The sequence below is a fragment of the Cupressus sempervirens genome, chromosome 7, assembly GCF_028749045.1.
Source record: "Cupressus sempervirens isolate cs-2001-9-10 chromosome 7, ASM2874904v1, whole genome shotgun sequence".
Lineage (NCBI taxonomy): Eukaryota > Viridiplantae > Streptophyta > Pinopsida > Cupressales > Cupressaceae > Cupressus > Cupressus sempervirens.
Window position 1 is genome coordinate 666,447,169 of NC_143124.1, and position 72,089 is coordinate 666,519,257.

Below are 72,089 nucleotides of genomic sequence, written 5' to 3' on the forward strand. Positions count from 1 at the left end.
TTCTTAGGACCCCTAGGTACATATGTCATCGTTTAATGGGTCAAAGGGAGTCATAGGTCACCCTATGACCCCCTTTGATCCATATGAACGATTCGAATATATCCCTAGGGGACCCCTAGGAACATATGTCATCATTTAATGGGTCAAAGGGTGTCATAGGTCACCCTATGATGCCCTTTGACCCATATGCACGATTTGAATATGTCCCTAGGGGTCCTAGGACCCCCTAGGGACATATGTCGTCGTTTAATTGGTCAAAACGAGTCATAAGTCACCCTATGACCCCCTTTGACCAATATGAATGATTTGAATATGTCCTTAGGGGTCCTATGACCCCTAGGGACATATGTCATCGTTTAATGGGTCAAAGGGAGTCATAGGTCACCCTATGACCCCCTTTGACCCATAGGAACAATTCAAATATGTCCCTAGGGTTCCTAGGACCCCTAGGGACATATGTCATCATTTAATGGGTCATAGGGGGTCATAGGTCACCCTATGACCCCCTTTGACCCATATGAACGATTTGATATGTCCTTAGGGGTCAAAGAACTCCTAGGGACATATGTCATTTTTTAATGGGTCAAAGGAGGTCATAAGTCACCCTATGACCCCCTTTGACCCATATGGCCCATTCAAATATGTCCTTATGGGTCCTCGGACCCCTAGGGACATATGTCATCATTTAATGAGTCAAAGGCAGTCATAGGTCACACTATGACCCCCTTTGACCCATATGAACGATTCGAATATGTCCCTAGGGGTCTTGTGGTTGTTTAATGGGTCAAAAGGAGTCATAGGTCACCCTATGACCCCCTTTGACCCATATGAACGATACAAATATGTCTTTAAGGTTCCTAGGACCCCTAGGGACATATGTCATCATTTAATGGGTCAAACGGAGTCATAGGACACCTTATGACCCCCTTTGACCCATATGAACGAATCAAATATGTCCATTAGGGTCCTAGGACCCCTAGGAACATATGTCATCGTTTAATGGGTCAAAGGGTGTCATAGGTCACCCTATGACCCCCTTTGACCCATATGCATGATTCGAATATGTCCCTAGGGGTCCTAGGACCCCTAAAGACATATGTCATTGTTTAATGGGTCAAAGGGGGTCATAAGTCACCCTATGACCCCCTTTGACCAATATGAATGATTCAAATATGTCCTTAGGGGTCCTATGACCCCTAGGGACATATGTCATCGTTTAATGGGTCAAAGGGAGTCATAAGTCACCCTATGACCCCCTTTGAGCCATAGGAACGATTCAAATATGTCCCTAAGGGTCCTAGGACCTGTAGGGACATATGTCATTATTTAATAGGTCACAGGGGGTCATAGGTCACCCTATGACTCCCTTTGACCCATATGAACAATTCGAATATGTCCTTAGGGTTCTTAGAACCCCTAGGGACATATGTCGTCATTTAATGGGTCAAAGGGGGTCATAAGTCACCCTATGACCCACTTTGACCTATATGGCCCATTCGAATATGTCCCTAGGGGTCCTAGGACCCCTAGGGACATATGTCATCGTTTAATGGGTCAAAGACGGTCATAGGTCACCCTATGACCCCCTTTGACCCATATGAATGATTCGAATATGCCTCTAGGGGTCCTAGGAGCCCTAGGGACATATGTCATCGTTTAATGGGTCAAAAGAGGTCATAGGTCACCCTATGACCCCCTTTGACCCATATGAATGATTTGAATATGTCCTTAGGGGTCCTAGGACCCCTAGGGACATATGTCATCATTTAATTGGGTCAAAGGGTGTCATAGGTCACCCTATGACCCCCTTTGACCCATATGAACGATTCAAATATGTCCCTAGAGGTCATACGACCCCCAGAGACATATGTCATTATTTAATGGGTAAAAGGGGGTCATAGGGTATGAACAATTCGAATATGTTCTTAGAGGTTCCAGGACCCCTAGAGACAGATGTCATCGTTTAATGGGTCAAAGGGGCTTATAGGTCACCTATGATCCCCTTGTCCCATATGAACGATTCAAATATGTCCCTAGGGTTCTAGGACCTCTAGAGACATATGTTATCGTTTAATGGGTCAAAGGGGGTCATAGGTCACCTATGATCCCCTTGTCCCATACGAACGATTCAAATATGTCCCTAGGGGTCTTAGGACCCCTAGATACATATTCAAATCGTTCATATGGGTCAAAGGGGGTCATAGGATCACCCTATGACCCCCTTTGACCCATATGACCCATTCGAATATGTTTCAAGGGGTCTGAGAAACCCTAGCAACATATGTCATTGTTTAATGGGTCAAAGAGGGTCATAGGTCACCCTATGACCCCCTTTGACCCATATTACCCATTCGAATATGTCCCTAGGGGTTATAGGATCCCTAGTAACATATATCATCATTGAAAGGGTCAAAGAGAGTGATAGGTCACCCTATGACCCCCTTTGACCCATATGAACGATTCAAATATGTCCTTTTAAGTCTTAGGACCCCTACGGACATATGTCATCGTTTAATGGGTCAAAGGGGGTCATAGGTCACCTTATGACCCCCTATGACCTATATGAACGATTCGAATATGTCTTTATGGGTCCTAGGAACCCTAGGGACATATGCCATCGTTTAATGGGTCAAAGGGGGTCACGGGTCACCCTATGACCCCCTTTGACCCATATGCATGATTTGAATATGTCCATATGGGTCCTAGGACCCTAAGGGACATATGTCATCGTTTAATGGGTCAAAGGGGGTCATAAGTCACCCTATGACCCCCTTTAACCAATATGAATTATTCGAATATGTCTTTAGGAGTACTAGGACCCCTAGGGACATATGTCATCGTTTAATGAGTAAAAGGGAGACACAGATCACCTTATGACCCCCTTTGACCCATATGAACAATTCAGGACCCCTAGGGACACATGTAGTTGTTTAATGGATCAAAGGGTGTCATAGGTCACCCTATGACCCCCTTTAACCCATATGAACGATTTGAATATGTCCTTAGGCATCCTAGAACCCCTGGGGACATATGTCATCGTTTAATTGGTCAAAGGGGGTCATAAGTCAGCCTATGATCCCCTTTGACCCATATGGCCCATTTGAATATGTCCCCAGGGGTCCTAGGACCCCTAAGGACATATGTCATCGTTTAATGGGTCAAAGGGTGTCATACGGCACCTTATGACCCCATTTGATCCATATGAACGATTCGAATATGTCCCTAGGAGTCCTAAGACCGTTAAGGACATACATCGTCGTTTAATGGGTGACCCATATGGCCCATTCAAATATGTCCCTAGGACCCCTAGGGACATATGTCATCGTTTAATGGGTCAAAGGGGGTCATAAGGAACCCTATGACCCCCTTTGACCCATATGAACAATTTAAATATGTTCTTAGGGGTCCCAGGACCCCTAGGAACATATGTCATTGTTTAATGGGTCAAAGGGGTCATAGGTCACCCTATGATGCCCTTTGACCCATATGAACGATTCAAATATGTCCCTAGGGGTCTTAGGACCCCTAGGGACATATGTCGTCGTTTAATGGGTCAAAGGGTGTCATAGGTCACCCTATGACCCCCTTTGACCCATATGAACGATTCGAATATGTCCCTAGGGGTCATAGGACCCCCAGAGAACTATGTCATCGTTGAATGGGTCAAAGGGGGTCATAGGTCACCCTATGACCCCTTTTTACTTAGATGAACAATTTGAATATGTCACTAGGGGTTCTAGGACCCCTAGAGACATATGTCGTCGTTTAATGGGTCAAAGAGGGTCATAGGGTGACCTATGACCCCCTTTGACCCATATTACCCATTCGAATATGTCCCTAAGGGTCCTAGGACTCTTAGGGACATATGTCATCATTTAATGGGTCAAAGGGGATCGTAGGTCACCCTATGACCCCCTTTGACCCATATCAACTGTTCGAATATGTTCCTAGGGGTCCTAGGAGCCGTCGGGACATATATCATCGTTTAATGGGTCAAAGGGGGTCATAGGTCACCCTATGACCCTCTTTGACCCATATGACCCATTCGAATATGTTCCTAGGGGTCTAAGGACCCCTAGCGACATATGTCATGATTTAATGGGTCAAAGAGGGTCATAGGTCACCCTATGACCCCCATTGACCCATATTACCCATTCGAATATGTCCCTACGGGTTCTAGGACCCCTAGCGACATATGTCATCATTTAATGGGTCAAAGAGAGTCATGGGTCACCCTATGACCCCCTTTGAGCCATATTACCCATTTGAATATGTTCCTAGGGGTCCTCAGACCCCTAGAGACATATGTCATCATTTAATGGGTCAAAGGGACCTATGACCCCCTTTGACCCATATTACCCATTCAAATATGTCCCTAGGGGTCCTAGGACCCTTAGGGACATATGTTGTTGTTTAGTGGGTCAAAGGGGGTCATAGGGCCCTTTGACCCATATGAACGATTCGAATATGTCTTTAGGGGTCCTAGGACCCCTAGGGACATATGTCGTCGTATAATGGGTCAAAGGGGGTCTTAGGTCACCCTATGACCCCCTTTGACCCATATGAACAATTCAAATATGTCCTTATGGGTCCTAGGACCCTTAGGGACATATGTTGTCGTTTAATGGGTCAAAGGGGGTCATATGGCACCTTATGACCCCCTTTGACCCATATGAACGATTCAAATATGTCCTCAGTGGTCCTAGGACCCCTAGGGACATATATCATCATTTAATGGGTCAAAGAGAGTCATAAGTCACCCTATGACCCTCTTTGACCCATATGAACGATTCAAATATGTCCTTAGGGGTCCTATGACCCCTAGGGACATATGTCATCGTTTAATGGGTCAAAGGGCGTGACAGGTCACCCTATGACCCCCTTTGACCCATATGAACGATTTGAATATGTTCGTTGGGGTCTTAGAACCCCTAGGGACATATGTCATCGTTTAATGAGTCAAAGAGGGTCATAAGTTACCTTATGACCCCCTTTGACCCATATGTCCCTAGGGGTCCTAAGACCCCTAGGGACATATGTTTTCATTTAATGTGTCAAAGGGGGTCATAGGTCACCCTATGACCCCCTTTGACCCATATAAATAATTCAAATATGTCCCTAAGGGTCCTAGGACCCCTAGGAACATATGTTGTCGTTTAATGGGTCAAAGGGGGTCATAGGTCACTCTATGACCCCCTTTGACCCATATGAACGATTTGAATATGTCCCTATGGGTCCTAGGACACCTAAGGAGATATGTTGTCGTTTAATGGGTCAAAGGGTGTCATGAGGCACCCTATGACCCCCTTTGACCCATATGAATGATTCAAATATGTTGCCTAGGGGTCCTAGGACCCCTAGGGACATATGTCATCGTTTAATGGGTCAAAAGGGGTCATAGGTCACCCTATGGCCCCCTTTGACCCATATGGCCCATTCAAATATGTCCCTAGGACCCCTAGGGACATATGTCATTGTTTAATGGGTCAAGGGGACCCATATGAACAATTCGAATATGTCCTTAGGGGTCCTAGGATCCCTAGGGACATATATCGTCATTTGATGTGTCAAAGGGTGTCATAGGTCACCCTATTACCCCCTTTGACCCATATGAACGATTTGAATATGTCCCTAGGGGTCTTAGGACCCCTAGGGACATATGTCGTCGTTTAATAGGTCAAAGGGTGTCATAGGTCACCCTATGACCCCCTTTGACCCATATGAATGATTCAAATATGTCTCTAGTGGTTATAGGACCCCCAGAGACATATGTCATCATTTAATTGGTCAAAAGGGTCATAGGTCACCCTATGACCCCCTTTGACTCATATGAACAATTTGAATATGTCCCTAGGGATTCTATGACCCCTAGAGACATATGTCGTCGTTTCATGGTTCAAAGGGGGTCATAGGTCACCTATGACCCCCTTATCTCATATGAACGATTCAAATATGTCCCTAGGGGTCCCATGACCCCTAAAGAAATATTCGAATCGTTCATATGGGTCAAAAGGACCCATATGACTCATTCGAATATGTTTCGAGGACCCCTAGCGACATATGTCATCGTTTAATGGGTCAAAGAGGTTCATAGGTCATCCTATGACCCCCTTTGACCCATATTACCCATTCGAATATGTCCCTAGGGGTTCTAGGACCCCTAGAGACATATGTCATCATTTAATGGGTCAAAGAGAGTCATAGGTCACCCTATGACCCCCTTTGACCCATATTACCCATTCGAATATGTCCCTAGGCGTCCTAGGACCCCTAGGGACATATGTCGTCATTTAATGGGTCAAAGTGACCTATGACCCCCTTTGACCCTTATTACCTATTCGAATATATCCCTAGGGGTCCTAGGACCCCTAGAGACATGTCGTCATTTAATGGGTCAAAGGGAGTCATAGGTCACCCTCTGACCCCTTGTAACCCATATGAACGATTTGAATATGTCCGTAGGGGTCCTGCTACCCCTAGGGACATATGTCGTCATTTAATGGGTCAAAGGGGGTCATAGGTCACCCTATGACCCCCTTTGACCCATATGAACTATTCGAATACCCTATGAGCCCCTTTGACCCATATGAACGATTCAAATATGTCTAGAACCCCTAGGGACATACGTTGTCGTCTAATGGGTCAAAGGGGATCATAGGTCACCCTATGACCCCCTTTGACCCATATGGCCCATTCGAGTATGTCCCTAGGGGTCGTAGGACCCCTAGGGACATATGTCGTCGTTTAATGGGTCGACCTATGACCCCCTTTGATCCATATGAACGATTCAAATATGCCCTTAGGGGTCCCATGACCCCTAGGGACATATGTCGTCATTTAATGCGTCAAAGGGGGTCATAGGTCACCCTATGACCCCGTTTGACCCATATGAACGATTCCAATATGTCCCTAGGGATCCTAGGACCCCTAGGGATCCTAGGACCCCTAGGGACATATGTCATCATTTAATAGGTCAAAGGGTGTCATAGGTCACCCTATGACCCGCTTTGACCCATATGAACGATTCAAATATGTCCCTAGGGGTTATAGGTCCCCTAGAGACATATGTTGTCATTTAATGGGTCAAAGGAGGTCATTGGTCACCCTATGACCCCCTTTGACCCATATGAACAATTCGAAATGTCCCTAGGGGTTCTAGGACCCCTAAAGACATATGTGGTCGTTTAATTAGTGAAAGGGGGTTATAGGTCACCTATGACCCCCTTGATCCATATGAACAATTTGAATCGTTCGTATAGGTCAAAGGGGGTCATAGGTCACCCTATGACCCCCTTTGACCCATATGACCCATTTGAATATGTTCCTAGGGGTCCGAGGACCCCTAGCGGCATATGTTGTCGTTTAATGGGTCAAAGAGGGTCATAGGGTGACCTATGACCCCCTTTGACCCATATTACCTATTCGAATATGTCCCTAGGGGTTCTAGGACCCATAGAGACATATGTCATCGTTTAATGGTTCAAAGAGAGTCATAGGTCACCCTATGACCCCCTTTGACCTATATTACCCATTCGAATATGTCCCTAGGAGTCTTAGGAGCCCTAGGGACATATGTCGTCATTTAATGGGTCAAAGGGACCTATGACCCCCTTTGACCCATATTACCCATTTGAATATGTCCTTAGGGGTGCTAGGACCCCTAGAGACATATGTCATCGTTTAATGGGTCAAAGGGGGTCATAAGTCCCATATGAACAATGTCCCTATGGGTCCTAGGACCCCGAGGGACATATTTAAATTGTTCATATGGGTCAAAATGGGTCATACCTATGACCCCCTTTGACTCATATTAACCAATGTAATATGTCCCTAGGGGACCCCTAAGGACATATGTCGTCGTTTAATGCGTCAAAGGGGGGTCAATGGTTGACCTATGACCCCCTTTGACTCATATTTATTAATAATATACATATCTATTAATAACATACATATATATATATATATATATATATATATATATATATATATATATTACGTTATTATATTTAATAAAAATATTATGTTATTATATATATTAATAACATATATATATGTATTACGTTATTATATTTAATGAAAATATTATATATATATATATATATATATATATATATATATATTAATAACATACATATTAATATAATAATATATATAATACATATTATATATTTATATTTAATATATTATGTTATTATACATATATTAATATAATAATACGTATTTTATATATATATATAAATTACGTTATTATATTTAGTAAAAATAATAATAATATAAATTATATTTATAGATGGTAATAAGATTAACATAATATATTATTATATATTGCTAGATTATATCTTATATCTTTACATTACGTTATATATATATATATATACGTCTTTACATATAATATAAGTGAAATAATTTATAAATCATAAGCTATGACGTTTAAACCCAATTTTCCCTCCAAAATGGGTTGGGATTTGAAATTTCTCACCCGCAACATATCGGATATCGGATTTCAAATCAGATATCCGATTAAGCTTGGTATTTACCAAGCCTACTCGGTCAACCCAAAAGACCTATTTGAAGAGGGTTTTAGTGATACTTAGACTTCGGTTAGCCGTTTGACAATGTTATTTTGATCGAAATTGAATAAAACGAAAATATAATTTCTGTCAAATTCTGAGTTCGATAAATATTTATCAATTAATCATCAATGAAGATTATTGTAAAGTGCTGATTGACATACTAATTAAAAAATAGCTATAACTTTCAAACAGTATAACATTTTTTAAATCTAAAAGTTGTGTCACATTCTATACTTCGGCTAGTATAAGAAAAAAAAATAAAAATAAAAATTTGGTAAAATTTTCTATTAGTTAGGGTGGTCAGACACAGGACTTTTTTTTTCCGAAAAAGTTTTGGTAGAAAATTCATATTTAATTATTTATTTGGAATAAAAATACTAAAAAATATGTGTCACATCCGAGCATGGGTCTACTTTTCATATCTATAATTATATTAAAAAAATATTATGATTTGATTTTGATTAAGGTGGTCAAACATACACCTATTTTTTATTTTCGCCCTGAAATTTTCTTAGTACTGCATTAAAATTCAAACTTTTGACCAATTAATTATTTTTTTCTCATTATAAGGCCTAGTAGTTTAGAAACTAAATTCAATTTCTTACAGATTATTTTCTTAAAACTTTTTGATATAAAGTTCATAACCACTTCAAAATTATGTGTCAAGTTGACATAAACCTGATTTGCTAATTTTTCAGTGCCACTTAAGGCCATAGTTTGGTACACCATGATCCTGCACATACCCTGTGAGCACTACCTTTTTTGTTGTTCCTAGTTTTGATCAATTTCAAGTTAAGCTTGGTTTACCATGGTTAAATTCCATGCATGCTATTGCTTCACCTATTCATAAATGTTTTAAATTTGTTCATGATGAACAAGTGAAGACATATAATCATAGTTTATATCATATTTCTAGGTCTAGGGACTGTGCTACCATTGATTTCTTTTGCCCTTCATTACCTAATTCATGTCCTTCTTGGCCTGATCATCTCTTCCTCTCATATCAAGCCTATAAGCATCATAACATTCTCGAGTTGAGTTTACCTCCTATGGATCTTAATCATGGTCTTTTTCCTACACCTTTCGTACCTCCTTTATCTATGGCTTCTACATCTATTAATCAAGTTCCTCCTATTGCTTGTTAGTCTACTGATAATCCTATTAAACCTCCTATCGAACCTATGAAGGATCCCATAATTGTTCCTCCTAGTTCTGAACACATTTCAAGTAAGAAAAAATGTAATCAATCTGCTAATGAACATCGTAAGAAACATCGTGCTCAAGCTAAAGCCCATAATTCTGCTCTTCAAAAATCTTTACCTTCTTTGGATACAACTATGCATGATGTGTTAGAAGGAGTTGTTACTAATAATGATGTTAAGATGCATGATTTTGAGGATTCCATTCATATCTTATATCCTATTTTGATTAATCTAGATAAAGAATATACTCTTGATGATATTGATGATGTTAATGATGAATATGAAACTATTGAAATTGACATTGATTTATCTAATATGCTTTCCTCACAATTAACTCTTCACCTAGTATCAAACATTGTGATTCTCAAGAGGATCCTTGTTTGGAACTAGCTATCATTCCTTCTATGTTGGATATAGTCCCTCTTGCGAGTTACCCACCTTCTCTAAATAATATCCAATGAGATGGAGAGAGTAGGTGGTGTGCTTGGTTGGCTAGTCCTACATGGTAGCCTTTTTGTGTGTTTTCCTATTGTATTATGTTTCTCCCATAATGTGTTTGCTAAATGTTGTTAGATTCTTTTATACGGTCCTTGTTGCTTTGTTGGTATAAGGTGATAAAGGAATCGAACCTATTGTATTATTCCTCTATATGTATCTTTATTCTTCCATATGTTGTTTAATGTTATGTTGTACTTGTGATATTATTTGTACATATTTCCTTGTGTAATTTGCTTGCATCTGCGACTTGGTAGCACTGATTCTCTTTGGTCTCTAGGGCATGGTCCGAAAATATTCTTCTTTGTATCTCTTACATGATCTTTCCTCCTTTGTGATTATAGTTCTACTTTCTTTCAGGAATGACGTCAATTCATTTGCAGCAATATCATATATATGTAATCTTATGATCATACTAACTCCACAGTAGTTAGACCCCTTCTGTATTCTTTGTATGTTAATGTGGTATTTCTCTTTATTTGTCTTCGTCTGGGGGCATCTCATAGTGGAAATGAATTGTAGTGCCTGCCCCTAGTTTACATTTTCGAGCTATATTTATGATATGATTGCCAAACTCTTTTAGGCCAATTTATGTTTGATGAGTAGTATTATTATCTTAGAGATTATCAGATGATGTTTACACTCAGTTTATTATATGATGAGATTACTTGGTACTCTATATTTCATGCATGTATGATGATTATTCAATGGTTTCAGTTATCGATGATGATTAGTTAGATGGCTTAATATTCCATGTGCTTCTTACGGATACTTACCCCATACTGCATGTGTATGGTGTGCGTGCTGTTTTATTTATGTATGGTGTTTCTGATATGGTTAAGGAAGGGAGTCGTAGTCACCTGCTAGTCGGGATCTACACGATGCACCACTTGCTGCCATTGTCTGTTTAGCTTAGAATATTGTGTTTGTACATGCGTGAATTTTATGCAGGTTGCAGGTACCGGGTATCGACTTCCCTGAATTGTCAGGATGAGCGTACCCTATTGCACTGTCTCAATGGTAAGAGAGGGGAGATAAACTCTTAAGTCCAAATCCTAAACCCTTTAGCCAATTGTCCTAATTGATAATTAGGACAAGTATCTGAGTTAAGTACCCTCCGAATGCATCAAATGATGTAATTTTGTGATTATAACCCTTTTGTTTGTTTTGGTATGTATTTTTCTATAATGGATTTTCGTATATTGCTTTATGAGTCCTTGGTGTATTTTTCTATTAATTAAGTCTAATTAAAAAGATTAATTAATGATTTAATTTAATAAAGAATTATTATGATATCTTTATATTTAATTAATTAATTAATTTAATAAAAGAATTAAAGTTGGAGATTAAAGTTCAAAGATATATTTAGAACAGGATAATATTAATTTAATTTAATAATAATATATTTGGAGTTCATTTTTAAATAAATGCTAAATATTATTGTTATTTAAATTAATTAAATATGTTATCAATTAAGTTCTAAAATAAATTAAAAAGTTGAAAGATATTAATTTATTAAGAATTCTAGATCGCATGATCTAAACATGAGTTAAATATAAGAATTAAATTAAAAGATTAAATTATAAAAATTAATAATGTTATTTTAATTTCTTAAAAGTGCACATAAAATTTAAAGTAATAAATTAATTAAGAATAGAAGTCAAGTGAAATTTTAAATAAAGTTATTTAATCATTCAACTTAATGTGCATGAAAGTTGAATGCAAAAGAATTAGAAAAGATAATAAAAGTTAATTTGGAGTTAACTGAGTTGTGCAAAGAGTCTTCTCGGGTAAACGCACAATTAGTGCCCCGAATTGAGAAGAATTTGCTTATCACAACTTTGGGGGTTCATTTTTTGGGGATAGAGGAATTTGGACGGAAATTTTTGGGGGACAATTTTTGGAAGCAAATTTCAGAAGGCTGATATGAAGAAAGTCTTCGAGGGGAAGGTTATTGAGAGGAGCAAATTCGCATACAGTTCCTGGAGATTTCATAATAGCATCAGGATCAGGTAGGGTCTTGTGTTTTGACTATCCATTAAATATGCAATTATCCCTTCCTGTCTTCTTCGTGTCTGGGGTTTGTAGATCTAAATTCGCTGTGATGAAAGTTTTAACTGTTCAATATTGTGAATTTTATTAATTGCTCTTCAATAATTTCTGTATCCATGGAGACTGGATGAATTTTTAGAACCCTTGTTTTCTCGATTTAGAAATTAACATTTAATTTAGTAGGGGTTTTGATTTTTTTTGAAATTGAAAAGTTTTAGATAAAAAATAAATAAATAAATATATATATTATATATTTATCCTTTGGGAGAAATTGTTTTATTGAAAATTAAACAAAATTAATTTTTAAAAATAAAACTTGATGTATTTTATTTATATTAAAATTAAATAAAATAAAACTAAAAAAAAAATATAAAATAAAACTAAAAAAAAATATATATATATATATATAAAAAATATATTTATATTATAGTGGGGGGGGAGGGAATCACCCCGTACCCGCCCCCCACTGTCGGAGGCCGACAGTACCTGCGTCGCAGGTACTGCGACGGCAGGTACAGAGTACCTGCCGCCGCAGGCCCTGCGACTGCAGGCCTGTGGCCAAAGCTGACGGGCTATAAACGTGGTGTGATAAGAAAATAAAATATAAAACTTTGTTTTCATTTTTTATTTTTTTTTATAATTTTTTTAAAAATTATTAAAAACAAATTTTATTTATTTAAAATTTTTAAATAATAAAATTATAATATATTCAATTTTATAATAGATTAAACTTTTTAAATATTTAATAAATAAATATTAAATGCATAGATATAGTTGTAAATTTTTAATTTATTAATAATTTTGCTTAAATATTAATAAATTAACAATTATTAGTTAGATTAAAATAAGTAATTAGATCAAATGAATATTGATTAATTTAATTAAAATTAGTTTAATTAAGTTAATTAATAATGAATTTTATTTGACTAAATTATAAATTTGGATATTGATTTAATGAAAGTTATTATAGAAATGGGTTATTCGTAAAAGGGTAGTTGTGAAAACTTTGTTACTTGAATTCGACATTAAACTAAAACATAAACCTTACCTTAACTCAAATAATATACTTTCAGATCCAATCTCTGAGACTTTGATGTTGTCTTTGTACTTTGAATGTTTTGGGATTGGTTTAGCGTTGACCAGTTCAGGTTGTTACCAGAAGCTCGGGGTTGTGAATGTGATGTCATGATGATTTGGTCTCGATCTTTCTTAACCTGACCATGGTAATGTGATGAAGTGCTCTATGACATGATTGTGTTTACTGTTTGTTATTGCTTTCCAGTTTCCTTGTGTGAAGCTGAGGTGTATGTATTTGAGAATACCTAACTTAACCATTTTTGAGTCTCGATCGGTTATATTTGATAACCATTTCTGAGTCTCGATCAGTTATACTTGTATTACTTTCTGGTTGCTCATTAGAGAACCATTGGATTTTGTGACTTATCATTGATGCCTTCAGTTACTGATAGAGGACTGTCGTGATTACATGATTACTATTTGATGTTATCCGTTGCTCATGAAGAACTGATGTAATTTTGTGGATTATCTTTTTTATGATGTTTTTTCAGTTGCTCGTATAGGACTGAGATGGTTTTATTATGATTCTTTGATTTACGAGTTCATGAGCTAGGGTAGGTTATCTATGTGAAGAGTCGGGGAGTGGCTTGCAATGGGGGTCGGAGCCCTAAGAGGCTGCCTTGAGAAACCCATTGTAAGTCGTTGTTAATAAGTGAAAACATTTACACTAAATGAGAGAAAATGAACCTAATAAGATAATTGTATGTTCTCTCCCATGCCATGAGTGCTAGTACAGACTAGGATGGGGTAGAGAGAATGCTTGGTTACGACCTTGTATTCCATAGTATGCCTCGTTAGTACGAGAGGATACTAGTGGCCGCAGGATCAGTAGGGACCTGGGATTCCTAAGGGATTGCTCGGGTAACTTCTACGTGACTTTTGCGATGACACTTTCCCGCTTGCATATTAGGTTTCCTACGTGTCTTGTGGTACCTCTGGGATTTAGATGTCAATCTTTTTAGGAACCCTTGAGTTAGCATACTTATAGGATTTCTTGGACTTAGAGAGTATTTATAATTATAGGTTTTGTTATCCTATTTGGGACTTGAGACTATCTCCTCAGCGCGGTGGGAGTGGACCATTTAGGTTCCACGCGGTCGGGTGGTAGTGCTTTTACTCTTACCATTGAGATCCGTTCCGTGGTCACCGTGGCTGGAGTTTTCGTGATTGGCATTTACCTTCACTATGTTCTTGGATTATTATGATGGATGGTTAGATTTTATGATAGATGTTTTATCATTATGGATGTATGGATGTATCATGTATGGTGAATAGTTTCATATATTTTTACTGTACTTTGTATCATGGATTTGAGGATGTTGTATCTTGATCTTTACATATGTATATTCTTTTAAGCCTTTCATACCCTGTGACATGTACAGTGGATGATTGAGCATTCCGAATTAATTTGCCAAGGAGCATTCAGAACAAATGTATATTATGGACATTGGAGTTTTTGAATATTCTTTCATATGTATGTGATAGTTGATTGACTTAGAATTAATTAAATTTAAACGTGACTCAACGTCTTGGGATCTTTAAGAAATGTAACTTGCAATGTATGTTTGTCGATGATTACATGTCATTGCTTCCGCTACTATGTGTTTGATGTGTATGTCATACTTTCTTATTTTAAAAAAAAAAATGTTTAGCAAACTTAGTGAAACTTTAGGTTAATTCTTTTGGATCCCTTGGCGGGGCGTTACATGAATACAATAAAGTTGTTTATGTTTTCGTTAAAACCTTTGCTCCTATTGACTTTAATGTGGGGGCATACACTCTGCTCACTTATTACACACGCTTACTTTTTTATATACATATATATTATTTTTCAAGATACATTTTCTCCCTTTTTGGATTAGTGACTAATCCTTAAAGCATGGATTTATATTTTAGGATCTCTCAATCCTTCTAGTTTCAAATATTTTTGATCCCTTAGAGTCGAAGGTGTCCTTAAGACTGGACCTCTTTTTCTTTTTGGTTTTACTCTTATTGAATAGAATATTCTTAAGAGTGAATCCTTGATGGGTTGACGAGTGAGTAGCCACATTCACTAGGTGGTTCAATTCCGTCTTTCCAGTTGCATTGTTTCCTTGTGTGGTTCACAATGAGACATGAGTTCTCATTGGGTGAGATAATCACACTCTCTTTTCTTTTTTTAGAGATATTTTTCTTATTTTGATCTTGGAGGGGCTTAAGGATCTCTTTGTCCCTTTGATTTGAATAAGATTATCTTTTCATTATGATCTACTTTACCAAGAGTTATGCATCGAGTCCACACTCTTACTAAAGTGGGGGCTTAATGTATCATCTTAAAATGGAAGCACTTCCATGTTAAGACCATTTATCTCTCTACATAAGTGGTATGGGGTCATGTCAAGCGATTTGAATAGGTCTTTGCATGGATTTGGCTATTTTCCCCCTGTTCTACTTCTCTCTTTGTATTTCTAGCTTGTTTCTGACAATTCTCTACAAAATTGAGGACTTTGACTTCCTAGGTCAAGGATGACCTAAAGGGTGAAGGTTGACCTCGACCTTGACCTAGGTCAAGGACGAACTCAACCCTGACCTAGGGCAGGGTTGACCTCATTCTTGATCCCACCAATTTTTAATTTCTAGAGGTTTCGGGATATCAGGTTTCAGAAAATTTCATTTTCTTGCTTTTGGGTCAGTTGTTTGGATTTTGGAATGGTACAATCTTAAATTACATTTAATCTAGGTCTATTTCTAGAGGTTAAGGTTAATTGAGATTTAACACTCCCATGTCGGCCTTCTTTAGAAGTTTGTGCCCTAGATCTCTATATAAAGAAGCCTTCTTCCCTCATTTTGACATCTACTTTTCATGAGTGGATCCACCTATTATGAATTTTACACACACAAGAGAGATATTATTCTATGAAGTAAAGATCTACTATCTATGAAGCATTCAAGACCCAATTCAAGAGGAAAATTTCTAATTTATTGAAAATTATGGAAGATGAAAGTGTAAAACCTACTGCATCTACATGCAATCATCTGATACATGCTAAGTGTGTTGTGGGTGATATTATTAGAATGGAAAAAATTCTTGAGACTATGAAAGCAGAAGGTATACAGACAAACCAATCTGCAACTCTGGCTGCACTTGCAAGACATTATATCCATGATGGGTATTTGGAAAAGGCAGAAGCTTTAGTGAAAGAAGTGGAAGGTAATGCTACTGCCAAAGATCAGTCCCATAGTGTGCAAACTCCTTTCATATGCAGAAACTGGTAAGCCGACTGATGTTGAAAGAGTTTGGAATGCAATTAGTTCTCATTCTTATGTTTCAAGTTCTTTTTATATTGCTGGGATACGTGCTTGGGGAAAGCTGGGCGAAATTGAGAAGGCAGAAAGTATGTTTGAGAAAATGCTAAATTCTGGGATGAAAGTGGCATCGCCAGTTGCTTATTGTGCACTTCTTGATGTATATGCGAAGCATAATATGTTTCTCAAAGCAAAAGAATTTGTAAAGCCTATGTCTGACAACAGCGGGATCATTATTGAACCAAGGATTTGTGGGGAAATAGTTAAAACCTATCTCAAATCAGGTGACGTAGAAGAGGCAGATGCTTTCTTGTTAAAAGTTTGTAAGCAGAAGAAAGTAGTGCCATACTATAACACATTCATTGCATTATTAGAGAAACATGCAGAAAAAGGAGATGTTGCAAATGCTGAAAAGGTATTTGATAGTCTGGTTAAAATTGGCTATCATGGGCGGATCCATTCATATGAGTGCCTTTTGCAAGCTTACCTGAAGGCACAAGCTCCTGCTTCTGGATTCAAGGAAAGAATGTTGGCAGCCAAGCTTCAGCCTAATAATAAGATTAGTACTATTCTAGAACAGGTGAATGCATCATTCAAGAAGGAACATCTGCAATCACATAGTTCTGATCTGCTTGATTGAGCCTTGGGTAGCATCTTTGAACCTAATTTACCAAGTAATTGAAGTCTACGCACGATATTTCTGTAATATATGAACGCAAACTCTACATTTGCCCATAAAGGTATCACGGTCCATTAACTTATTCACCTATTCGAATGGATAGCGAGCCGATTTTCTTTTTCTTTTTGTTGAATTAAAGCAATTTTAGATAGGTTGATGCTGGGTCTGTTTTGTAGTGTTTGGTTTGTTGCATTTGTCTCCAGTTTGAGAAGTGTAAAAATTTGGTAACTTTTTGGAGCTTCCATTACTAGTTTGGATTAGTACTCTATAAAATGAAGATATGAATACATTAACATGAGCATTCTCACTCTAAATCATTCCATTTTCTTACAATATTGTTAAAAAATGTTTTTCTTCTGTTTATTTATGCACGATATTATCATATTTTATAGAACAATCAGAGATGGTTGTTGAAATATTGGTTTGACATCTGATTAGCTGATAGGCTATTAATAGGTTAGATTTCTGCAGTAAAATCATCAAATCTTACTTGGAAGAACAAACCAGCAGAAGACTGACTGAGCAAAACACAAATGCTGGGGATAATAGGCAGATGGAATTTTATTTTGAAAGGCCTAATTAGTACAAGTGAGATGGACGGTTTCACCTGTGGCAAAGGATTCACTGACTGCAGCAAGAGCTTCTTATGGGTAAACCGCTGGTCATGCTACTGACCCTACTGCTGGGAAGCTACTGTTGTCTTTACAAAATGGTATTTGCTGATTTACTAGTCATCTGATATTCTATTTGGCATCCTGACTGGCATGCAGCTGTACAAGTGCATTACAAATCTTCAATGACTGCAGACCTTTATGTATGCAGAGTGTGGAAGCACAAGGCATGTGACTTGTTTGACAAAATGCCTCTAAAAAATGTGTTCTAGTGGAGTCCAATAGTCCGAGAATATGCACAAAATGCATTTGTTTGACTGACATTAGATGGCAGGATAAAGAAAAATTCCTTAATTTTTGCCACATACTTCCTGACTGTACCAAATTGGAGCTATGGAAGACGGCTATGGAAGAATAATTTTTTTAACCCTGGTAATCATGGCAATTGGTCTTCTTACATTAGACAGTAGTGATGGAAACTAATCCTCAAACTGGTAATGTTGACTTGAGCTCATAGTTACACCACCTTGGGGATGGGGAAACGCAACATATGGTAGTTAAAATGCTAGTTATGAAAATATTTATTGAAATATAAGATCTAAAGGCGTAAAAGAGTAAATACTTGAACATTGCATTGAATTGGAACATCAAACATTGAACATAAATAGTCAAATAGGCAAATAGTTAACACAAGGATGTCCCCCCACTCTCAATGGAGGTGGTGGAATCTAGTGGCACCACTGGGGACGGGGGAGTGGAGTCCCCAAGTCCCCTGTGCATGGGGCAAAAAGGTTGGTTGGGGGGGAGGAAGGAAATGTCCTTTTGTTACTATGCTTGAGCTTTACAATATGTGAACCAAAGTAGAGAATTAAGCCCATTGCATCCAAATTCATTTTCAAAATATTATGAAAGAAGAAAAGGTTGACATTAGTCCATGTAATATGCAAGTTTCAATCTAGGAAATCCTTTTAGAAACAAGCTCTGTGTACAGTTAGAGTCCCACCCTAAGGTGGAGAAGCAAGGAGATGTGTGGAATCTCTGTAGTTAAGCACACTCGAGATGGAGTAGTACTTGAATGGGTGATCTTTCGGGAAATATCGGTGTTTTGCCTTTGTGATCACAGATCTAGATGGGTGCTAAGTGTACCATTTATTCTCGTGAGAGATGGAATCATGTGTGAATCAACTCATAATACACAGGTCAATGAGTTTGACTCAAAAGACTACACAATCAATGGGCCCTTGGTCTACTAGTGAAGTTGAAAGGTTCTTAAAGAGCCCATTAAGGATCAAGTCTCGCTGATGGCATGACTTCGACATTGAAAAGGGATGAGGCGGGGATTGTGCCTCAACGAATTTGGTGGAATGGATACCCCTTAGTCCTTGGCTCTTAGTGGAAGAGGTTCAACGATAAGGCTCATGCTCCTGTATCGGGTAACTACAAATATTTTGTGGCGGATCTCCATCATTTTTTTTTTAATCATAATTTGACTTGTAGAAAATATCTCTTACTTATCAATTGATGGCCTTAAGGGACTTTCTAACAAATAGTTCTTAAGGCACAACATTTGGTGAATGTTTTGCAAATGGGTTACAAGCATAGTGGGTTTAACCATGGAGGAAACTCTCTAGTTAAGGATGCTCAAGCTGAAGTAGTATTGGGGTGGGTGACTTCCGGGAAGTCTCAGTGCTCCACCTCTGTTTACATCCCCTAGATCCAATGAGTGCTAAGTGTACCATTTATTCTCATGAGCAATGGATTCATGTGTGAAACATGGGTTAATGAGTTTGACTCAAAAAACTACATTGTTGAATCCTCATAGCAATATCTCTTACTTATCAATTGATGAGCTTAAGGGGCTTTCTAATGAATGGTTCATAAGGCACAACATTTGGTGATGGTTTTGCAAATGGGGTTGCAAGTAGAGTGGGTTTAACCATAGAAGAAGCTCCATAGTTAAGCACATTGGAGATGGAGTAGTATTGGAATGGGTGACCTCTCGGGAAGTCATGGTGCTTTGCCTATGTGACCATCATGTAGATCCAATGAGTGCTAAGTGTACCATTTATTCTCATGAGAGATGGATTCACGTGTGAACCACTACTCATGATACACGGGTCAATGAGTTTGACTCAAAAAAGTACATAGTTAAATCTTGATAGCAATATCATAATTTGACCATTTGTTGGAGATTTTTCAAAATGGGATTACAAGCAGAGTGGGTTTAACCATAGTGGGAACTCCATAATGAATCGAGCTCAAGCTAGAGTAGTACTAGGATGGTGACCTCACAGGAGGAAGTCTTGGTGCTTCGCCTTTGTGACCATCACCTAGATCTAATGAGTGCCAAGTGTACCATTTATTCTCATGAGAGATGGATTGATGTGTGAATCACTACTCATGATACATGGGTCAATGAGTTTGCCTAAAAAAACTATAAGTTAAACCCTCAGAGCAATATCATAATTTGACTTGCTATGGAAAATATTTCCTACTTATCAATTGATGAGTTTAAGGGGCTTTCTAATGAATGGTTCATAAGGCACACCATTTGGTGAAGGTTTTGCAAATAGGGTTACAAGCAGAGTGGGTTTGACCATGGAGGAAGCTCTGTATTTAAGTGTGCTTGGAGTAGTATTGGAATGGGTGACCTCTTGGAAAGTTTCGGTGCTTTGCCTTTGTGAACATCACCTAGATCCGATGAGTGCTAAGTGTACCATTTATTCTCATAAGAGATGGATTAATATGTGAATCACTACTCGTGATACATGGGTCAATGAGTTTGACTTATGAAAACTATGTTGTTTAATCTTGATAGCAATATCAAAGTTTGTCTTGCTGCGAAAAATATCTCCTACTTATCAATTGATGAGCTTAAGGGGTTTTCTAATGAATGGTTCGTAAGGCACAAAATTTGGTGAAGGTTTTGCTAATGGGGTTGCAAGTAGAATGAGTTTTATCATGGAGGAAACTTCATAGTTAGGCTAGCTTGAGCTGGAATAGTACTGAGACAAGTGACCTTTTGGGAAGTCCCAATGCTTCCCCTCTATGAGCATCACCTAGATCCAACGAGTGCTAAGTGTACCATTTATTCTCATGAGAGATGGAGTCATGTGTGAATCACTACTCATGATACATGTGTCAATTAGTTTGATTCAAAAAAATAGGTTATTAAATCTTGAAAGCAATATCATAATTTGACTTCTTGTGGAAAATATCTCCTACTTACCAATTGATGAGCTTAAGGGGTTTCCTAATGAATGGTTCATAAGGCACAACATTTGGTGAAGGTTTTGCTAATGGGGTTGCAAGTAGAGTGGGTTTTATCATGAAGGAAACTTCGTAGTTAAGCGCACTTGAGTTGGAGTAGTACTAGAAGGGGTGACCTCCCAAGAAGTCCCAGTGGTTTGCCTTTGTGAATATCACCTAGATCCAATGAGTGCTAAGTGTACCATTTATTCTCATGAGAGATGGATTCATGTGTGAATCAAAACTCTACAAAATTGAGGACTTTGACTTCCTAGGTCAAGGATGACCTAAAGGGTCAAGGTTGACCTCGACCCTGACCTAGGTCAAGGACGACCTCAACCCTGACCTAGGGCAGGGTTGACCTCATTCTTGATCCCACCAATTTTTAATTTCTAGAGGTTTCGGGATATTAGGTTTTAGAAAATTTCATTTTCTTGCTTTTGGGTCAGTTGTTTGGGTTTTGGAATGGTACAATCTTAAATTACATTTAATCTAGGTCCATTTCTAGAGGTTAAGGTTAATTGAGATTTAACACTCCCATGTCGGCCTTCTCTAGAAGTTTGTGCCCTAGATCTCTATATAAGGAAGCCTTCTTCCCTTATTTTGACATCTACTTTTCATGAGTGGATCCACCTATTATGAATTTTACACACACAAGAGAGATATTATTCTATGAAGTAAAGATCTACTATCTATGAAGCATTCAGAACCCAATTCAAGAGGAAAATTTCTAATTTATTGAAAATGATGGAAGATGAAAGTGTAAAACCTACTGCATCTACATGCAATCATCTGATACATGCTAAGTGTGTTGTGGGTGATATTATTAGAATGGAAAAAATTCTTGAGACTATGAAAGCAGAAGGTATACAGACAAACCAACCTGCAACTCTGGCTGCACTTGCAAGACATTATATCCATGATGGGTATTTGGAAAAGGCAGAAGCTTTAGTGAAAGAAGTGGAAGGTAATGCTAATGCCAAAGATCAGTCCCATAGTGTGCAAACTCCTTTCATATGCAGAAACTGGTAAGCCGACTGATGTTGAAAGAGTTTGGAATGCAATTAGTTCTCATTCTTATGTTTCAAGTTCTTTTTATATTGCTGGGATACGTGCTTGGGGAAAGCTGGGCGAAATTGAAAAGGCAGAAAGTATGTTTGAGAAAATGCTAAATTCTGGGATGAAAGTGGCATCACCAGTTGCTTATTATGCACTTCTTGATGTATATGTGGAGCATAATATATTTCTCAAAGCAATTTTTTTTGTAGACCCTATGTCTGACAACAGTCGGATCATTATTGAACCAAGGATTTATGGGGAAATAGTAAAAACCTATCTCAAATTAGGTGACATAGAAGAGGCAGATGATTTCCTGTTAAAAGTTTGTATGCAGAAACAAGTAGTGCCATATTATAAGACATTATTATAGGACATCATTGCATTATTAGAGAAACATGCAGAAAAAGAAGATATTGGAAATGCTGAAAAGGTATTTGATAGTCTGGTTAAAACTGGCTATTGTGGGCAGATACATTCATATGAGTGCCTTTTGCAAGCTTACCTGAAGGCACAAGTTCCTACTCATGGATTCAAGGAAAGAATGTTGGCAGCTAAGCTTCGCCCTAATAATAAAATTAGCACTGTTTTAGAACAGCTGAATGCAGTCAAGAAGTAACATCTGCAATCAGATAATTCTAATATGCTTGATTGAGCTTTTGTAGCATTTTTGAACCTGTTTTACCAAGTTATTGAAGTGCAGGCACAACATTTCTGTAATATATGAATGCAAACTCCACATTTTCCCATAAAGATACCATGGTTTATTAACTTGTTCACTTATTCGAATGGATAGCGAGCCAATTTTCTTTTTCTTTTTGTTGAAAGCAATTTTAGATAAGTTGATGCTGGGTCTGTTTTGTAGTGTTTGGTTTGTTGCATTTGTCTTCAGTTTGGAGTAGTGTAAAAATTTGGTAACTATTTGGAGATTCCATTATAAATTTGGATTAGTACTATATAAAATGAAGATATGAATACATTAACATGAGCATTCTCACTCTAAATCATTCCATCTTCTTACAATATTGCTAAAGAATGAAATGTTTTTCTTTAGTTTATTTATGCACGATATTATCATAGTTTATAGAACAATCAGAGATGGTTGCTAGGATATTTGTTAGACATCTGATTAGCTGATGGCTATTGATAGGTTGCAAGACTCCTACTGTAAAATCGTCAAATCTCACTCCGAAGAGCAATCCAGCAGAAGACTGACTGAGCAAAACAAAATGCTGGGGATAAGAGGCAGATGAATTTTCATTTAGAAAGGCCTAATTAATACAAGTGAGACAGATGGTTACATCTGTGGCAAAGGAATCACTGACTGCATCAAGAGCTTCTTATGGGTAAATCACTGGTCATGCTACTGACCCTATTGCTGGGAAGCTACTGGTGTCTGTACAAAACGGTATTTGCTGATTTACCAGGCGTCTGATATTTTATTTGGGTTCCTGGCTGGCATGCAGCTGTGCAAGTGCACTACAACTCTTCAATTACTGTAGACCTGTACGTATGCAAGGTGTGGAAGCATAAGGCACGCGACTTGTTTGACAAAATGCCACAGAAAAATGTGTTCTTGTGGACTCCAATGATCCGAGGATATGCACAAAATCGATTTGTTTGAGTGACATTAGATGGCAGGGTAAAGCAAAATTCCTTAATTTCTGCCACATGCTTCCTACCTGTAACAAAATCGAAGCTATGGAACAAGGGTATGGAAGAACAATTTTGTTTAGCTTTGGCCATCATGGCAATTGCTCTTCTTACATTAGGCAGCAGTGATGGAAATTAATCCTCAAACTGGCAATGTTGACTCGAGCTTTACAATATGTGAACCAAGTAGAGAACTGGCCTAGCACATCCAGATTCATTTTCAATACGTTATTAAAGAACACAAGATTGACATTAGTCCATGTAATACATGAGACACAAGGTTCGATTCAGGAAATCTTTTCAGAAACAAGGGATGTAGACAGCTGGAGTTCCTGTCTAAGGTGGGGGAGCTCGGAGAGCAGGAGAAATTTTGTGTGGTTAGTATCTGCATGGGCTCTGTTTGAGATCTGGAAACTCAATCAAACCAGACATATCACTTGCTTCTAATGGCACCATTGCATCTAGAAAACTCCAGGTTCTTTTTGTTTAATATTGTGCACTTGCTTCCAATAGTAATGTTTATGGTTGCTGCGAGAGAGCTCTTTCATACCTGTAACATCAACATCAGTTTTCTCAGGGCTTATCTATCTTGCTGAACTGTGGTAATCTCTCCTTGCTTCTTCATTCATTTGTATAGATGTTTATCTGCATTTCGTGTCTTCAGCAAAGACACCATCATGACGTTGTATGCTGCCATCTCTGCCTTCTCATTCTGCAGATGTATCATATTCTTTGTTACTTGTTGAAAAAGGCTCGTATTCACCAGAAAAGGTTAACCGAAACCTACAGTTATTATTACCGCTCAGCTTCTTATCATAGTGAAGGTGTTAGCATGACATAGCACCAAGTATGCATTGAGGTCATTCTTGTTTAATGACTGACATGGACACGGTTACATGGTTGTCGTTGGTTTATTTATTTTTTCTACGGCAGATGAACTGATGACTTGTGTATTATGGAAACAGTTGTCTCCTTGTGTACCTGTCGTCTTATTGTCGTGTTGCCAAAAATTTAGGGCAGGCTCATAACACAACAGGATTCATGGTATCTCAACTGGGTTTGTTCTTCATTGTATCTGCGTCACTTTTATGTCACTTTGGAATTGGACATAACATCTTTTTAAAAACTGCCCACTGTTCAATGGAATAAACAGGCTATTGTTCCTTGTGATTACTATTGCTTTGGACAGTTCGCAAGGTCTATGGATTCAAGCAAGTATTCATTTAGTAATAACTAGCACTTGCATCGAACAGTGCAAGATTTTAGCTGACATTAATTATGAGTTCCTATTTTTATTCTTGTAAACGAATATAATTTTTTTAACTTATATTTTTTTAAATAGCAGCCCCATACTGAAAGGATTCAGATTACATGTCCTTCCGAGAATTGCCCGAAACAGCTCCGGCACATCGAAAGTGCACTTAAAACTTTTGATGCACGAGCAAGAATTTACACCTGATATATTGGAGTGAGCTGTAGCTTATTTTCCAATGCTGCAACTCCACCCATAACCAGCAGAACGTAAATAAACAACGGACATAGCTTATTTACCAATGAATTTTATCAGTTTGAAAAGCCTAAGTAAAAGTAGTGACTTTGGGATTGCCAATTATTTCTTCCTCTGTTTTCCTTGCACTTTGAGACTAGATATCAGGTCCAGAGAGTTTGAAACATAGCTCCTTTCAGTAATCAAGTTAGCAAGGAGCACAGGCCTATTCAGTTGAGCAGAAATTATTGATCTTATAAATGAAGTGTCTATGCCAGAGAAACGATTCTGTGTAAGAATCTGTTTGCTTGCAAATATTTCGAAGTAAAGAAGTATAAAGGGTTTGAAACTTTGTCTATTTAATTGCTCACCACTTTCCAGTTTCCAGTGACAATAAGTAAGTGGACTGTTAATTTTTACTACAAAAGCCCTCACCAAAAAAAACTGTAGTGCACCTGACAATCAAATATAATATAGCAAGTTAGGATAACATTGTTCAATGGTAATATTTTCAATTTCAAACAGATTCAGCCTAGGCATTCCAAGAAAGTCATCTTATTTCGAAAAGCATTTTATACCAGAGATGACCTAAGGGAATGAGTAAACAATTTGGAAATCCCTAAATTGTAATTTATACCAAGATGTACTGAAAAACTTAAAAGCTGATTTTGGACTACAGATGAAAACATAAAGATTGTTTTCTTGGGGGAATTTAAAGTTCCAAATTTGATTTCTGCTATGTATTAAAACAGGAGTTGAAAGGCAAAAACAACGAATATAAAAATATTAATATCTAAAGTTCAATTTTCGAAGTTGAAGGTGTAAATATAATTTTCTTTGAATGAACAACAAAACAGATTCAACACGCGATAACAATTGAGACCGATGGTTTAGGGGAGAAGCCCTATATTTAATTCCTTTCCAAAGATGAACTAGAAAACGCTAAATCCAAAATCATTCAAAATAAATGTCATAGATATTTAAAATCTTGTGATATGAATATCAGGATTTAACTGTGTGATTTTGAGTCAAACTCGATGACCCATGTTTCATGAGTAGTGATTCAACATGAATCCATCTCTCATGAGAATAAATGGAACACTTAACACTCATTGGATCTAGGTGATGCTCATTGGATCACTTAGCACTTATTTAAAATCTATTCAATTTTTTACAGAATTCTCCCCGTTCAATTAGAAAAAAAAAAAAATCGGCATTAACTGATTATTGGTATTCGATGCCCCCACATAAATTTCGTTCTGTAAACTTGAATCATTGGATCCAAAGCATTTAACACCATACTAGAAGTCCAATTCGTAAATCAAGAATTAAACGTTCGAGATTCAAATTACCAAGAGAACCATACAAACTTGCAAAGTCATCATGCGAGGAATTCAAATACCTAAATTCAATTTCTACAAGATTCTAATAAAAAGAAGATCATTTGAAATAATTAAGTAGCCAGGGTTGAAGGTTCCATCACATTTCATCACATGTTCTGTCACAAATTCTATTTTGATTAAACTAGCACTTGTTCCACAAAGAGGTGCAAGGAAAGATTCAACTATGTAGGTTTTGAGTCAAGCTTATTGACCCATGTTTCATGAGTAGTGGCTCACAAGAACCCGTATATCATCAAAATAAATGGAACACTCAAGCAATTAGTGCAAGTCTAGGTGATGCTAACAAAGACAAAGCTTCCCATGAGGTCACACATTCAATATTACATAAAGTCGAATATTTAACATGTAACCATGAGCATGAGAATATGCCGTAGCTAAAAGTCAGATAAGATTTTCATGCACATTGAAACATGTTAGTTGTATGATGTTGAGATAGCATATATTCCACTAAATTATATGATTAAGATTTTGTTGGAAAAAAATGGTATTTAAAAAATAGTTTATTAATCTTCTCCCATTAATACAAAACCCATTACATATGCATTGAAACATGTTTTTTTTTATGATATTGAGATAGCATATATTCTACTATATTATGTGATTGAGATTTTGTTATAAAAAAATGGTCTTTGAAAAATAGTTTATTAATCTTCTCCCATTAGTACAAGACCTATTAAAAGCTATTAATACCTATTGACATCAATTGAAGGAAGGATAGTATAGGAATATATATTTTTTGTTTTAGATTAAGGTAAAAATAGGTTTTGAAGGGGCCCCGAAACCCTTTACATCAAAAAGAAAGATATACCATGAAGCCCTACCAGGTTATATAAAAGGACCTGAAACCAGTTGAACATCTAAACTAAGTTTTACTGGGACCTAAAACCAACAGATTTGTCCAGAAAAAGAAACCAGAAAATACACTGGAACCTAGAAAGTAAATAGACTGGAAAGCAAAGCAATTAGAAAAACCTCCCAGACCAATAACCAGTGAGCCAGTGCCACAACCCTCTTACCACCACAAAAAAAAACAGTCAGAACAGAGGAACTTAAGATTTTCCTTTTGATTTGAAGTTTCCCTTACGCGATCGAAGGTTCATATCTAAAGGGGGAGCAGAAGGCCTAGATCTCTTACTCTTAACCGCTATCCACCCATCCTTAATCTTCACAGCCTTAGCAACCCAAGCCTCAAAGGAAATAGAACAGTGGAACCTGAGGGGCACCGAAGCCACACCAATCTCCCTATGAGAATCAGACGACAACTGGCTCTTAGGAAGAGCATCCGAAACAGGGGTAGAGACCACCTCCTCTACCATCAGCTCCAAATGATTGCTAGGAGAGACCTCAGCCACAGAATCCACAGAAGTATCAAAGGATTGTTTCACCATATAGTGCTCAGAAGAGGCCCTTGACCACCAAGAAGGTGATCACCTTGATTTAGATTTCCCAGCAACACACCTAGTAGCAACATCAGTCAAGTGGCAATTCCTACAACGAAAGGGGATACCTTCGAAATCCAGCATTTGTGTCCAATATTATTATTTTTTTATTCTTTTTTAACTTGAATAGAATACTGACAAGATTCATCTACTTTGAGAGTTGTGTAATATCCATGCTATGTTCATTTAAATTATTCAATTTAATAATAACATTCAACACTAATACGTTATAGCCATAGACATTGAAACTCAAATACATGTTGGCTTGTAGATCCAAAAGAAAATGAATACGAAGAATTAATCAAATTGTAGCTCTCCACAAGAGTCTAATGCATGAAGTCAAGTAACAATCGATCCTTTATATTTATTTCAATCTCTATTTCATTGTGGCCAGAATAATATTTCTTTCAATCTTTATTTCACTGTGGCCAGAATAATATTGTAAGGTTGCATGGATGTTTAAGGAATAATTATTAAGTTTAGTTTGAATATATAAGGTCTTCCCACTAATTAATCTCATTCAACTTTTGTCTTTTAGCATCTATCTCACAATGATGGGATGTTAGGGTTGATACTAATTTTTTTGTTAAGTTTAAAACCAATGAGTGAAAAATGCCTGCATTAGAATTATTCAAAGTGGTACATGATTTGGGTTTCACAATGTAATGCATTAATTTGACTTTTTCTAATTTTGAAGCCACATAATACAACCCCTATTCCTCCACTAGGAGCAGCTGGGAGGCAAGCAATAGCCCTCAGAATAATGGGGGTACATGACAACTTTATCTAGCTACAACTTCCTTAGAGCTCAGGACACCCTTGATGATCTCACAAGATGCCACTAATTCAAAGTCTACTATATTGAAGGCTCTCAGGATTTTATCTTTGGGAATGACCTTATGAGGTTGACTTGTTCATTATTTGCGAGAAAGCTAATCCTACCAAAGCATTGAAGGATCAAATTCTTACCTCAAGGTGATTAATTTTATTAAAGTTTTGGAAGATAATGTGGCTATGCTAATTGAAATGTTGACCAATGAGATCAATATTTTAAAAAGCTATACATTTTCTTCAAAGCAAATGAAAATAAAAACTAAAAATCTCCAAAAACATGTAAACAATAATAATGTAGTTTACTAATAAGTATTGTTTTATTGTTCCCTTTGCCACCCATAGTTCTACATTAAAGGTATGAGAAGAAACATGTAAGTATTGATAATAATAAAATCCAATGCACAACCAACATATAAAGATAATAAATCTATCAGCTTATCCTACAAAAAATCAATGTAAAAGACATAAGGAGATATTTTTCTATAGACATATTTTCTATTGGAATTTCTACTAACACGTAGTAGAGACCTTAGAAAAATAGAATAGACCCCTAAAAATGATAAATCTTGACATCTTTTACACATTTTTTCAAAGATAGGTATGAAAGCATACAAACATGTAACTCTGGTATGGATTCCACATTCATTATGATCTTAAACCAAGTCAAACACGTTGAGATGTTGTGCCCAAACTCAGTCGAGCCAACAAATTTTCCATTTATTTTTGGACATTGTGAATGAATGAGATATGTTGACCATAGGATAAAGTTTCTAAGAACATAGATTGTGTAGTACCATATAAGATCTATTAGAGGAACAAAATATTTGGACAACTTCAATGATTATGTAGTACATTAAAATCTAGTGGAGGAACAAAATCTACACAAGTTTGATGTTTTTTCAAAAAAATTGAAGTAAACATTACCAAATTTTGAAATAGTTGTCATTGAGTGTCATATGGTAAGAAATGATTATAATAATATTTGTATTATATTGCTTCCCATATTTTGTATTAAGGGCATATGTAGCACTTGGCAAAATAAGATCAGGTGTTGGCTAAAACCCATAAGATTTGACATGTATCCAAAATGTCAGAAGAAAAGATAATACATGGATTCTTTCAACCCATGCCATTTTGAGAGGCTAGAAAGGTGCATCAATCACATATTTCTCACATGTAGCCATATGCAAACCATTGGCATTTTTAAATTTGTTAAAGGGATTCCATGCTTCTAGCTTGAACTTTAGGTTGAAGGCAGTATGAGTCATGAGCTAAAACAAGCAGCCAAAGAGCCCAAGGATTTTACACCTAATTTGAAGACAATTGAGGTATGAAAAAATTATCCCCACTTCCCAAAGACATGAAATTTCTCTAGATTTTGAATGGTCATGATTGCATGTTTGGTGTGTATTGTCTTTGAATTAAATTAAGAAAATCTTTGAATCACAAAAGCATCAAATGTTAGATTCTGCTTGATTGAAACATATGTTCAGTTCCTTTATATATAGAGAGCTCTCAAGACTTCTAGATTGGTAGGGACTTCTAGATGTAGTTGGAACTGATAGTTATCCTAACTACCTTCGACCACATGAGTAGAGTGAAGAAAATAAAGGAAATAGTCTACTAAATATCATTGACAACACTGAATGTTTTATTTGAACATGCGTGACAAACTGACAACCAAGCATGAGTTTAGTTGTAACAAATTTATGACATGGATGACTTCTTCTAACGCCCTTCCTTAATTTCTACTACTAAAGAATCTTTCAGTGAGAGAAATTACAATAATAAATTTAAACATGATAGCTCCCGGCATTAAGCCTTTTGAGGTACCCATTTACAACACAGAAATTTTTAGTTTCCTCTATCACTATCACTATGTAAATTCATTCCTCTTGTGGTTTTGACTTACCACAAACCCTTCAACAAGATTTTAGATTTTTCACCTAACCAAGTGGTTTTGGAATACCACAAACCCTTCAATAAACTTTTAGATTTTTTTACCTAAACAAATGGTTTTGGATTACCACAAATTCTTCAATAAACTTTTATCTTTTTCAGCTAAACAAATGGTTTCAGATTACCATAAACCTTTCAAGGACTTAACAAAAAATTCTATTTTATGAAGCCTCACTTTTCATGGATGTCTTGGTAGATGATGATTTTGATTTTCATGAACCATTTGTAATCCTTCTTGAGAGTTCACACTTTGATAGGTTTTGATTATTCCTCACACTCAAACATTTGTATCTAAATAAACCTTTAATCATACTTGTGATGTTTTTCCAACTTGATCCATAACTCCATCCAATGTCCATTTTGAAACATTTCTCCATAGAATTATTTTTACACTCTCTATTCCAATATGTCTTTTCATAATGACATTTTAATCCACAAAGACTACATACATGTAGATCCCAACACTTGTCTTTTGTGTGTCATTTTCTGTCGCAATTTGAACATTGCATATATTGTTTACATTGAACAAATTTGATTGATTCCATATAATCATTTCTTTCATCTGTCATATATCCTAGTCCTTCATACTTTGGTCTCATTATTGCTTCAACAGGCTCTATGATTCCTTGTTCATGTTTTCCCAATCCTTTACCTTTGTAACCCATTTTCTTCATTATATTCCATCCAACATTCTTAAATTATCACAACTAATAGTATTTGATGCCACATTTTCATAATCTCAATAGAGTCACACTTTTCTAGTGGTGAATTCAAATCATTTGTACTACATGAAACATCACATACTAATTTTGCTTTCACACATGCATTTCTTTCAATGACGGATTGATTTAGTTCATCCTGAAACAAGTCATTTTCTTCTTTTACTTTCTTCATTTTCTCTTCTAATTCATCCTTTAACAAGTAATTCTCTTATTTTACTTTCTTCATTTCCTCCTCTAATTCATCATTTCTTTTTTAACATTATTCACCAACTTTAATTTTTTCTCTAGCTCTCCATTTGCTTTTATATAGTCATTAATTTGATTTAAAAAGTTGCATCTTCCTATATTCATTTCATTTCTTAACCGTGTTAGTTCTCCTTGCAAAAAATTCTTCTCACAAATTAAGTCTCCATTTTCTTTCTTCACATTTATTAATTCTTCTTCTAAAATGTCTATCTTAGAAATTAAATTTGCATTTTCCTTTAAAACTCTTTTACCTCAGGCTTTCCCATTGCAAATTATCCACAAATAACACTTTCTTTGAATTAACCTAGTATTTTTACCACACTTCACAATCACAATGATAATGTCAAATTTCCTCATCTATTCCTTTAAACAATTCAAATGTAAGATTATTGGACATGATCACCATCTCAACAACATGACACCAAACTCTATGACCTTTTCTCTACATTGATGAAATAGATAATTTTATCTCCAACAATTTCATTCTTCTCTTAATGTAGCAATATACAACATACCAATAACCAACTTCCCTTATCTTGAGTAATCTTTTACCAGACACCTTTCATTCTCCTTTAGGAAACAACTTTAAAAAACAAAACAATCTATTCCACTGCCCATCTTGGCTTTCCAAACACCTGGAGGTTTCTTTGATGCTCCTCAATCAAATTATAACCTACAGTAAAAAAAAAAAAAACAAACAAAAAATTCTGCCATAGCCCAAGAGTCAATAATGCTCTGATACCATGAAGAAAACATAAATAAACTTAAGATAAAAGAATAGCAACACAAAACATATTGAAAGAGAAAGATATTGTTTATTGATAGATTATTGCACTGCAATTACCTCTCTCTATATAGATACTTTTACATTTTTTTAGAACTAAGAAAATCTCAACTGACTTCATGTGTGGAGAAGGTAAAGATGAAAAAATTGCAAGTTTACTCAGTCGACAATTAATTGACTGGAAGATGTAAATGATAACCTGTTGTTTCATTGTTACAAACACGATAATTACTCATTCAACAACGAAATTATTCTAATAGTTTTATTATCTGAGAATCATTTGCAACACGTTGATTAAGACCTGGAAAATCAATTAGCTTCAAAGGAGGTGCTACAAGATACATATCAAAAGACAAAACATCTTGAGTCTCTAATCATTTAAACAATCATAGATAATAAGATTTGTTAACTTTGATTTTAAAATTGCAATTTTAACTAACATTAAAATTAATGCTACTAATCACCCTAGTTAGGCTATTTTAAAGATAATTAGACTATTACTACAATGAAGCATTCCATTGAAACTATATTCAAATTTACTAAAAAACATTATGCACAGATTATAGACCTTGGACTGCCAGAAAGATTACAGTCAAATGATGATACTTATGAATCTCTAGATCTATAAAAGCCACGATCATTTAAAAAAGAAAGCACATCCCATGGTAGAGTGTCGAGGGCCTATTTAGGAGTTCATAATAGAGAGACCAATCTTCAGAAATAAAAGGAGCAATTATAAATGGTAGAGCTGTGAAAAATCAAACTATTGCAGTCACTGATTATTAATCTCCTATCACAAATGATTATTAAACTGCTGAAAATAAATTCCCAGCTAATATCGAAAAATAACACAACTGCAACTTCACTTAAAATACGGAAAGAAATGCACAACAGAATCAACACAATATTTTCGAACAAATTGTCTCTGGAAAAACCCCTAAGGGAAAACCAGTTCTACAGATGAGAAATTATATTAAACTTCAGCAAATCAAGAGATACAAAATTCCTTGCCTCACACTGGCAGAACTCCGACAACCTCCTAATTTCTCCTGCTGATATTCCCCACTGCTATTCCCGCGCTAACACTGCGCCCTTGCTAACACTGCAAGACTGTTTGCTAACTTCACCAAAGCTTCTCCAAAACACTTCTTCCTGTGCCCTTGCTAACACTGCAAGACTGTTTGCTAACACTGCAAACAGCTTCACCAAAACTTCACCCTGTGCCCTTGCTAACACTGCAAGACTGTTTGCTAACACTGCAAACGGCTTCACCAAAGCTTCACCCTGTGCCCTTGCTAACACTGCAAGACTGTTTGCTAACACTGCAAATAGCTTCACCAAAGCTTCACCGCCTTTCCCTTGCTAACACTGCAAGACTGTTTGCTAACACTGCAACTGCTTCTCCAAAAGCTTCCTTGCTAACACTGCAAGACTGTTTGCTAACACTGCAAACTGCTTCTCCAAAAGCTTCCTTGCTAATACTGCAAGACTGTTTGCTAACACTGCAAACTGCTTCACAAAAGCTTCTTCACTGTTCCCTTGCTAACACTGCAAGACTGTTTGCTAACACTGCAAATAGCTTCACCAAAGCATCACTGCCTTTTCTCTCCAAATGCCCCCTAGACCCCTTTTTATACTACTCTCGTTGGTAAACCAACGACCGAGATTAAATCAAACCAACGGCTGAGATTAAGACAACTCAATAGCCAATAATAGAATTGGTTGCAAGGTGTCCAAAAGGGAATCTCTAAATTTAGTAAATAATAACCATTTACTAATTTTTGGCAAGTGGACAAACAGCTGTCCAAACCACCCATAAATACAACTGCTATTCATAGATAAGGACGAACAGCTGTCCAAGCTACCCATAAATAGTGCTGCTATTTCCGGGTCAGAAATAACAGCTGTCCAACTAACAATAATTAACACTCCCTCTTAGCGAGGAAGCTGTTCTGCATGACACCCATCTTATCTCTGAAGAAGAGAAATTTGGCCTTTCCCAAAGCCTTCGTCAGAATGTCTGCTACCTGCTCATCTGTAGGTATGTATTGTAGTTGAACAACTTTCTTCAATCTGCACACGTGGGTCTCTTTGATGTGTGCTACAAAGCCTTCTGGTTGTTCTATGTATACCTCCTCCTTCAACTCACCATTGAGGAATGCTGTCTTGACATCCATTTGATGGATCTGCCATCCCATTTGTGCTGCAAGTGAGATTACAACTCGTATAGAAGTATACCTGGCAACTGGAGCAAATGTCTCCTCATAGTCTATTCCCTCCTTCTGAGAGAACCCCTTTGCCACAAACCTAGCCTTGTATTTCTCGATGCTACCATCTGCACCGTGCTTTATCTTATAGATCCAGCGTGATCCAACTACAACCCTATCTGTTGGTCTAGGTACTACCTCCCACACATCATTCTGCATTATTGAAGAATATTCCTCAACCATAGCATCTCGCCATACCTGATGTTCTGCAGCTTCCTGATAGCTAGAAGGCTCACTATCTACCAACTGACTAACTAATGCCACATAGTCATTGAACTTGGCTGGTTGTCTTCACTGTCTAGTACTCTTCCTAGGAGCTCCCACAAACTCCTGAGTATCCCTTTGTGTATCTGGAACCACATGGTTCCTGCTGCCAACTGTAGAGGATGAAATGTCAACCTCTAAATCTTCCAAATGCATTTCCTGTTGCACCTGTTGCTCCATACTCTGTGAATCTTCACTAACTAAGTCTACACTCGTACTGGTAACTGTACTTGAGCTTTGATGCCCTTGACTTGGTCTTGGAGCTTCTGTTGGCTGCTCACTCTGATCATCTGCTGGCAAATCTCTGGATCTCTTGAATGCCTTGTCCTCCAAGAACTTGACATCCCGTCTGACAATAACTCTTTTAGTCCCCGGAATGAAAATCCTGTATGCCTTTGAGGTCTCACTGTACCCAACAAAGTACCCCCTCTCTGCAGTCTGATCTAACTTTGTACGTGTATCTCCAGGAATATGACAATATGCCAAACTCCTGAATATCCTGAAGTGACTAACATCTGGCTTCTTCCCTGTGAAAGCCTCCTCTGGTGTCATCTTCCCTAGCACCTTGTGTGGAACTCTATTCTAAATGTAGACTGCTGTATTACACGCCTCTGCCCATAAGTAACGGGGCATGTCCTGGTCATGTAGCATAGCTCTTGCTGCCTCCGATATAGAACGGTTCTTCCTCTCAGCAACTCTATTCTGCTGTGGATTGTAAGGAACAGTCCATTCTCTCTTGATTCCTTCTCTGGTGCAGAACTCCTGGAAGACATTTCCTTTGTACTCGCCTCCATTCTCTGACCAAAGAACCTTTATCTTCTTTCCTGTCGAGTTCTCCACAAGAGCCTTGAACTCTTGGAATCGACTGAAAACCTCATCTTTAGTCTTCAAGAAGTATATCCAGGTCTTTCTAGAGAAGTCATCAATAAAAGTAACATAGTACTCATATCCTCTGAGAGATTTCGTTGACATTGGTCCACAAACATCTGAATGTACTAGATCAAGAACACCCTTAGATCTGGTGTCACTCCTTGGAAAAGATGCTTTCACAAACTTCCCCAACACACATCCCTTACATACATCGTCATGCTCTGTGCTCACCTCTGGAACACCTGTCACGGTCTCACGAAGCAATCTAAGTGCTCCATGATGAATATGGCCCAACCTCCTATGCCATAGCTCGCCAAGATCTCTAGGATTATTGTTGCTCATAAGTGCCTTAGGAGTATCAAACTGCAATCTATAAAGGCGACCACTCGTAACTCCAATAGTTATGGGTGATTTCCAATCCTTGTGCTTAATCAACACATGTGTCCCTCTAAAGAGTACATTATACCCCCTATCCTGAAGAACAGATACAGAAATCAAATTCATACCTAAGCCCGACACATATAACACATCATGAAGAGGAATTATCTTTCCAGTCTCCCTCTGAAACTGAACAGTCCCTTTCCCAACAGGGTTGAGTTTGGACAAGTTTCCCATAGAAATCTGGATGTTGGTGTCCTCCTCCTTGTAACTGGAGAAGTACTCTCTAACTCCTGTCATATGAAATGACGCCCCACTATCTATATACCAAACACACTGTGAGGTTGAGATAACCATACAAGCTATGAGTGCAAACTCATCTTCCATTCTGCTGGAGAGTTCTTCTGCACTTGCTGAAGCTGCCACCTGCTTCTTACCACCAAACTCGTGACATCCAAAGCACTTGACCTTAGAAAGGTCCTTCTTCTTCTTTTCACTTTGTGAATTTGATCCTTTGCTAGATCCCTTCTTTGCTTTCCCTTTACCCGCTAGGGCAACGTTCTCTTGTTCCACCTCATTTTTCTGACTCTTGTTGGCCCCATTGACAAGACTTAGTCTAAACTCCTCTTGAGTGAAATCAGTCCATAGTCGATCCCAACTCGATAAAGTATCTCGTCCACTGACAACTTGAACAAAGACACTCCATTGTTTAGTAAACCCATTTAGGGCTATTCTCACTAGCTCATCATCACTAGGGCTATCTCCAACAGCTGCTAACTCATCCTTGACAAGTCTGAGCCTGGTGAGGTAACTTGTGACGTCTTCTCCCTGATTCATCCGGGTATTCTTTAGCTTCTCTCTGAGAATCAACTTCCTGTTAGTGGTAGCATTCTGGTACAGATTTAGAATGGCGTCCCACATCTTCTTTGCTATATCTAGCTCCGAGATATGTGGAACAATATGATCCTTGACACCATCAAGGATAATCCTCCTCGCTTTGGCATCGTCCTTCCTATATGCTGCAAGCTGTGTTGCATCCGTTGGTACAGGTACACCACTGGTAGCATAATCCTTGATACCATTCTCTTCCAACAATAAAGAAATTCTGGCCTTCCAGACACCAAAATTTGAGGCACCATCCAATCTATCCTGATCTCTCAAACCAGCTGAAGCCATCTCAAGGGTTTAAAGCAATAATAAATCTAAAGAGATCAAAATTTCTTTCCTAGGGCAAGACTCTTCTACCCTTAACAATGCTCTGATACCATGTGAAAAATCAAACTATTGCAGTCACTGATTATTAATCTCCTATCACAAATGATTATTAAACTGCTGAAAATAAATTCCCAGCTAATATCGAAAAATAACACAACTGCAACTTCACTTAAAATACGGAAAGAAATGCGCAACAGAATCAACACAATATTTTCGGACAAATTGTCTCTGGAAAAACCCCTAAGGGAAAACCAGTTCTACAGATGAGAAATTATATTAAACTTCAGCAAATCAAGAGATACAAAATTCCTTGCCTCACACTGGCAGAACTCCGACAACCTCCTAATTTCTCCTGCTGATATTCCCCACTGCTATTCCCGCGCTAACACTGCGCCCTTGCTAACACTGCAAGACTGTTTGCTAACTTCACCAAAGCTTCTCCAAAACGCTTCTTCCTGTGCCCTTGCTAACACTACAAGACTGTTTGCTAACACTGCAAACAGCTTCACCAAAACTTCACCCTGTGCCCTTGCTAACACTGCAAGACTGTTTGCTAACACTGCAAACGGCTTCACCAAAGCTTCACCCTGTGCCCTTGCTAACACTGCAAGACTGTTTGCTAACACTGCAAACAGCTTCACCAAAGCTTCACCGCCTTTCCCTTGCTAACACTGCAAGACTGTTTGCTAACACTGCAAACTGCTTCTCCAAAAGCTTCCTTGCTAACACTGCAAGACTGTTTGCTAACACTACAAACTGCTTCTCCAAAAGCTTCCTTGCTAATATTGCAAGACTGTTTGCTAACACTGCAAACTGCTTCACAAAAGCTTCTTCACTATGCCCTTGCTAACACTGCAAGACTGTTTGCTAACACTACAAACAGCTTCACCAAAGCATCATTGCCTTTTCTCTCCAAATGCCCCCTAGACCCCTTTTTATACTACTCTCGTTGGTAAACCAACGACCGAGATTAAATCAAACCAACGGCTGAGATTAAGACAACTCAACAACCAATAATAGAATTGGTTGCAAGGTGTCCAAAAGGGAATCTCTAAATTTAGTAAATAATAACCATTTACTAATTTTTGGCAAGTGGACAAACAGCTGTCCAAACCACCCATAAATACAACCGCTATTCATAGATAAGGACGAACAACTGTCCAAGCTACCCATAAATAGTGCTGCTATTTCCGGGTCAGAAATAACAGCTGTCCAACTAACAATAATTAACAAGAGCTACATCTTAAAAACAAAGACACAAATATAGATGGAGGTCATGGATATGTAATACAGAGAAAAAAATAGTTTTGTTCAGGTGATATGGTTTGTAGAAGAAGGTCTGGATAAAACCCAAATACCATTGATAGCCACAATTTCTCCTCAATATCACATGGTAGCATGGCTTGTAGAGACAAATTGAGAAATACGGTACTTTCAACTCCACATATGCAAAATAGAAAACCTTTACATGCACTGTCTGACGAGTGTGAATGGTGTAGTGGGTTGGACGGTTGAGTGGAGAAAGTAGGGATCATAATAGGCTAATGTACGTTCCAACTTTGCAATATGGACTGTCATTTGTTTTGTTGTAGAGTGATTAAGTCGAAGCAGTGTCTATTTCCACAAAAATCTTCTGTCATTAATTTATTGTCTGCAATCAGTAATATGTTTTCTAACCTCTTCTTGAACAAAGGCACGAGAAAGGGATGAAAATCATGGATTTGGGACTCCACTATTACTAAAATTTCCTTCATCACTTTCTCAACCTGATCAATCACATCTCCATCTAGCTTTAAGGCATCAAACCATTATCTTTTCAGCTTCCTCTGCATACATCTCAAATACATCACTCCCATGATGGTGGCCAATATAGAGGCCATGACTGCCATATTTATTTTCCCTTCTCCTTCCCCTATCATATTATTTTTCTCTTTCTTGATGGTTTGTTAGCCTCTTGGAATTTACTTGTCTAGCTCGTAGGGTTCTATGACAATCCTAAATTCATGCAAGATAGTCCTAAATTCATGCATACTCAATCTCTTTGAATGGTTTATTGTAAAGTGATGAATTTTCATATATCACACCATTAATTCTACTTAGCTTCACAATATAGCCCAATAAAGCTTCATTCGACAATACAAAGAAATAGCCTATGGAGTAGCAATTTCATGATTAGATATGATCTTGGCAATTTTATGATTAGATATGATCCTTGTAGATAAGATTTTGATAAGATATGATCCTTACAAATAAGATTTTGAGTAAAGATTTGATACATAGATCAGTCACCCTAAACCATGATCTAAAAACCATTTTTAGGACTTTTAGATAGTTGTTTGGTTGTAGTCAATTCCAAAGGGAAAGCCTATTGGCTAATTATTCCACTTCAAAAAATTAATTGAAAAAAGTCAACTGCCATGCAATTCCTTTATTTTTTTGGGCCATAAGAAGCATTTCCTCAACCATGTTTCCTGTGTTGACTTTAATCACCATGTAGACTTTATCAGTGATAGGCTTAATTGTGATAAACTTGTAAGTTGTCTTATTAGTACTTGCTATGTAGGAAACTATTGTCTATGATTTGCCTTAACTAGTTATTAAACTCCCATTCCACAACCAATCTAAAAGCATTTTATCCCCTATTATATGTCCATTTCTAATAATCTATTATTCTAAAATAGTAAAGATGATCGAGAGTTACCTATTGGAGGGCTAGATTACCACTTTTATAGTTTGCAACGCAAGAGAAGAGGCAATAATTAAAGCACAAGCCTTAGGTCAACCTTCCATATATCGAGGTCTTGGGCTGTAAATTACTACGAGATCATCAAAAGCAGACTCAAAAGCAACAGCTAGCAAATGAGGCATTTTTTGCTTCATGTAGCTATGACACTTGTCTATCTCATGCTTCCTGCATATCATTATACAATGGTTAGAAAAAGGAGATCCTATAGAAACCACTTACAAATAATTTTTTTTGTGCAAAATACGCAGGGTATATGGGTTAATGTGATTTTGGAGGATGACTAGAAGTATGTGAAATCTTATTTTTGTTGCATCTTAAGAATTTGCATGTTCTAGTTTTAATTGATTTGCTAATTTTTTGATCTTTGCATTGACTCATGCTTGCCTAAAGTTTCTACTATTTTCTACTCTAAAATGCTATGATAGGTGTTTTTTTCCCTCTACCCAAGAATAAATTTCCTATGGAGATGCAAGAATCGATTGTATTTTATCACCTCCATTCAAATAGTATATTTTCAATCACCATTTCTATTTCATATTTTTCATGGCATAAATATTCATTTTAAGGACAAACGTAAAAATAATCCTTCAATCAAAAAAGGGTAAAACCCCAAAAGCACCTCATTTCCTTTTGGACAGCTTTGGTATTGTTGGTTTTGGATGACACATGTTTGGAGTATGTTTTGATATTGAATGTGCTCTGTTTTTGAAAATTTGAAATCTTGGTTTTGTATGTTTTCTATTCAAATTCACTGCTTTAATGTTTGTGAAAGAAACCCTTGGAATGTTTTTGAATTTTTGATGAATTCATAGTGGCTCAGAGAAATTATTATTTGTAGGGTGTTCCTGAGATTGGATGCTTGAGGCACAAGGCATTTCATTGATATTCTCTAGAAGTTTAGACCTATTAAAATGTTTAAAGGCATACCATATGCATAGGCCTTAAAAAATAGAACTAAGAAAGAAAGTGGTGACAATGGATAACAAAAGTATTTTATTAATCTAGATGCACAATAATATAGATTAGATAGCCTCTATAAATAGAGGACTTCTAGCTACAAATGAAGAGTCTAAGGCGTACATGTGGATGGTGTAATGTGACAACACTAACACTTAACTTAACACCCTTTCCATGTCTTTGAAGACATATTCAATCATGCACACACGTGGTGGAGTTAACTACAGTTTCAATTGCAATAGGAAAATGACGTGTACTTAGTCTATTCCAATGACTTTGTCTATTCCAAAACCCTTCCTTAATTACTGTTACTAAAGAATATTTATGTGGAAGAAATTATGATAGAAATTCAAATAGAATAGGTCCCATCATTGAGCCTTGTTAGGTACCTATTTTACAACATAACAAAATTAGTTTTCCTTCTCATTATCAGTTTGTTCCTTATGTCATTATGATATGGGTTTTTAACTAGTTGACCCATAAACATTTGGGATTTGTCCCAACTAATACAATTTTTTTAGGTTTCTCACCCAAACAAGTGGTTTTGGCTTACCAAAAACCTTTCAAAAAAAAAAAAAACTTTTAGGTTTTGCACCCAAACAAGTGGTTTTAGCTTACCACAAAGTCTTTGAAAAATGATTTAGGGTTTTCACCCAAACAAGTGATTTTAGCTTACCACAAACTCTTCGAAAAATGCTTTAGGATCTTTCACCCAAACAAGTGGTTTTGTCTTACCACAAACCGTTCAAGACTTTTAGGTTTTTCACCTAAACAAGTGGTTTTGGTTTACCATGAAACATTCAACAAATTCACCCAAACAAGTGGTTTTGGCTTACCACAAACCCTTCAAAAAAATTGCAAAAACATTTTTCTAATGATGGCGAAAGCAACATTGAACTTTTCTCATGCACAATAATTATTGAGTCCATATGAAAAATAATCCATCTACCAAGTCACATGGGTACCCAGCCACCATGCTCGCCAATTCTCTAGATATGTTTCTCAGATACATGGTTCATCTATAAAGAAAAAATATATATTTTAGAGTGTCTAGTACTACCAATAATGTTACACTCCTTACATTCGATCCAATGAATGCTAAATATTCCATTTATTATCATAAAAAATAGATTCAAGTGAATCACTTGTCAAGAACCATATCAATCATTAATTTCTGTACTCTCCTAAGAACATTGTCTCCTTTATAATGGGAAAATATTTGATGGTGCAGAGGTGCTTAAGAAGCTAATCGCTGCCAAGCCTAAGCTACTTAAACAAGCTGACAATTTAAGCAGAACACCCTTACATTATGCTGCCCATCTTAACTGAATATCAAACATTGCAAAAATTCTTTTAGAGAAATATAAGTCTTGTGTTATAAAGTGGACAGGAATGAGCAATCAATGCTTCATATTGCTGCAAAAGAAGGGAACCTTGACTTAGTCACAAAAATTCTAAAATATGCTAAAGACTGTATAGAAATTACAGCTAATATGGGAAGAAATGCTTTGCACTTTGTGAATGAAAATGCACTATAGATTTTTTGAAAAAATTTCAAGATGCATAAAAAATTTGGTGTTGTTGGTGATATCAAAGAGACTAATCAATAAAGTTGACAACCAAGGGAAGATGCCACTGAACATAGCGCTAGTCATCATGCACATAGATGAATGCCTTTTCAATGGACTAACTGACTAATTTATTCCCCTCTCCATTTAGTTATTGCTTAAAGAGATCTATATTGAGCTTCTCAAGTCTAGCCAATTGCTCACTATCCAAGGATCAGATTTTCTCTGATACCATATTAAAAAATAAAACTAAGAAAGAAAGTGGTAACAATGGATAACCTCTATAAATAGAGGACTTTCAGCTACAAACAAAGAGTGCATACATGTGGATGGTGTAAAGTGACAACACTAACACTTAACAACCTTGCCATGTGTTTGAAGACATATTCAATCATGCACATAGGTGGTGGAGTTAACTTCAGTTTCAATTGCAAAGAATGAGATAGACTTGGTCTATTCCAATGACTTTGTCTATCCAACAATAGGCCTTAATTATAGTTGTACCAATAAAATAATTTTCTTGAATTAAGATTGTGCAATGGCTTTGATTAACCATAGTTCTTGGACAACTACTTCTATACAAAATTCACTTACGTATCCCCAAGTTTGACAAAAGTTTGCAAATGACACAACATTTCTATGTTGTCATATTACATATTCTTCAACTACCAACCCCTTTTCGATTTCATACATTTGTTGTTCCCCTCTCTAGCTATCGCCTATGACTGTGTATTGTCAAAGCCTAAGGAAAGGCTTTCAATTTATGTGGTCTATCAGTTGCTCAGAGCTCTTGGTTTCAAATCAATTTTCTTTCTACAAGAGATGATAATAATTAATGTGAATTATTCCCACCATCAATCTAATTTAACCTAGAAAACCAATGAACTAACTTTCTACTTGTCTCATATTCACAAAGCTTGGGAATGTCACTATGATAGGAAGGGGTGGAAAGGGAAATCTTGATCAAATAGATTTGATGTGTTTCCTATAACTATACTTGTCATGTCATGGACATTGAAGATTCTTACAGAAAGTTTAAAAGATAAGGTTGTTACAGATTTGTCATGGTTAGAGTTTGGAATCATTGATTGAATCAAAGAAAATCGATATATATTCTACTCCTAAGATCATATTTTCTTTGCTGGGTAGACATGGTGTTGGCATGCTTTGTAGTATTTCTCCTCATAATGGTGACAAGAATGTTGTGTCTATGTGCATCAATGACTAGTGGTAGTGAAGCAATTGGTCTAGAAGATCTTTCTCCTTTGAATCTTTCTATAACTCTAGATCCCCTCACTACTCTTGTTGATTGCACCAATTAAACATGTCACTGTAACTGGTTTGGTGTTTCCTATAACTCCTAGAGCAACATTGTATCCCTCATTTTGCCTAGAAAATAACTTAAAGGTATCATTTCCCCTTTCACTGGTAATATTTCTTATTTGACTCACTTGGATTTATCCTCCAATTCCTTCCAAGGAACACTTCCATCATCTTTGGGTAAATTAGGCTGACTCCAATCTTTGAATGTGGGCAACAATTTCTATGTTAGGGTAATTTCTGATGCCATTGGGAACTACACAAGTTTAACAAAGGTTAGTCTCCCAAACATCAAACTGTCAAGCCCTATTCCTTCTTCTCTCAGTGGTTGTACTAGACTTTTTTAGTTGACATGTCTAGCAATTATCTACAAGTTATGATTCTTGCCATTACTTCTCAGCTACTCAACTTGGAACAAATTATCAACCTTTCAAATAATAGGTTAGAGGGCAAGATCCCAGCTGAGTTATGCTAACTTACAGTGTTATCAAGTCTTGACCTTTCCTCCAATATGTTGAGTGGAAGGATACCACCTAAGCTTGGTAATATGACAAAGTTGAGGATCTAAATATTTCTGGTAGTTAGCTAGAAGGCTATGTTCCTCAAATGAGAGTTTTGGTAAGTTTTAATTCATCTAGCTTCAAGAGCAACAATAAGCTCTATGGTGTGAATGACTCCAAACCCTTATCTGGGTAAGTGCACTCTCCTTAATACAAATGACATACTAAAATGGTTTTATCTGTAGATTCAATTTCTATCTTTCTCTCTCTCTTCTATTTTTCTTCATGTTTTATTGTTTACATTTGAGAGATATGTTGATGTAAAAATTAAATAACAAACCCTAAAAATTTTGGTTGGCAAGAACTAATGCTGATTGAAAAACTTGCTTGGCACAAGAGGGTGTTGAGTGATAGGAGGACTTTTTCAAGTAAGCTTGACACATGAAGAAGTCAAGTAACTCGGCACTTAGGGCAACTCAGCAATAGTGTATGCCGAGTGAGCTTGGTCAACACTATTGGGTGATGCTTGGTAGTAAAGATATCAAGCGAGCTCGATAAACAAAAGGAAATCGAGTGAGCTCAATGAGTGGAGAGAGGGAGACTTGGTGGACTCAGTAAAGATAATATGTTTTTTAAAAATCAAGTGACCTTTTTATAGACCTCATGTCTGAACTTTTTCCAACATTAAAATATAGAGAGCCAAAGTATGAAGCTTTCAACTATGAACTTCTCAAATGCAAGAATACTATGCAATGATGAATAGAAGAAGGCAAAAATAGATTTCCAAGTATGCTTACTTGATTGCTTATATTCTATTCAACAAAACTATTACAAAATATGGGAGCATTCGGCTTCAACCAAGAAAACCCTAAAATCTTCAAATTGTTAAAACTTTAAACTTTAAGTTTTAAAATTATAGCTTTAATGGCTGCATACAATAATACCTGAAGCAATCACTACTTCATAGGTCGAATCAATACAAACTTAAAAAAAATAACCAAAGAGGAAACATGTGCAACTGGAGACATGAAACTAACTTCCTTTTGTCTTCTAAACTCTAACTTGATCTGTTGATCGACTTTTCTTCTCTACTTTTCTCTACTCTGCAACTCTTCAACTTTTTCAACTCTGATCAAATGAATCAGATTCATTCCTTTTGTGTCTTGCCAAAAATGGTTTCCCTCTCATTTCAAATTTGAACTCACCTATTGTGTATTAATGTTTCTAATTGTTCTAGAGGTTGTTAGGGTGGTAGGTGGGCATTTGGCTCTAGGGGCAAAATGACTATCTACATTAAATATTTCAACACTCCCCCTTTGTCTCGAGCCAAACAAAACAAAGGATCACAACTGATCCAAATCAACCACACCAAGACTCTCTCTTAGGTGCACAAAAGTTCCAATACCTAAAGGCTTAGTAAATATGTCTGCTAGTTATTTCTCAGACTTGAAAAAATCCATTTTGATATCCCCATTCTCCACCAACTCTCTAATGAAATGATATATGATCTCTATGTAAGGTCCCTCCTCGTATGTACTTATCAATATGAATTCTTTGTTAAAATCGTTATAGGAGATTTAAATAGATATGACATAATGTTTTATGTGTGAATGCCTCAATGAAAATTGAGATCAGTTGATACATCCATATTTTAATACTCAGTGATTTGAGAACTACTACAATATCTCAAGTGTTTGAACATTAAAATTTCACTAACAATGATGCAAGGTATTTTAACCTGATAATGAGGATGTTGATTTTGGTACCTCGATGATTAGGTTATATGCAATTCAAATGATTTAGTATGCCCTATGGGTGATGTTATGATGTCTAGGTATATGAATGCCTGACTATGATTATTCTAGTTCTTTAATCTGAATTAATAAATAAGTTATTTTATATTGATTATGTGTTTACTAATGATTAAATGTGAGTAGAAATGAATTAAACAGTTAATTATATGAAAGATTCATGTTTTGATTTATGTAACTATCTAGATAAGTTTTGAATATATGAATGTGATTTTCTTGAGCTACTGATGTGTGCAATTTATTTTAGCTAGGAAAATCTAACAGAGAAATGAAACTAAACCCCATGTACCAATTTTGGAAACTAGGGTTGAATCTAACAAAAGATGCAAACCCCATTGTTCATGTTTTATTTGTATTGTGAGATGAATGAATGTATAATTCTGTAATCAGTAAATGTGAATGTTTTGTAACAGTGACACTCGTGAATTGTATATGCATTCCACCATGAAATTTAGGGTTATCCAAGTAATCTAAAGATCTAAGTTAGACTAGGTTAGTGACCTTTTTGCTAATTAGTTAGTAATTGAGGTTAATTACTCTAATTAAGATTAGTGAGTAATTTGCATTTTTGAAAGTTGTTAGAAAGTCCTAAAATTTTCCTAGCTTTTGATAGGTCCCTAATTAATCCTCAAGGCCTAAAATCATGAAATCTAAGTACCTAAGGCATATGGGTACAGGTTGGGGGCATTTTCCACCCCCCTAGCCCCTTTTGTTGACTTTTATGGTCACTCAAAAACCCTATTTTTGCTTTATTGCAAAAATTGATTGTTTCCATCATGAGTTGGATAACTTTAACTCCACCTTGATGTTAGCCTTAGGTCTAGTTGAGTTAGAAGCCTCTAGAACTTTAGGAAAGTGGGGGAGTTATTTCTTTTTAGAGTGGTTAAGTTTAGGATTTTATTTAGAGGTATTTTTGAGAGGGTTTGAGTGTTCACCGAACCTCTAGTTTTAGAGTGGAATTCAGAATTGAAGGAGAAGGAGAGGAAAGAAAGTTCATCTCAAATTTTTTCATTTTCCATAACCCAATTTTTGAAGGTAGAAATACTTCACCTCATTTGGTTCATGTTGTGTTTCATGTTTCAATTTGATTGTATATGTATGTTTGTGTGTGTTGAGTATGTTTGGGAGGGATTGAAATTGGTTTTCTTTAACATCTTTCCTTTGTGTTTTGTTTGAAATTTTTAAGGGATTGTATGGGTTGTATTGGCATTACCCACCCTTGAATAGGGCAGAAGTGGCCATGTACGGGGGAAGGTCTTTAGTTGGACTTTGATAGTGTAGAGTCTCTTCTCAGGATGAGAAGAGGGAGAGAGGGTAGGGTGTTATGGGCCCCTACTCATCAACACAAACCACGTATGAGTTTTGGAATGAAATAATGGAATAACAGAGGTTCTTGAGTTTATAGCCCCAAAAGGGCACCTATTATGGTGTTGTGTCTGACATCTCCTATTGGAAAAATCCATCTTCTCCCTAGTCTGGTTCAATGTCGAACCTATTGTGCAAACCCAAGATGGGAGCGAATGTCTGATTTTGTCTTCATGTTATGATTGGTTATCTCTCGATCAAATTTTGCTCTCTCCATGATCACCGTGATGTATTGAAAAATTCATAATGGATCCCTTGTTAAGGGCCAAGAAGGAAATTTAAAATGGTTAATGGATTTTAGTTATGTTGGGAGATTTCTCCTCGGGATTGAAATCCTATGTAATAATGTTATTTAAACTTATTGTTGAAGTGGCAATGATATCAGGTTTTCTTCTTAGTTCTTTCCTAACAGAGCCTTTGAATCAGGTGGTCAATAAAAAAAAGATTGAGTAATATCATTGCTTATGATATTTCTAGTTCATTTTAGTTTTTGCATATGAACTTATAAATCAGTTGTGATGATGTTACCTTACTCCAGCATTCTTATGTTTTGAAATCTTATTCATTTGATTGAGGTTAATTATATAACATGGTGATTTATATATATATTAAGTTATGCAATTTAAGTTTTAAATTATGTTAAGAAAATTTGCTTTTTTTGATACTTAAATTCATAATTATACCTAAGTATGAGGAAGTAAAGTAATTCTATTTGAATACTTATGTGTACATTTAATCCTATTATCACTTTAAAAATAATAATTTGTTAGTGTGTTTCTGCCCTATATTTTGGACATGACACTCTATATGCTTGCTTCTAAAATGGAAGACTAGATTCTTGGACAATGCAATTGAGGAAATGTTGTCACAATAAATTGTGGTTCCATTCTCTTGCCTTTCATTCAAATTTTTCAGGATCCTCCTTAACCAAATAGCTTGACATGTTGCTCCATTCACTGCTATGTATTCAACCTCTGTAGTAGATTGAGAAACAATAGGTTGCCTCTTGGATGCCCATGAAATTGCACCCAATCCCATATGGAACATGTATCTGGATGTGCTCTTCTTATCATCTAAACTTCTAGCCCAATCACTATTTTTGTAACCCACAAACTTGAAATCATTTACAATAGTATACAAAATTTCAAATCCCTTGGTACCATTTACATACTTTAGGATCCTCTTTTTTACTTGCCAATGGGAATCCTTTAGTGTTTCCATAAATCTAGAAATCAAGCTTACTGCATGCATTATGTTTGGCTGAGTTGTAGTCAAATACATCAAACTTTCAACCATACTCTTGTATAGTGTTGGATTCACACTTTTGCTTCAATATTCTTTGTTCAACTTCAGACCTACTTTTGGTGGTGTTGGGGCTGCCTTATTGTTTAGCATCTTAAATCTCTCCAAGATCTGTCTTGCATATTTTTCTTGAGAGAAGAAGATGCCATCATGCATTTGTTTTACTTCTATGTCTAGAAAGTACTTCAAGAGACCTAGGTCTGTCATTTCAAATTCATTTTTCATGGCCTCTTTGAACTCACCTATTAGAAAATTGTCATTTCCAATGAAGATAAAGTCATCTACACACAAGACAACAATCAACACATTACCATTTGCTACCTTGATGTAAAGTGTGAGCTCACCATCACTTTTGCTAAAGCCATTGCTCATCAAATATGAGTCAATCCTATTGTACCATGCCCTTGGAGCATGTCTGAGCCCATAAAGAGCTCTTTTCAATCTATACACTTTGTGTTCTTCACCCAAAACTTCATAACTAGGTGGCTACTCCACATAAACTTCTTCTTTCAATACACCATTCAAGAAGGTGAACTTCACATCCATTTGATATACCTTCCATTTGTGTTGGGCTGCAATTTCTATGACAACATGCATGGTTTCTATTCTTGCAACTAGGGCATATGTCTCATCATAATCTCTACCATACTACTACTTGTACCCCTTGACCACTAAATGTGCATTATGCCTATCTATTTTTCCTTCATCATTACACTTGGTCTTGTATACCCATTTCACTCTAATTACTTATTTTTTGGGAGGCAAAGTTGTTAACTCCCATGTCTCATTTCTTTCAATAGCATCTATTTTCTCATCCATGACATTATACCATTTCTCTTCATTCACAACTTCCTCAAAATAAATTGTATCACTATGAGATAATAATGAAAAATTTATACTCTCATTATAATCTTCATCATACCTTTCTTCTTGGTATATCTCCCTTAGAATCTTAGTCTTTCTTGGCAATAGGGAGGTGAGAGTGGGATCTAAATTTTCAGTATTGTTTTTGCTACTATTTTGCATACTAGCTCATGGTTGTCTTGAAGTGCTTGGAGCTATTGCTTGGCATGTTAAGGGTTGCTTCCCTTTTTGCCTTTGTCTATAATCTATGTTTACTACTACATCATCTTGTTGATCACCAATGTCATCGACACTTTACTTGAAGTGCTTGAGGATTCATCTACTGAGCCATCTTATGATTGATTTTCAAGAAACTCCACATCACTTGAAATGATGATCTTCTTGGTGATTGGATCATATAACCTATAAGCCTTTGATTTCAAACTATACCCTGTGAAGATGCATTTCACACCTTTGTCATCTAACTTTTGCCTTTATTCTTTAGGCACATGTGCATATGCTACACATCCAAACACTCTGAAGTGTTCAACTATCCATCTATTCCTTGACCATGCCTCAAGAGGAATCTTGTCATGAACTAACTTTGTAGCACACCTATTGATCAAATATACTACTATTTCTACAACTTCTCCCCAATATTCAGTTTGGAGCCCTTTTGCCTTCATCATGCTTCTTGCCATTTCAACAATGGCCATATTCTTTCTCTCAGCCACTCCATTTTGCTATGGAGTATGACCAATTGTAAGCTCTTTTCTTATGTCATTTTTCCTGCAAAAATTTACAAATGTATTGGAGGTATACTCCCCTCCTCTATTTGATCTAAGGACCTTTACATAGTGTCCACATTTTTTTTCAGCTAGGGCTTTGAATTTAACAAATTTATCAAATCTTTCAAATTTATTCTTCAAAAAATACCCCATGTTCTATGACTGAAATCATCTATGAATGTCATAAAATAAGTACTCCCCCCAATAGAAGTAGTTTGCATAGGGTCTACCAAATCAGAATGCACCAATTCTAATGGTGCTCTAGCCCTTCTAGAATTTCTAGAATTAAAGGGAATCCTGTATTGCTTACCCAAAATGCAAGCCTCACACTTGTCATAGGAATCTACTATGCTTGTCAAACCATATACCATTCTTTTCTTGGACAACAAATTTAAACCAGCAAAGCCAATATGTCTATACTTGATATTCCAAAGCTTGGAGGGGTCTTCAATCATGCTCCTAAGAGCTGATTTTTGACGTATTGTTGTACATAAATACTTGGTGGGTGCAGCACTAACTTGAGAAGAGAAACATGTCTCTATCTTCAACATGAACATCCAATTATTTGTCATTTGGACTGCTACAAGTAATCTATCACTTCTATCCTTCTCATAAATGACACACTTGTCACTTTCCATTAGCACTTTGTATCCATTTTGAATGAGTTGTCAAACACTCATCAAGTTGTGCTTCATACTAGGGGCAAAATACACATTCTATATCTCCTTCTTCTCACCTTGCTTGGTGCAGATCATAATAGATCATTTGCCCACTATGGGAATGGTTGTATTATTTCCCATCATAATATTAGACTTAAAAGTCTTATCAATGAAGGAAAATAAACTTTTATTACCATTCATGTGGTTGCTACAACCGATGTCCAAGTACCATACCTTAGGTTGCCTTCTTCACCAATGTTACATATGATGAAAGTTGTGGGATTATTTGCATTTCCCATGTTTACATCAACCACATTATCATTCTATTTTGACTAATCACCCTATTTCTTCTAGCATTCACTTGCATAATGCCCATACTTATGATAGTAGTAGCATTCAACATTGCTCTTGTTGGAGTTGCAATTTTTCTTATCTCCTCTAGAGCTATTTCCAGAGATGCTTGCTCCCTCTTGGTTGCTTGCTCTTCCTGAGCTTTCTTCACTAGAATTCATTTTACCATTCCTTCCATGACCTGTACTTCTTGAGCCTCTAGCAAAGCCATTTCTTCATCTCCCCTTGCCTCTTGAATTCTCTTGAGCCTTGAAAGATTTCTCTTAGGAAGTTTTTGCTGATCTATTTATTTGGTGCTCATGTGTTTGAAGAGTTATCATCAACTCATCCATGGTCAATGTGGTGAGGTCCTTTGCTTCCTATATGGTCATCACAAGGTTGTCATATTTCTAAGTTAAACCCCTCAATATCTTTTCCACAATCCTCTACTCATCATAATATTCTCCATTTGATTTAAGCTAGTTTATCAAGGTGGAGATTTGTGAGCTGAACTCTACAATAGGTTCATTGTCCCTCATCTGAAGGTTCTCAAACTCTCTTATGATCATTTGTAGCTTCACTACTCTGACCTTATCAGTCCCCTTGAGATTTTCCTCAAGGATATCCCATGCTTCCTTCGCATAATTTCTATTGCAATCTTGGAAAGAAAAATTGATTATGGACCAGAAATCTGGAAAAAGGTTATTGTCAAATGTTACTTTTGATCTTTTCAAACAAATCAATCTCTAAATTTTTCAATTCCAAACTTGAAAGAAAAAATTAACAAGGCAAGTCTTGACTTTTATGAATAATTTCTCAGCAAATATAAATGTTTTCTAAATTCTTCCCCAATATGAATCTATACTTTTATTGTAAGCAAACATTTCTTGAATCTTCTTCTTGCACTTCAAAAAATGTATTTTGGATTTGATTTAGAGAACATTGATTTAGGGTAAGAATATGTGTTGAGTAAACTTATAAATTTATCCTTATATCAAAGAGCATCTTTAGTAAACCTTATAGTTTTAGATTGAGTAAGAAATCTCACTATGTCTTCCAAGTAGCTTATTTCCAAGGAGCATGTTATCTTTTCAAATACTTTAGATATTTCTCAATAATATTATGTTATCTTCACAAATACTTTTGGATTATTTCTTTATGTTAGGGGGTATAGATTTCACAGAGAATATTGAATTTCACTTTTATGTTTGGTTGAAAGGATAGATGAGAATTTATGCTGTCAAATTAGAATAAACTGTAATTAGAAATTAGTTGTAATTAGTTAATAATTAATCTAATTTATTTGTTTACCATGTTAAAAATTTATTTTCTGTATTATTTTCAGCCAATAATGGAAATATATTCTCTTCCTACAACCTTCATCATTGATACCCCATAGGAAAGACAAAGTGTGTTCATATAAATGGTAGAAGCAATCTTTTGCCAAATCTAATCTTTCTATATAATGGTGAAAACAACTAGTAGCTTTGAGTTATTTCAGAATAAAAGGCTTCTATTCCTTGATATATTATTCTTTTCTTTCTACTGATACATATTTGAATTATAAGATTCATCCTAGCTAATGCAATCCAAGAGAGTTTACTAGTCATGGATAAGACCATGTTCAATAATATACATATGGTTAAAGAAAGAATTCGAGAAATACTAAAGCTAACATATTGGCACCATACACCAATCTAAAAGGAAATTGAGATACATGCCATTAGTTTACTTCTTCAAAATCAATGAATTTCATTTGATGAATAATGAGGCCACACATGGAGCTATAATCTAGCTTTTTTGTGTTATAATATAGAGTGTAGCAAGAAATTTTACAATTCTTAGAGTTTGTTGTGAAACTAATATTGAAGACCTGAAAAGACTCACTTGTGACAGAGCTATAATTGGAAACCTGTGGTTGATCCTCTTCAAAGGCCATCACTATAAGGGGTTGATGGTATTTATCCCCGACATCTCCTAACAAAAATATGAGACTATATGTATTAGAAATGGTGAATACTATGGGTGAAACCAATGGGTACTATTGGTATTGTTTATGTCCATCCAAAAAATGGTGTAAATGTTGTGCTTGCATGATAGAAATGGATACAACCACATGCTCCTATGTTTGGTTGTTGTCATAAAAATATTACATTTATGAGGTTATAATATTCTTGCATATATGAGGATATTGCTCTGGGTATAAATTGTAAATTTTGATGGGGCAATAAGACTATTGTTCCACTTGATTGTTGTCATATTATTTCTACTCTTAATGTTTGTATATTAACAATTAATACAAATGTAGATTAGGTGCCATAGTCAGTGATGTCTTAAGTCTCATTGTTGACAAATGCTTAGAATGCAAATTTTATAAATTAATTTTTAACTCTTCTAAATTGTTATATTGTTGCACACTCTTCTTTATTTTTTCTTTCAGTTCTTATGATTCATTGTACGATTATGGGATTTTATACTTAGCATGACTTGTTTGTGTTTGAGCATAACAGAACAAATGTTAGATTGTCTAATCAAAACTTGTGTTGAAACATTTTTCTTGAACAATTATTGCTACAATAGTGTGGCATGAGCATAATATACTCTGAAACTAATGTTCTTTTTAATGTGATACATTATCAACCTTATCTGCCTCCATCCCTCTCTGCATAAGGTAGGAACTAAGTTGCTCCATGGCACTTGTTAATTTGGTAATAAATCCAATTCACTCCATGTGAGAGATTCTAAGTGCAAGTAATGGCAATAGGTGATTTTAACCATCTATTGATTACAATGCAATCTAACTTGAAAGAGATTCAAGTGTGACCTATGGATGTCTTTAATTGTCCATTCACAAACAAACCACACTCTAAATGAGAAAAAAACTAAATACACATAATGAAAATTTATGAAGAGAAACATGCAAGATTGGAGGTAAAAAACACACCTACATTATTATTATATTTGATTAATTAGCAAATATTTTGTTGAATTGTTAATACTTTATTATGATATAATAATTAATAATAAGTTGAATAATACTTACTATAAATATTAATGGACTTCAATAATATTTATATGATAATAGGGTAAGTGCACCAAGTTGTGGTGCCAAAAAGGTGACACCATTTTTCTTTTTTCTAATTTTCAATAGCGCACACATGCTATGGCTTGGGTAACCTAAGCCATAGTGCGTAGACACTTTAAAAAAACCTAATTTTTATAAATGGGCTGCATACCCACAAGCCATTCATTTTAACTCTTTTTTGCTACTTCTCCTCACTATAGTGTGTATGCGGATTGAAACAAAACAAGTTTTCGGCCACCTGCCTTGCCAATATGCCTCCTCGCCATCAAAGTTCGAGATCATGAGCATGCCGTATGTTATCTAACTTTCTTTTTACATTATTTGATATGTTTTTTATTTTTTTTTGTAGGTTTTATTCAATTTTTTAAAAAATTTGTTTATTTATTTAGATTTTAATTGATTTCTTATCAAGAAATGACAATAATGAACCGACAAATCCCCAAGAAGGTCAAAACCAAAACCCTCAACAAGATCAAAATGAAAACCCTCAAGAAGATCAAAACCAAAACCCTCCACAAGAAGAACAACAAATTTCACAACCTAAACCAATTGCAAGGCCTCCTCTTGGCACACAAGAAAATATAATAAATGAAATAGAAAGAGGCAAAACTGAATTAGAAGGACTCATTGATCGATTGAAACAATGTGGAAAAATCAATCCAATAAGAGCTCAATTGGCATCATCCCTCAAATCCATTAAGACTCACATAGCTTTTGTTAGTGGTCAGTTAGATGTTTGGCGGGTTAAGAGGGAAGAATAAAAAAGATATTATACAAATAAATTATCATATCAAGATGTTAAAAAAAAAAAAGATAGACCAAAAGGTAGAATATGTGCATTATTTAGAAAAATTGGTGAACAAGATACTATTAGAGAGGGTACTAAATGGTTCCCCATCCATTGGTGTATACACGATGCTATTAGAAATTAATTTTGGGATAAACGGTGGATGGTTTTTGATGCCCCTCCTTGTAATAATCAGAAAGTCCCCATGTATTCCTTAAGAAAATTATATTGTGAGTTTGTCCTGGGGAGATCCCAAATTATTTTCATATATTAGACTATCAGGGTAGAGGTGAGGGGTCATCATTTGAGAGGCCAGGGGCACATCGTGACCCTAATGTAGTTAGGGCACCTGTGGTCAAGCCACAAGGTGAGCATGTGACTATTGCTTTAGTTGTGAAGGAACATGTAGAGGCCAGTGTTCTAGGGGCTATTATAGCTTTGACACAGACCCTCATTCATTGCATGATTCCATTAGTTGAGGAGGAGCTTTTTGTAGGTTGTGATCACATGTGCACATCGTGTGGATCCTTATGCACATTTGGCAATCATGTTGAAGATGGTGTAGATGATGGACTAGTGACTGATCAATTCTTGAATGAGACATATGGCATTGAAACATAGGTAAATTAAAATTATAATAAACTAATTTGATCACATTTCATATGTATAGTGAATGACTAATTAATTAGCATGTATTGACATTGTTCAAAATTCAGGGTTAGAGTGTTGGTGGTCCTAGTAGCGATCCCCCAGCCCCATTTTTTGTCCCCTCGATGAGTCCAAAGGTATGTATCAATTTAATAATTTAAATGAATACATATATTTATTAAGTAATCATATGAATGATTGACAAAAAAATTTGTGCATGTGCATTAGTTCTTTATAGGACCATTGATACAGACTCCAAGCCGAGATGAGACATGAGCTTCGTAGAGTTACATTTGTTTCATGTTAATTTAATTCATTTCATTATATTTGTTTCAATTTTCATATTACATTTAATGTGTATTATATGACATGAGCTCTTGAGATCAGAGACTCCTCCTCATCTCTGGTAGTCTATCGATCATGGAGTGGTTGCAGCTATGGCTAGTTCGCAATCATTGACTGAGGTATGAAAGAATTTTCTTGGTTTTAGTTGTTGTTTATAATAGTTAGTATTGAAATTTCAAATGTTATTTGTAAGTGATTATATTGATTCAATTGTTGTAAAGTTTTTTCACACCTAATTTTCCATGAGCCTTCGAGGTGGACTTGTAGAGTGACTATATGATGGCGGTAAGAAAATAATTAATTTTGTGTGTACATATATTTGATTTCAATGTATAATAATTATTGATTCATATCTACTTTGTTTGTATCAGCTCGAGTTAGAGAAGAGCCTCAACAAGAGGAAAAGTGAGCATGTGAGGAAGACCCCATCATCGCCACCATCTCCCTCCACATGATGACCAAAGGCCTCTAGAGATTTGTTTCCTTCCCCTCATGGACAGACATATATGTTGGATTTTATGTTAGTAGACATATTTGATATACATTTGATGTATATATGACATTTTATATTCGATGTATGACATTTATTTGATGCATGACATTATTACATATTGAAATTACAAAGATATATATATATATATATATATATATTACCAGGTTGCACTAGAACAAACAAGCGATAAAAGTCAATAGACAAATCCATCTCTACCATTTCTAGTGCTTGTGGGGGACAATAGGTGTCAATTGGGTCCAAAACCCATATATCCCATTTGTCCACCCATTTAGTTGACTCGTTGTCATCCCAATTTTCCTCTACACATGATGGATAATAGCATGCCATTTTTTGTGTGTGGATACTCCATGAACCTACATTAGAGCTTCTAAAAGAGTGCAACTCACTGGATCCTGTTAGTGTGCAACAATCCTCATATGGTGCAATGTTAGTATTATCTATCAACCAAAAAAATTGATGAACCATAGACTAACCTTCCTTACCTAGACCCATTGTAGCATTACACCACTAGACGATGGATTTTGCATCTATCAATATTGCTCCATCTTTGTACTTTAGTGCTTCATTAGCTAAGGCACTTTTGATGCATGCGCCTGCACCATTGTGCTCTATGTTTCCATGACCAGCCTCTGTGAAATTTCACATATATTGAATTCTACACAACCTGTGCATCCTGCTCAACCAATAGAACATCCATGCATTCTTGAATTGATATGCACAATTGTCTAACCAAATAATGTGATGCAGATATGTTTTGCCCTTGTTAGCCAAATCTCCATAAAATAGTTGAAAACAACCATGTACAAACTACATAGAATGTGATCGATCATCATTGATGTAAAAATGGTACTCCCTCAAAATCTTCCTAACATCCTCTATACTTGTAGTTGAATGCATGAATATTATGTGAACAAATATGGAAACTTGTTGAGAATTATAATACTTTGCTTACACCTCATTTTGTTGTTGTAGTGTGTAGTTCTCTAAATCTACAACCAAAACAATGGTATCTAGTGGAAACATATCCTTGTACAACTTGAATTGCAAATCCAACCATCGAGCTCTATGTGTATGCCTTGTATACTCATAAATAATCTTTTCACAAAAAATCTTCATGAAATCATACACTGGAATCTTTTCAATGACTAAATCACATCTTTTACCATGTTTCCCATCTTTTAGAGAATATGTCACTATCTTACATTTTCTTTAATCTACTATTTCATTTCCAATTGCATGTGTACTATCCATATGTTGACAAGTTGATAAAAGTTGCAAAGAACCACAAAATAAGCATGTACCATCCAAGCAAGATGTCTTGTAAAATTTTTGGTCATCCCCTATTTCACATAAAATGTTGGATATGAATTCCCTTGAAGATTTTGGTGGCTCATTCATGTCACAATCCTGCAAAAAAAACTTAGAATGCAAAAACACACATATATCCTAAAAACATCAAAATGGTTAGAAAATTCAATATGTATCTTACAAAAACAAGTTGTGCGTGTGATTTATCTTCACATAAAAAGGTTTATCCATCTCAAAAAATCTTTGACTTATTTGAATTTGAGGATACGTACTAATAAATTTTGCAAAAAATTGTGTCTAAGTTGAGTCCAAAAAATGTTTCGGATGTGGGTCATGATTTTGGCTACCAATCCTCCTTCTTACAACATCTCTTTGATTAGGGAAAACATGTGTGTTATTTTTTCAAAAATCTTCGATCAATGATTTCAAAGCTTCACTAATTTCTTTATCCTTTTATGGTAGTCTACCGCTAAATGTCCATAACTCATTTTTTGTTGGATCTTCCAATCTCTCATGTCGTAGCATGGCTCTCCTTAGAGTAACTCTACCAATTTTTGATGTTTTCCTTTTCTTTCTCATGAGTTGAGCTTTCTTCATTTGGCTACTTAATATTGTTGATGTAAGTACTCATCTTGTGATATTACTATCTTTGGTGTTTGATTTAGAACCCACTTTGTCATAAGCACTCATTAGATTCTTTACAATGCTTTTTTCATTTGAATCATCCATCGTTCTTAGCCCAAGAATCTTCATGATAGGCCTAAATTTAAAATTCCTCACCATTTCAACAAATAATTGGCATTAACCTGTAATATTCAATTCTTCAAGAAAAATCTCCACATATGATTAACTTTTCTTTGAAAAGTGCACTTGCTAATCTTGTCAGGCATTGATTTCAAAATGTTAGTATCAATATCAATCAAATATTTTGGTCTTCTAAAATGAATTCTAGAAGGTGTTATAATCTATTCCATTCCCTCAACATTTTGAACATCAACATAAGGTTGAGTGTATCGTGTACCTTGAACCGAAGATGATGTGCCTTGGCAATAAGATCCAAAAGATGGAATATCACCTACTTAATGTGTTGATTTTGTGTCTTCAACATGACATGATGGAGTGTGTACATCATCAAATCTACAAATTAGTGTCTCTTCAACATGAGAGGATGATATGACTCTAACATTGGAAGATGGTGTAGCTTCACAATTCAATTGTCTTCTTGAGCGTAACAATTGTATTCATTCTCTTTTTCTTTCCAATTCTTCCTCTTTGTTTCTTTGTATCGGTGGTTCTTGATCCTCTTCAAAAGTCAATTCTTCATTATTGCTTTGCAATTTTCTTTGTTCATGTAGTAGTTTCATTTTATCTTTTTTAATTGCCAAATCTCTCTCCCTATCTTCATTTGTTTGAGTTTTTAGTTTCTTCCTTGGCATGATGATAATTTCTACATGCCAAATTATTCAAACATTTGAATTATTTACAATGTGTAAATTACAAATCATTCAAATACATATACAAATTACAATTATTTGAATGAATACACAATATATATCAAACAACTTGTCACATTTCTAACCATTTCAAAATAATATTTCATTCAAACATACAAATTTCAATTAATTCACTATATATCAAACAACATGTCAAATTATTATCAAATATATCTCTATATATCAACAAACAATATTTAAAAAGGATTGCACTAACCTTTTCTATACAAAGAATATTCAAAAAGTCTTCAAATAGCATATCCAATGATTGAATTTGGTGTTTGCTAGCTTCAAAAAGTCTTCAAATAGTGTTTGCTATGTTGAAACCCATATTTTCTATTGGAACAATAGAATGTACAATAGACCAAAAGTAGAGAATGGATGAAATGGGATGCAAACTTTCTTTTTGATGCAGAGCCACACCTTGGAAAGCTCAGGAGGAGAACTCACTCAACTGAGTTACTTCAAGGGGCACGACATCAATCAACCAGGATCGAACTCGAACCAAACTCAAGATTGGATTAATCAGAATATATAAATCTCCATAGTTTATCTTCACCCGCACACCAAGATCTTTAACCCGGAATGTCCTCAAAGAAAATATATTTGCACTTTGACAAGAGAGACCAAGATCGAATTGCTGCCAAACTCCATAGTCGATTATCTATATCCTTTCTAAGACAAAAATTGAAACTTTCTCTATTACCCAAATTCGAATGAATTCTTACATAGCCGACTGGCTTCTTTAAAACTGACTCTCCTTTTCTAATAAAAGGATGAGAAACGTTTTTCGTCTTCTACCCCAAGAAAAGGATAAGAATTCAAAAACTGTCTACTACCTATTATTGGAATCTGAAAATCATGCAGTAGGCCACATGTTTTTTTTCTGTCTTCTATCCAAGAAAAGGATAAGAATTCAAAACTGCCTACTACCTATTATTGGAATCTGACAATAATTAAAACTATTCTAATTTAAAGAATCTACACCTAGTCCTAGGTGGCTATATTCGGAGAGCTCATCGAACTTCTACTCTAGGTATGCCACCACATGTAGGACGTTTATTGAAAACATTAAATTTAAAATACACATACAAAACATAAACATTTCTTATTCTATTTTCCATTCTGCTACTGCAACATACTCCCCTGTAGAAAGGATCTCAAGTCCACTTGAGATGAGGTGTTGTAGTGATAAACCGTGCTTGTTACTTTGTTCCTCGTCCATCTGAATATCTTTTGTTCCATATTACTAGATACTGAATATATTGTCTCCTTGGAGTCTTTTTAGAACTATCTGCAAAAATAAATGTTAGAAAAGAAAAACCTTTCTTCATCTTTAGTTTAAGCTTATATTCATCTTCCAGTTGCAATCCTGCATTTTCTTGTATTTGACTCCCTTGGATTTGTCTTTCCTTCATCTTAGTCTTTAGTTTGTCTCTGTTTAGTAACATAAAAACTATTTGCTGCTGATCATTCATTTCCAGTAACAACTTTATCCCATGTAAGATTTTTACTACTACATACCTTTGTGATTCCACCAAATAGACTTTCCAATTAAATTGCTCTTTGTTGTCCTCACAAACATACCACATCTCCGTACATAGAGAATATGCAAAAAATTGATCCCGTTCGTAACCCTGAACCAGCTTTTCTATAGTCTCTTCTTTTGGAACCAAATTAGATTTCTCAATCTGAGTTTCTTCAACCTTGTCATAAACACAATCAGAATTTGTTACTTTCTCATAAACCCATTCAATCTCAGCTTCTGTTTTCATAACCTCATTAGATATCTCTTCTTTAAAAACTTTGTCATTCTGAGTCTCTATACTACCACCATTCCTTTTCCATTCTTCCATGATGGCTGCAAAATTTTCCCATAAATCAGATTCTTCTTTAGAACTTGTTGTTTTAGCTTTATCTTCATGCCATTCCTCTTGACATTTCACTACACTATGTGATTTTAGGGCTTCATCATTTGCCTCCAAACTTTCTTTCATATGAGTACTTTCCAGCATTGTACTCTTCTCTGTTTTCAAAGGACACATTATTGTTCCAACCATAACTTTATCACACTGAAATCCCATAGGACTTTCCTCTTTATTCTTCTCATCAACCTTTGCTTGCTGCACTCCTTCGTTCTGCATTTTATCTTCTCTCAACTTAGCTTCATTCTCTTCACGTTTCCTTCTCAAAATTTTTATTTCCTCTTCTATCTTGTTTACCTCTTCTCTTTGTTTTCTCATTTCTTTTTCCTCTCTTTTCTTCTTTTCTATCACTTCCACCTTTAAGTTTGAAGACTCCATCTCTGAATTTTCTTCCTCTGTCTAATTTTCAGCATCCTTCTGTAATTTATCTTTGAGTACAGGAACCAGTGTAAATAGTGGATACGTCTTCCCTTTTACCTCTTTCAAGAATTCTTTCTTACCCATCATAATAACTTTGGCTTCTACGGCTTTTGATTCTTCTTGACTTGGCTCAACTAAAGGTATCAGTTCAATGACCTTGCCATTCTTTGTAATGGTATATGTATTCTTCACTCCATCATGATGTGCCTTGAGATCATATTGCTAGGGTCTGCCAAAAAGTAAATGGCATGCATCCATATTAACAATATCAAACAATAATCTATCCTTATAGGCTCCGATATGAAATTCCACCCAAGCTTGCTCTTCCACTATAGTATGCTGTCCTTTATTTAACCAAGATATTTTGTAAGGATACAGGTGTTGTATTCTTGGTAGCTTTAACTTTTCCACCATTTCAAGAGACACAAAATTTTCTGTAGAACCAGAGTCTACTAGTACCTTACAAACTTTTCCCCCAGATTTACTGGTAGTTCTGAAAATGGACTTCCTTTGTGGTGGTTCTTCTTTGACAGGCATTTTTAACAGTGTTCTTCTCATCATAAGTGCTTCCCCCTTTTCTGGATGACCATAACCGTTTGAATCTTCTTGTGTCAGATGTATTCTTCCTTCACCATGAGTACTAGAGCTTGCTTTTGCTGGACATTTGTGTGCAATATGACCTTCCTAATTACAGTTGTAGCATCTTATTGGTCCATTCGTCCTTCCTGGTGATCTTCCTCTGAAATTTGGCCTTCTACCTGTGAAACTTTCTCTAAAATTATCAAACTTATTAACTTCATTATGCATCTCCGGTTGTGGCTGAAAATTTGAACTCCTTCCTGGAAATGTACCTCTTCCTCGGAATGGTTGTCTTCCTCTACCTCTGTTATTATTTTCTTGTCTCCTTTTGATTTTCTCTTCCACCTTCAAAGCCAGCTGATAGCATTTAGCTACCGTGTTAGGGCTTAGCAACTGCAACTCTTCTTGTATGTTCATCCTCAAACCATTTAGGTATCTTGCTACCTTGATACTCTCGGGTTCTACAAATTTTGACCTTAGACTTAACCTCTGAAATTCTTCTGTATAAGTATAGACATCCATATCCCTTTGTCTGAGATTCTGCCTTTTCTGATGCAACTGTACCTCATAGTCTTCAAGGAGATACGTCTCTCTTATCATTGACACCATCTTCTTCCACGAACAGATCTTCCTCTTATCTTCCTTTACCCTTTCTTCTTGCACGAAATTCCACCATGTAAGGGCTGCTCCCTTCATTCTGGACTTGGCCAATTTAACTTGCTGCGACTCTGAAACTTTCTCACATTCAAAATGATTCTCTAAGGCTTCAATCCATTCCAACACTAATTCAACGTCCATCTTTCCTGTAAACATAGGTAGATCAACGAGTTTTCCTCCCAAAGCCTTTAAAGCTTTAAAAAATGGCCTCTCATTCTTAGCTATTCTATCTTCTTCACTGTCGGGTACGTCTTCCTCTTCTTCCATTTCTTCTTTCATTTCTTTCTTCTCAACTACACTCTACATATATTCCAACTTACTGGCTAGTTCTGCCACTATCCCCTTCAACTCTCTATTCTCGTTCTAAAGAAGTTCTTCTTGCTCCTTGACCTTCTTCGCTAAATCTACATTGGTCACCATCTTGCTTGACCCTACTGAAGAATCTTGATCAGGGGCGTTCAACATATAACTTCACAACCTGCAACTCTCAAGCTCTAATACCAAAAATGATGCAGAGCCACACCTTGGAAAGCTCAGGAGGAGAACTCACTCAACTGAGTTACTTCAAGGGGCATGACATCAATCAGCCAGGATCGAACTCGAACCAAACTCAAGATTGGATTAATCAGAATATATAAATCTCCATAGTTTATCTTCACCCGCACACCAAGATCTTTAACCCGGAATGTCCTCAAAGAAAATATATTTGCACTTTGACAAGAGAGACCAAGATCGAATTGCTGCCAAACTCCATAGTCAATTATCTATATCCTTTCTAAGGCAAAAATTGAAACTTTCTCTATTACCCAAATTCGAATGAATTCTTACATAGCCTACTGGCTTCTTTAAAACTGACTCTCCTTTTCTAATAAAAGGATGAGAAACATTTTTTCGTCTTCTACCCCAAGAAAAGGATAAGAATTCAAAAACTGCCTACTACCTATTATTGGAATCTGACAATCATGCAGTAGGCCACATGTTTTTTTCCATCTTCTATCCAAGAAAAGGATAAGAATCCGAAACTTCCTACTACCTATTATTGGAATCTGACAATAATTAAAACTATTCTAATTTAAAGAATCTACACCCGGTCCTAGGTGGCTATATCCGGAGAGCTCATCGAACTGCTACTCTAGGTATGCCACCACATGTAGGACGTTTATTGAAAACATTAAATTTAAAATACACATACAAAACATAAACATTTCTTATTCTATTTTCCGTTCTGCTACTGCAGCACTTTTTTACCATTTTTAGGTGATTTGACATAGTGCGAATGCAGTATAGCACGTCCATACTATAAAGTGCATACGCACTATGTCAAAACACATCACTCCCTATCTCACTATCCCCAATCCCCTACTCTCTCTCCTCTCCCATCCCCTACTCTCTCTCTCACTCTCCCTCTCCTACTCCCTCTCCCATTTCCTACTCCCTCTCCTACTCCTTCTCCCATCACCTACTCTCTCTCCCATCCCCTACTCTCTCACTCTCTATCCTCTCCCATCCCCTACTCTCTCTCCTCTCCCATCCCCTACTCTCTCTATCTCACACACTCCCATCCCCCTCTCTCTTGGGCTACTCTCTCTCCTATCCCCTGCGCTCTCTCTCTCTCTCTCAGTGTCTCTCTCCCATCCCCTACTCTCTCTCTCACTCTCCCTCTCCCACTACTTACTCTCTCTCTCCCTCTCCCACTGCCTACTCTCTCTCACCCTCTCTCCTCTCCCATCCCCTACTCTCTAGATCTCTCATAGACACTGCCATCCCCCCTCTCTCTCTCTCCCTCTCCCACTCCCTCTCCCACTACCTACTATCTCTCTCACACTCTCTCTCTTTCCCACTACCTACTATCTCTCTCACACACTCTCTCTCTCCCTCTCTACTCTCTCTTTGTCCCATCCCCCACTCTCTCTCTCTCATACCCCTACTCTCTCTCACACTCTCTCCCATCCCCTACTCTCACTATCTCTCTCCCATCCCATTATCTCTCTTTTCCACCTCCTACTCTCTCTCTCACACTCTTTCCCATCCCCTACTCTCTCTCTTACACACACTCCCATCCCCCTCTCTCTCCCTCTCCCACTCCCTCTCCCACCACCTAGTCTCTCTCTCCCATTTGCCTCTCTCTCTCTCTCTCTCTCTCTCTCTCTCTATCTCTCTCTCGAGCTACTCTCTCTCCCCTCTCCCACTGCCTACTCTCTCTCTCACTCTCACTCTCTTCTTCTCTAATCTTTCTCTGCCACCCCCTACTATCTCTCACATTTTCACACTCTCTCCAATCCCCTACTCTCCCCCTCTCTCTCTCTCTCTCTCTCTCTCACACACACACACACACACACACACACACACACACACACACACACACACACACACACACACACACACACACACACACACACACACACACATTTCCATTTCCCCCTCTCTCTCCCTCTTCCACTCCCTCTCCCATTGCCTACTCTCTCTCCCCCATCCCCTACTCTCTCTCTCCCCTCTACCATTCCTTTCTCTCTTTTACACACATGCACTCCCATCCTTCTCTCTCTCACTCTCCCTCTCCCACTCTATCTCCCACCACCTACTCTCTCTCTCCCCCATCCCCTACTCTCAATCTCTCTCTCCCATCTTGTACTCTCTCTTCCCATCTCCTACTCTCAGTCTCTCTCCCACCCTGTACTCTCTCCCCACCACCCCTACTCTCTCTCATACTTCCTCTCTCCCATCCCCTACTCTCTCTCTTACACACATTCCATTCCCCCCTCTCTCTCCCTTTTCCCACTCCCTCTCCCACTGCCTACTCTCTCTCTCTCTCATCCCCTACTTTGTCTCTCTTACACACACTCTTATTCCCCCTCTCTCTCCCTCCCACTCCCTCTCCCACTGCCTACTATCTCTCTCTCTCTCACTCTCTCCCTCTCTACTCTCTCTCCCATCCCCTACTCTCTCTCTCTTACACACACTCCCATCCCCTCTCTCTCCCCCTCTCCCACTTCCTCTCCCACTTCCTACTCTCTTTCTCTCCCATCCCCTACTCTCTCTCTCTCTATCTCTCTCTCTCCACTCTCCCATTCCCTACTCTCTTTCTTTCACACACACACACACCCATCCCCCCTTTCTTTCCTCTCCCATCCCCTACTTTGTCTCTCACCCGCTCTCCCTCTCCCACTCCCTCTCCCATTGCCTACTCTCTCTCTCTCTCTCTCTCTCTCTCTCTCTCTCTCTCTCTCTCTCTCTCTCCCTCCCTCCCTCTCTACTCTCTTTGACAACCCCTACTCTCTCACACACATTTTCACACTCTCTCCCATTCCCTACTCTCTCTCTTACAAAAATTTCCAACCCCGCTCTCTCTCCGTCTCCCACTCCCTCTCCCACCACCTACTCTCTCTCTCCCATCCCCTACTCTCTCACGAGCTACTCTCTCTCCCCCTCTCCCATTCCTTACTCTCTTTCACACACATTCACTCCCATCCTCCTCTCTCTCACTCTCAATCTCCCACCCTATCTCCCATTGCCTACTCTCTCTCTTCCTCATCCCCTACTCTCAATCTCTCTCCTATCCTGTACTCTCTCTTTTCCACCCCTACTCTCTCTCACACTTCCTCTCTCTCCCATCCCCTACTCTCTCCCCCCCTCTCCCATCTCCTACTCTCTCTCTTTCACACACACCACACACTCCCATCCCTCCTCTCGCTCTCCTCTCTCATCCCCTACTCTCTAGATCTCTCACACACACTCCCATCCCCCCTCTCTCTCCCTCTCCCACTCCCTCTTCCACCACCTACTATCTCTCTCTCACTCTCTCCCTCTCTACTCTCTCTCCCTTATCCCCTTGCTCTCTCTCTCCCCTCTCCCATCCCCTACTTTCTCTCCTCCACCCCTACTCTCTCTCACACTCTCACACTCTCTCTCATGCCCTACTCTCTCTCTCTCACACACTTCCATCCTCCTCTCTCTCTCTCTCCCTCTCTCACTCCCTCTCCCATTAACTAATCTCTCTCTGTCATCTTGTACTCTCTCACACTTCCTCTCTCTCTCTCTCTCTCATCCCCTACTCTCAATCTCTCTCTCCAATCCTATACTCTCTCTTTGCCATCCCTACTCTCTCTCACACTTCCTCCCTCTATGATCTCGTACTCTCTTTGCCACCCCTACTCTCTCTCACTTTGTCTCTCTCCCATCCCCTACTCTCTCTCTCCCCTCTCCCATCCCCTACTTTCTCTCTATCTCTCTCTCTAACACACACATAGCCATCCCCCCCTCCTTTCTCTTGCTCTTGCCTTGCACCTCATCTTCCTTCTCTATGCACTATTTAGGTCTCAATAGTGTGTGCACACTATATCGCACATGCACTATTGAGACCCTAATTCAAAAGCTTTAAATAGTGCACACGTGCTACAGGGCGTATGCGTTATTCAAAGCTTTGCATTAAAACCAAGCCTAAGGCTTATTTTTGCCTTGGAGATCCAACCCAAAGGTTTGGAGTTTATAAATAGGTCTGAGATGTGTTTTTTTGCAAACATAAAAAAAATGATTGATTTTTCTTGTGTGCTCTCTTTCAAGATTCCTCGTGGTTGGGCATCGATAAAATCAGGTTACATGACATTGTAGGTCTCTATGTTAGCTATATAACCATATAATTTATTTCTAATTTGAACTATTTCAAGCCTTTCATCTACAATTTCTTTTGAATGTATGTCCATTTTTTTTCAAAAACCACCATGCTCTAATTGGGCTGTAGATTTTAGCTTGATTATCAAATTTTGTAACAATTTAGTTTTTTAAAAACTAGACTCCATTCTACACAGTTTGAAAAAAAAAAAAATTGATTTTAGATAAGTTTTCAATTATTTCTAGGGGGAGCACACAGATATTTCACATTTTTGGGATGTTTCTAGTTAAAAAATTCATTAAAAAAAATACACATTATAAAATTACTCGAAAAATCTAGGATAAGCTACATAATGTTAAGTAACTTTTGACCAGAGGGATTAAAGAATTTCAAGAAAAAGGTTAAAATTTTAGAGGGGCCACACTTTGTATTGTGTTATGTTTTTTGGAATAAATAGTACCACTTTCTGTGGCCCCCTTTTTTGAGGACCTAAAACTAAACTGTTTTGAGAAAAAATTAGTAGTTTAGAAACTAGATTCAAAGGACTACGACTTTTGTTTTTGTCATATCTTAAAATTTTGAGCGCAACTATCTTCGAATTCTTGTTGAAGTTTAGAAATTGTTGATTTTAGGAAAAAGATATCCACTTATACCCCTCTTTTGGCACCACAACTTGGTGCACTTACCCAATAAGTTTTTCCATTGATGATCACTTTTGAGAAAAGGATTAAAGCTATGGATTAGGGTCACACAGAGGATCTCATATGGGCAAATGCTAAGGAATTCAAATCTCTTAGATTTGTCTCATCTTAATATCTAAACTCTCTTGAGTTTTATCACTTTGGTCAATCAAGTGCCTCCTTATCTCTCCTTAACTCCTTGTCCCTCCATAGCTTTTATCTCTTCATTTCTCAAATTGCAAGATCTTCTATCTCTTCTAGTCATCATCTACAACCCCTTATCTCTTTAGTTATCTTCCTTATGTCTCCAAAAACACTCCCTCCACTATGACAATATATCTCCCACCATTTCCTTATGATTATCGTGAATATGTGCATACATTTTCAACCATGTCAATGCTTATGCTCAATCATGTTTGCTAACCTTTAATATATCCATCATCCTTGCTAAAAGTTATAGTGATTTAGTGAGTGCAATTCATACTAATGAATTTTCCCTATGTATGATCACTGATTGTGGAAAGGGATTCTTGTTCATTGAAGTATTTATGATTCACTTGTTGTTGATCAAATTGTAATAGGGCATTATTAATTGAATGAAATAGAATAAGTAACTTGTAAAGAGTGTTAAATCTAAGGTTCAATAAATGTTAGGGCATGGGCTAATATTATTATTTGAGTTAATTTGTCTTATATAAGGGTTTGTTTTTTATTAAATTTTTGGTTTGATCTACAATTCTGTGATGTTAATCCCAATTCAAAGATTTTTGTGAGAATGTTTGCAATTGTTATTTTAACTTTTACAACCTTTAACATATTATCTAACACAGGGGAAGAGACTTAGTAACTAACAAGGGGTCAAATAACCATGATAGTAGTTTTGTCATAGATCCTCTCCAACTACCACTCTTAAAAGAGCCCTAAAAAATGAAAACAGATGTACTAATAACTGATCACACATGTACTAATAGTCTATTATTTTTTAGTTTTTTAGTTTTTTTAAAATTTGGTAGGTGATTAACCAATCTGTGCACTACTATATGGTAATAAAGACTATAGGGACATTTAACCATAACTTTTTAAAAATGTTTTTTGGTTGGTGATTAACCAATTGGTGTGCCACCATATGGTCATAAAGACTATTGGGGCATTTAACCATAACTACTAGTGCTTTTTGAGTGACCAACTATTAGTGTATGAACACAAATTTCAAGAAAACATTTTGAAATGACTCTTTTGGACTAGTTCGTGCTCCATGATTTTGAGAAAGAGATCAATGAATACCCAAAAGCCACAACCTTAGTTTAAAGCCCTTCACTCACCTACATAGATACATCAATTTTTTTTGGCAAATCCCAACTTGTAATTAATGAATTTTAAGTATGTGAAATTAACCTAGACATCTAATGGAGCTTTTCCCCTATATCTAACTATGAGATTTATCATTAAACATCTTTTTGGTACAAGTACTAGGAGAAGAGACCTAGTAGCCACTGGAGGGTCCAATGACCAATATGATATCATTATAGATCCCCCAATGACCTTGTAGTCACAAAAGTTTGCACCATTGTCCAAAGTTTTTACCTAAGGAAAACCTTGTGAAACATGGAAACAACCTCCAAGCTATGGGACTTGAACTATGACGTTGAGTCTTCAAAGAAGGTCGGCTTCCTTTACTATCAGGGTGCACCTAACTACTCTTGGAGAGGAAAAGGGAGAAGGAATGCATAAAAAAAAATCTACCTATTCTAACCTAAAGGGGGTGATGCACCAAAAATAGAGTGTTCAAACCAATCTCTTCCCATACATGCACTATTGAACCATCATGACACCAAAAGATATACACATCCAAACTTGCTTTAATCTAACAATCACATGTAGATTAGAAAAACCCAAATGAATGATAGAAAGAAAGAGAGGATTCACTTATATACCATTCATAGGCCAAAAGAGATACAGTCATGCAAGATTGTAGATATCTACAATACACCAATGAGAGGAAAATAGTTCTTGCACTTCACATCAATGGTTGAAAGAAATAAAAATGTCATACAGTTCAGAGGCAAAGGGTATTTATAGTGAAATTGTAGAGCAATATCAAAGAAAACAAAGAAGAGTTGACCTCAACAAAATCTACAAAAATTTCCTTTATAGCTTAGGCATAACTGAGATGTTCTCTAACTAAAGTTACTCCACAACCACTACCATTAAGTCTCTTTAGAGATCTGGAGAAAATCTAATTTGGGCACACATTCAAATACAATGAAATATGATATTTTGTTGAAATAGGGCCCTGATAGAAATGATGCCATTAAACCATTCTGACCAAGTAGATGGATAAACTGGAGTAGTGGAGTGTTCTCCTACTATTTATTGGATTTAGCATTCATTTGAGAGTAGTTGGAATTGATCATGAGGATGCAAGAAAACTCGATTTCCTTCATTTCTAGCTCATCAGTCAACAAAGTCAGTAGGTCAACTGAGTCTTACAAATAAAATGGTCCAAGTGGGCCAATCATTTTTTATTTTTCTACCACCTCGCAAGGCCTTCTCGAGTTTGACCACCAAACCAACTAACTATGATGTCACATAACTATCAGCCTTAACTGTCAATACCTTAGCCAAGCCCATAATGTCACACTATGCCACGCATCACAAAGGGGCTTGCCTGTATTCCTTAAAACTCATACACTTCCATATTGCAGGCAAGCACCAGCCCTTGATCTGTTTGCATCAGATAGTGGAAGGTATAATTTGAGAACATGTGGAGGCTTCAATGCATGAATGTAACTTTATTCCTTTGGGCTTGTGAGGACACATGGCAATCTAGTGCTTGCCCAAATTGTCAGGAAATCTAACAAAACACAAAATGTGGGAAAGTGCCCACCAATCAAATTGTCAGCTCACCCAGTAGCTTCCCAACTTGTAGCCCAGAAGAAGAACATGGACCCACTTGCCACGTGTCACGACGATGCTTCCCTACATTATGTAAAGATTGCTTGTTTTGAGAAAGCAGGAAAGCACCCACGATAGATCTATGCAAGATCTAAT

At 36.7% G+C, this 72,089-nt stretch overlaps 1 protein-coding gene and 1 pseudogene across 1 annotated transcript; both read left to right on the plus strand.

The window, feature by feature from the left end:
• The first annotated feature begins 16,563 nt into the window (after nt 1-16,563).
• Nucleotides 16,564-25,099, plus strand: LOC149548430 (pentatricopeptide repeat-containing protein At3g15590, mitochondrial-like). Its single transcript, XM_089792498.1, has 2 exons — nt 16,564-17,424; nt 23,430-25,099. Exon 1 carries the CDS (start codon nt 16,593-16,595, stop codon nt 17,322-17,324), a length of 732 nt encoding a protein of 243 aa, XP_089648624.1. The 5' UTR covers nt 16,564-16,592; the 3' UTR covers nt 17,325-17,424; nt 23,430-25,099.
• LOC149548431 (pentatricopeptide repeat-containing protein At3g15590, mitochondrial-like) lies at nt 18,687-22,934 on the plus strand (annotated as a pseudogene).
• Nucleotides 25,100-72,089: the final 46,990 nt, after the last annotated feature.

What these genes read in the sequence shown, in the direction of transcription:
- LOC149548430 (XM_089792498.1), top strand. Translation starts at nt 16,593, where the DNA reads ATGCTACTGCCAAAGATCAGTCCCATAGTGTGCAAACTCCTTTCATAT.